The sequence below is a fragment of the Vicugna pacos genome, unplaced genomic scaffold (assembly GCF_048564905.1).
Source record: "Vicugna pacos unplaced genomic scaffold, VicPac4 scaffold_203, whole genome shotgun sequence".
NCBI lineage: Eukaryota > Metazoa > Chordata > Mammalia > Artiodactyla > Camelidae > Vicugna > Vicugna pacos.
In genome coordinates, this window is record NW_027328882.1 from 422,087 (window position 1) to 488,494 (window position 66,408).

Genomic DNA, 66,408 nt, shown 5'->3' on the forward strand with positions numbered 1-66,408 from the left:
AGGCCCAGGAGAGTGCAGACAGAGAGTGTGGAGTCCCAGTAGTGTGCAGGCCCAGTTGTGTGCAGGCCCAGGATTTGCAGGTCCTGGAGTGTGCAGGCCCAGAGGTGTGCAGACACAAGTCGAACAACCCCAGGAGTCTGCAGGCCAAGAAGTGTGCATAGCCAGGACTGTGCAGTCCCAGGAGTGTGCAGACACGGGGCGGAGCAGTCACACGAATGTACTGGCCCAGGAGTGTAGAGGCTAAAGTGTGTGCAGGCTCTGGGATGCGCAGGCCCAGGAGTGTGCAGGTCCAGGGGTGTGAAGGCCCAGGAGTGTGCAGACAGAGGAGAGTGCAGGCCCAGGAGCGTGCAGGCCCAGGCCACGGCAGGCCCAGGAGTGTAAAGGCCCAGGAGTATACAGAGCGAGGAGTGTGCAGTCCCCGGAGTGTGCAGAGACAGGGGTGTGCAGGCCCAGGAGACGGCAGGCCCATGAGTGTGCAGTTCCAGGAGTGTGCAGGCCTAGGAGAGGGCAGGACCTGCAGTGAAGAGGCCCAGGTTCGTGCAGGCCCAGGTATGTGCAGGCCCTGTAGTGTGCAGGCCCAGAGGTGTGCAGACAGAAGTCGAACAGGCCTAGGAGTCTGCAGGCCAAGGAGTGTGCATAGCCAGGACTGTGCGGTCCCAAGAGTGTGCAGACACGGGGCGGAACAGGCACACGACTGTACTGGCCCAGGAGTGTAGAGGCCCAGGTGTGTGCAGGCTCTGGGATGCGCAGGCCCAGGAGTGTGCGGGCCCAGGTGTGTGAAGGCCCAGGAGTGTGCAGACAGAGGAGTGTGCAGGCCCAGGAGTGTGCAGATCCAGGAGGATACAGGCCTAGTTGTGTTCAGGCCCAATATTGTGCAGGTCGTGGACTGTGCAGGCCGATGAGTGTGAAGTTGCAGAAGTGTGCGGGCCCAGTAGTGTGCAGGCCCAGGCCAGGGAAGACCCAGACCAGGGAAGGCCCAGGATTGTACAGGTCCAGGAGTGTGCAGGCCCAAGAGTGTGCAGACACAGGAGTCAGCAGGCCCTGGAGTGTGCAGGCCTAGTAGTGTGTAGGCCAAGGAATGTGCAGACAGAGGAGTGAGCAGGCCCAGGGGTGTGCAGGCTCAGGAGTGTGCACACAGAGGAGTGTGTAGGCCCAGGAGGGTGCATTCCTAGGTGTGTGCAGCCCCATTAGTGTGCAGGCCCAGGCCAGGGCAGGCCCAGGAGTGTACAGGTCCAGGAGTGTGCAGGCCCAGGATTGTACATGCCCAGGAGTTTGCAGGCCCAGGAGTATGCAGTCTCAGGAGTGAGCAGATACAGGAATGTGCAGGCCCAGGTGTATGCAGTCTCAGGAGTGAGCAGATAAAGGAGTGTGCAGGCCCAGGTGTGTACAGGCCCAGGTTCGTGCAGGCCCAGGCGTGTGCAAACTCCAGAGTGTGCAGAGACAGGAGTGTGCAGGTCCAGGAGTATACAGGCCTAGGTGTGTTCAAGCCCAAGATTGTGCAGGTCCTGGAGTGTGCAGGCCAATGAGTGTGCAGTTCCAGGAGTTTGCAGGCCCAATAGTTTGCAGGCCCAGGCCAGGGAAGGCCCAGACCAGGGAAGGCCCACGAGTGTGCAGACAGAGGAGTGTGCAGGCCCAGGAGGGTGCATTCCTAGGTGTGTGTAGGCCCATTAGTGTTCAGGCCCAGGCCAGGGCAGGCCCAGGAGTGTGCAGGTCCAGGACTGTGCAGTGCCAGGAGTGTGTAGACACGGGGCGGAGCAGGCACATGAGAGTAGTGGCCCAGGAGTATAGAGGCCCAGGTGTGTTCAGGCTCTGGGATGCGCAGGCCCAGGAGTGTAGGGTCTAGGGTTGTGCATGCCCAGAAGTGTGCAGACAGAGGAGTGTGCAGGCCCAGGAGCGTGCAGGCCCAGGCCAGGTCAGGCCCAGGAGTGTACAACCCAGGAGTATACAGACCGAGGAGTGTGCAGACCCCGGAGTGTGCAAAGTCAGGTGTGTGCAGGCCCAGGAGTGTACAGGCCCACGTTCTTGCAGGCCCAGGCGTGTGCTAACACCACAGTGTGCAGAGACAGGAGTGTGCAGGCCCAGGAGTATACAGGCCCAGGTGTGTTCAAGCCCAAGGTTGTGCAGGTCCTGGAATTTGCAGGCCAATGAGTGTGCAGTTCCAGCAGTTTTCAGGCCCAGTAGTTTTCAGGCCCAGGCCAGGGAAGACTCAGACCAGGGAAGGCACAGCAGTGTACAGGTCCAGGGGTGTACAGTCCCAGTAGTGTGCAGAACCAGGTGAGGGCAGGCCCCAGAGTGTGCAGGCCCAGGAGAGGGCAGGCCCTAGGGTGTCTAGGCGCAGGAATGGGGAGTCCTAGGACCGTGCACGCCATGCAGAGGGCAGGCCCATGAGTGTACATGGCCAGGAGTGTGCAGGCACAGGAGGGAGGAGGTACACGAGTGTGCAGGCCTAGGAGTGTGCAGGACTTGTGAGGGCCGTCACAGGAGAGGGCAGGGCAATTTGGGGCAGGCCCAGGAGTGTGCAGACAGAGGAGTGTGCAGGCCCAGGAGGGTGCAGTCCCTGGAGAGTGCAGGCCCATTAGTGTGCAGGCGCATGCCAGGGTACGCCCAGGAGTGTACAGGTCCAGGAGTGTGCAGGCCCAGGAATGTGTAGGCACAGGTGTGGGCAGGCCTAGGAAAGGGCAGGCCCAGGATTCAAGAGGCCCACGTTCGTGCAGGCCCAGGTGTGTGCAGGCCCTGGGGTGTGCAGGCCCACAGGTATGCAGACACAAGACGGAACAGGCCCATGAGTGTGCAAGCCAAGGTGTTGCAGACCCAGGAATGTGCAGTCCCAGGAGTTTGCAGACACGGGGGGGAGCAAGCACACGTGTGTACTGGCCCAGGTGTGTAGAGGCCCAGATCTGTGCATGCTCTGGGATGCGCAGGCCCAGGAGTGTGCAGATCCAGGGTTATGCAGGCCCAGGAGTGTGCAGACAGAGGAGTGTGCAGGCCCAGGGGGGTGCATTCCTAGGTGTGTGCAGCCCCATTAGTGTGCAGTCCCAGGCCAGGGCAGGCCCAGGTGTGTACAGGTACAGGAGTGTGCAGGCCCAGGAGTGTATAGGCCCAGGAGTTTGCAGGCCCAGGCCAGGGAATGCCCAGACCAGGGAAGGCCCAGGAGTGTACAGGTCCAGGAGTGTGCAGGCCCAGGGGTGTGCAGGCCCAAAAGTGTGCAGGCACAGAAGTGTGCAGTCCCAGGAATGTGCCAGCACAGGTGGGAACAGGGCTAGGAGTGTGCAGGCACAGGTGGGAGCAGGCCCAGGAGTATGCAGGCACAGGAGGGAGCAGGCCTAGGTTCGTGCAGGCCCTGGAGTGTGTAGACACCAGAGTGTGCAGAGATAGGAGTGTGCAGAGAAGGAGTGTGCAGGCCCAGGTGTGTTTAGGCCCAGTGCTGTGCAGGTCCAGCAGTGTGCAGGCCCAGGAGTGTGCAGATCCAGGAGGATAAAGGCCTATGTGTGTTCAGGCCCAATATTGTGCAGGTCGTGCCTTTGCAGGCCGATGAGTGTGCAGTTGCAGAAGTGTGCGGGCCCAGTAGTGTGCAGGCCCAGGCCAGGGAAGACCCAGTCCAGGGAAGGCCCAGGATGGTACAGGTCCAGGTGTGTGCAGGCCCAAGAGTGTGCAGACACAGGGGTCAGCAGGCCCAGGAGTGTGCAGGCCTAGGAGTGTGTAGGCCGAGGAGTGTGCAGACAGAGGAGTGTGCATGCCCAGGAGTGTGCAGGCCCAGGAGTGTACAGACAGAAGAGTGTGTAGGCCCAGGTGGGTGCATTCCTAGGTGTGTGCAGCCCCATTAGTGTGCAGGCCCAGGCCAGGGCAGGCCCAGGGGTGTTTAGGCCCAGGTTCGTGCCGGCCAAGGAGAGGGCAGGCCCAGGAGTGAACAGGCCCAGGTTCGTGCAGGCCCAGGTGTGTTCAGGCCCTGGAGTGCGCAGGCCGAGAGGTGTGAAGACACAAGATGGAACAGGCCCAGGAGTGTGCAGACAAGAGGAGTGTGCAGACAAGAGGAGTGTGCAGGCCGAGGAGCGTGCAGGCCCAGGTGTGTCAGGCACAGGAGTGTGCAGGCGCCCAATGTGCAGTTCCAGAAGGGTGATGGCACAGGAGGGAGCAGGTCCAGAAGTGTGCAGATCCAGGACTGTGCAGGCGTACGATAGGTCAGGCCCAGGAGTGTGCAGCTCCAGGAGAGTGCCGGCCGAACTGGGGGCAGGCCCAGGAGAGGGAAGGCCCCGGAGTGTGCAGACAGAGGAGTGTGCAGGCCCAGGAGTTTGCAGGCCCAGGAGAGGGCATGCCCAGGGGTGTGCAGGCCCAGGAGTGTGCAGCCCCAGGAGTGTGCAGACAGAAGAGTGTCCAGGGCCAGGATAGGGCAGGCCTAGGAGTGTACAGGCCCAGGAGTGTGCAGACACCAGAGTGTGCAGAGACAGAAGTGTGCAGGTCCAGGAGTGTACAGGCTCAGGGCTGTGCAGTCCCAGGAGTGTGCAGACAGAGGAGGGTGCAGGCCCAGGCCAGGGCAGGCCCAGGAGTGTGCAGTCCCAGGAGTGTGCCGGCACACGTGGGAACAGGCCTAGGAGTGTGCAGGCATAGGTGGGAGCAGGCCCAGGAGTGTGCAGGCACAGGAGGGAACAGGCCAGGAGTGTGCAGGCCAAGGAGAGTGCAGGGCCAAGAGAGGGCAGGCACAGGAGTGTGCAGGCCCAGGAGTGTGCAGTCCCAGGAGTGTGCCGGCACACGTGGGAACAGGCCTAGGAGGGTGCAGGCATAGGTGGGAGCAGGCCCAGGAGTGTGCAGGCACAGGAGAGTGCAGGGCCAAGAGAGGGCAGGCACAGGAGTGTGCAGGCCCAGGAGCGTACAGGCCCAGGATGGTGCAGGCTCAAGATTGTGCAGGTCCAGGAGTCTGCAGGCCCATGAGTGTGCAGTTCCAGGAGTGTGCAGGCTTAGGAGAGGGCAGGACCAGCAGTGAAGAGGCCCAGGTTCATGCGGGCCCAGGAGAAGACAGGCCCAAGAGTGTGCAGGCACAGGTGTCAGAGGGCCCTGGAGTGTGCCTGCCCAGGTGTGTGCAGGCCCAGGAGTGTGCAGACAGAGGAGTGTGCAGGCTGAGGAGTGTGCAGGCCCAGGCCACGGCAGGCCCAGGAGTGTACAGGCCCAGGAGTATACAGACCGAGGACTGTGCAGTCCCCGGAGTGTGCAGAGACAGGAGTGTGCAGGCCCAGGAGTGTGCAGGCCCAAGGGTGTGCAGGCCTAGGAGTGTGCAGATGAGGGATTGTGCAGGCCCAGGAGAAGGGAGGCTCAGGAGTGTGCAGGCCCAGCAGTGTGCAGGCCTGGGGGTGTGTAGGCCCAGGAGTGTACAGGCCCAGGATTGTGCAGGCTCAAGATTGTGCAGGTCTGGGAGTGTGCAGGCCAAGGGGTGTGCAGTTCCATGTGTGTGCAAACAGAGGAGTGTGCAGGACCAGTAGGGTGCAGGCCGAGGTGTGTACAGGACCAGGAGTGTTCAGGCCCATTAGTGTGCAGGACCAGGCCAGGGAAGACCCAGACCAGGGAAGGCCCAGGATTGTACAGGTCCAGGAGTGTGCAGGCCTAAGAGTGTGCAGCCCCAGGAGTGTGCAGACAGAAGAGTGTCCAGGGCCAGGATAAGGCAGGCCTAGGAGTGTACAGGCCCAGGAGTGTGCATGTCCAGGAGTGTGCAGACACCAGAGTGTGCAGAGACAGAAGTGTGCAGGTCCAGGAGTGTACAGGCTCAGGGCTGTGCAGTCCCAGGAGTGTGCAGACAGAGGAGGGTGCAGGCCCAGGCCAGGGCAGGCCCAGGAGTGTGCAGTCCCAGGAGTGTGCCGGCACAGGAGGGAACAGGCCAGGAGTGTGCAGGCCAAGGAGAGTGCAGGGCCAAGAGAGGGCAGGCACAGGAGTGTGCAGGCCCAGGAGCGTACAGGCCCAGGATTGTGCAGGCTCAAGATTGTTCAGGTCCAGGAGTGTGCAGGCCCATGAGTGTACAGTTCCAGGAGTGTGCAGGCCTAGGAGAGGGCAGGACCAGCAGTGAAGAGGCCCAGGTTCGTGCAGGCCCAGGTATGTGCAGGCCCTGTAGTGTGCAGGCCCAGAGGTGTGCAGACAGAAGTCGAACAGGCCTAGGAGTCTGCAGGCCAAGGAGTGTGCATAGCCAGGACTGTGCGGTCCCAAGAGTGTGCAGACACGGGGCGGAACAGGCACATGACTGTACTGGCCCAGGAGTGTAGAGGCCCAGGTGTGTGCAGGCCATGGGATGCGCAGGCCCCGGAGTGTGCAGGTCCAGGGGTGTCAAGGCGCAGGGGTGTGCAGACAGAGGAGTGAGCAGGCCCAAGCGTGTGCACGTCAAAGAGAGGGCGGGCCTAATAGGTGGTGGCCCAGGCGAGGAAAGGACCAGGAGAATGCAGGCTCAGGAGTCGGCAGGCCCAGGAGTGTGCAGGCCCATGAGTGTGCATTCCTAGGTGGGTGTAGCACCATTAGTGTGCAGGCCCAGGCCAGGGCATGCCCAGGAGTGTACAGGTCCAGGAGTGTTCAGGCCCAGGAGTGTACAGGCCCAGGAGTTTGCAGGCCCAGGTGTATGCAGTCTCAGAAGTGAGCAGATACAGGAGTGTGCAGGCCCAGGTGTGTACAGGCCAAAGTTCGTGCAGGCCCAGGCGTGTGCAAACACCAGAGTGTGCAAGACAGGAGTGTGCAGGTCCAGGAGTATACAGGCCTAGGTGTGTTCAAGCCCAAGATTGTGCAGGTCCTGGAGTGTGCAGGCCAATGAGTGTGCAGTTCCAGGAGTTTGCAGGCCCAGTAGTTTGCAGGCCCAGGCCAGGGAAGGCCCAGACCAGGGAAGGCCCACGAGTGTGCAGACAGAGGAGTGTGCAGGCCCAGGAGGGTGCATTCCTAGGTGTGTGTAGGCCCATTAGTGTGCAGGCCCAGGCCAGGGCAGGCCCAGGAGTGTGCAGGTCCAGGACTGTGCAGTGCCAGGAGTGTGTAGACACGGGGCGGAGCAGGCACATGAGAGTAGTGGCCCAGGAGTATAGAGGCCCAGGTGTGTTCAGGCTCTGGGATGCGCAGGCCCAGGAGTGTAGGGTCTAGGGTTGTGCATGCCCAGAAGTGTGCAGACAGAGGAGTGTGCAGGCCCAGGAGCGTGCAGGCCCAGGCCAGGTCAGGCCCAGGAGTGTACAACCCAGGAGTATACAGACCGAGGAGTGTGCAGACCCTGGAGTGTGCAAAGTCAGGTGTGTGCAGGCCCAGGAGTGTACAGGCCCACGTTCTTGCAGGCCCAGGTGTGTGCTAACACCACAGTGGGCAGAGACAGGAGTGTGCAGGCCCAGGAGTATACAGGCCCAGGTGTGTTCAAGCCCAAGGTTGTGCAGGTCCTGGAGTTTACAGGCCAATGAGTGTGCAGTTCCAGCAGTTTTCAGGCCCAGTAGTTTTCAGGCCCAGGCCAGGGAAGGCCCAGACCAGGGAAGGCACAGCAGTGTACAGGTCCAGGGGTGTACAGTCCCAGTAGTGTGCAGAACCAGGTGAGGGCAGGCCCCAGAGTGTGCAGGCCCAGGAGAGGGCAGGCCCAAGGGTGTCCAGGCGCAGGAATGGGGAGTCCTAGGACCGTGCACGCCATGCAGAGGGCAGGCCCATGAGTGTACATGGCCAGGAGTGTGCAGGCACAGGAGGGAGGAGGTACACGAGTGTGCAGGCCTAGGAGTGTGCAGGACTTGTGAGGGCCGTCACAGGAGAGGGCAGGGCAATTTGGGGCAGGCCCAGGAGTGTGCAGACAGAGGAGTGTGCAGGCCCAGGAGGGTGCAGTCCCTGGAGAGTGCAGGCCCATTTGTGTGCAGGCCCATGCCAGGGCACGCCCAGGAGTGTACAGGTCCAGGAGTGTGCAGGCCCAGGAATGTGTAGGCACAGGAGTGGGCAGGCCTAGGAAAGGGCAGGCCCAGGAGTCAAGAGGCCCAGGTTCGTGCAGGCCCAGGTGTGTGCAGGCCCTGGAGTGTGCAGGCCCAGAGGTATGCAGACACAAGACGGAACAGGCCCATGAGTGTGCAGGCCAAGGTGTGTGCAGACCCAGGAATGTGCAGTCCCAGGAGTTTGCAGACACGGGGGGGAGCAAGCACACGTGTGTACTGGCCCAGGTGTGTAGAGGCCCAGATCTGTGCAGGCTCTGGGTTGTGCAGGCCCAGGAGTGTGAAGATGCAGGGGTATGCAGGCCCAGGAGTGTGCAGACAGAGGTGTGTGCAGGACCAGGAGCGTGCAGGCCAAGGCCACGGCAGGCCCATGAGTGTACAGGCCCAGGAGTATACAGACCGAGGAGTGTGCAGACCCCGGAGTGTGCAGAGACAGGAGTGTGCAGGCCCAGGAGTGTGCAGGCCCAAGAGTGTGCAGGTCCAGGAGAGGGCGGGCCGAACTGGGGGCAGGCCCAGGTGAGGAAAGGCCCAGGAGCGTGCAGGCCCAGGAGTGTGAAGACACCAGAGTGTGCAGTTCCATGGGTGTGCTGGCCCAGGAGTGTGCAGACAGAGGAGTGTGCAGGCCCAGGTGTGTACAGGCCCAGGAGTATACAGACCGAGGAGTGTGCAGAACCCGGAGTGTGCAGAGACAGGAGTGTGCAGGCCCAGGGGTATACAGGCCCAGTACTCTGCAGGCCCAGGAATGTCCAGGCCCAGGAGTGTGCAGATGAGGGATTGTGCGGGCCCAGGAGAAGGCAGGCCCAGAAATGTGCAGGCCCAGCAGGGTGCAGGCCCAAGTATGTGCAGGCTCATGATTGTGCAGCTCCAGGTGGGTGCAGGCCAATGAGTGTGCAGTTCCAGGAGTGTGAATGCCTAGGAGAGGGCAGGCACGGCTGTCAAGAGTCCCAGGTTCGTGCAGGCCCAGGTTTGTGCAGGCCCAGCAGTGTGCAGGCCCAGGAATGTGCAGGCTCAAGTGGGAAGTGTTTGTTGGGCCTGAGCAACTGTCCCCTGTCCTCCACCTCTGTCCCTGCCTGGCTGCACCTCTGCAGCTGCTCTCCTGCTCTCCTGGCCTCTTAGCTCTGTATCCCTCTCCCTCTCATGGTAGTCTTCTCTGCGTTTGCCTGCCTCTGGACAGATGGCCCAAGTCAGGACCCATGGGGGCTAGGGTGGAGGGGACTGGGGACTGGGTGGGGGAATTCAGAGAGCTGTCCTGTCCCCTGTGGTCCTCATTTGCACATCCATGTACTGGGCTGAGGAGGAACTCCATGCCCCAGGACACGCCCTAACTTCACAGGTCGTGGAGTACGGCCTGGATGCCTGGGGAACCGGCCTGGTGGGCGAGGACAGGGCAGGAATGGACAGGGGCGGACCCACTGCCTCTGCTGCCTCACCTGCTGGGCTGGGGAGAGCTCTGCCCAGGAAGCAGGAAGGCCTAGCAGGATGCGGGCCTCTCCCAGGGCCCTCATCCCGGCCGACTGAGGCCCCGTGGGCCAGAGAGGCCATAGCCTGCAGGCTGGGGCGCCAGGGTGGGAAGGAGGCTGGGAGCCCCCTGACCGTGTGCCCTGTCTCCTGGGTGGCCAAGGCTGCCTGGCTGCCGTTCATTTGCTCAGTTTATCAGGTAATGAGATGAAAGTGAGGCTTCCAGACAGAGGGGGCGTTGAGCCGGGGGAGAATGGCTGCTTCCTTCTGGGCCTGGAGGGGCAGCCCACCCCCCAGCCTTGCCCACTCCTCTGCTGCCCCCTCACAGCCCACCCAGCCCAGGAGCCCTGTGGCCACCCAGCAGAGGGGGTCCTGCGAGCCTCTGCCGAGCACTGTGGGCCCCAGGAGTCCTTGCGAACAGTCCCCCATTGCGGTTACGCTAGTCTGAATGACATTCGTTAGGTGTCAGCTGTGAGTGGGACGCACGTTAACGGCACAGCAATGATAACAGAAGTAGCAGTCACCACTCGCTGAGTGTCCCTCCGTGGTGGTTGCGCGGCCAAGCTCAGGTGGCGGTCTGGGACCAGGAACAGGGCTCGTCTGTGATAAGGGCCAGGCACCCTGTGTCAGGACCCGAGGTCAGTCTGTGATGAAATTCAAGGCTCAGTGTGTGACCAGGGTCATGTCTAGGTCTGAGGGTCAGCCTGTCCTCTGAGCCGGTGGCCCCCTGCCTGGCCTCTCCACCCCCTCCTCCCACCACGTCCTCACCACCTGGGTCACCAAGGTAACCAGCCTTGAAATAATGGGTGTTTCAGCAGCTGAGGCCTAACTTGAATTTATCCTGAAAGACTCAGTTCTGCAGCAGTTGCCAGGGAAACTAAGGGGCATCCTGTCTCTCCCACCCACTGCCAGTTTCCACGTCAGTCAGGCTTCCACTTGACACCTGGGCTGGGGCAGCAAAGGGGGGTGGGCAGAACGTGCCCACCCTGGCCCTGCTACCAGTCCTGTCTCCTGGACCCCAGGCCTCTGTGCTTTTGTCTCAGTGTGATGGGATGGGATGGGATGGCTCAGCAGGGGAGCCCACTGAGGTATATATAGAGTGCCAGGCGGGAGGCCCTGGGGTCGGTTTTGGCAGGCAGGCTTAGTCTGGGGCCAGCGAGCGGAGCACTTGGAATCTGATCCTGGATTTGATCCCAGCTCCTCTCCTTGTCAGCCTGGTGGCTAACTTGGTGTCTGTCTGCATCTGTCAAATGGGTGTGGTCATGGGGCTGTTGAGGTCATCCGAGCAAAGTGGTAGTGATGAAGGCCCCCTGGGCAGCCTCGGCTGTCATATCTTCAGAGCTGCTCCCCTGCCCTGTGCCGAGGGCATGGAGGCATTCCTGGGGCTCCCTGCCTTCCCCCGGGCTCTGGTCTGCTTCCCATCTCCTCCACCCTGGCCCCCAGGGTCTTTCCACAACATTCCCAGTTCAGAGTGAAGTCCTGTTTGTGCAGTATCCTTGAGACCCTGGCTTCACCTGTCTTCTGAGACTTGGGCCTCCACACCATCTCCAGGGCAGACCTTCCTCTTTGAGCCTCAGTTGTCTCTGCTGTAGGCGGGTGAACGTTTGGTTCCTGGGTGGACTGAGACTCAAGGCTTCTGTGTACTGAGGTTACCAGCACAGAGCAGGCGCAGGGGGTAGTCAGGACTCCCTTGCCCAGGTTTATACCCAGAGAGCCAACCTTGGGGAGAGCAATCTTCCTTGAAGATTGTGGGGCCCAGTCCAACTCAGCCTCCTCCCCAATTGGGGAAGCAGGGCGTCGCTTCAGGTGGGCAGGCTCAAGTCTTCCCATCTGAACAATGAGAGCAGAGAGGTCTCCCTTGTGGGATCACAAGGCATCGTGCCCAGACCCAGGACGTGGCTCAAAACCAGGTCCCTCGGCCCCCGCATAGTCAGGATTCATGCAGAACTCAGCCCTGCCCCTGCCCTGCGGCCCTCCCTGGCAAGACCTCCCTGGGCCTCTGCTGCACAGCTGGGAGCTCAGGGGTCAAGCACGGTGCACGCCCACTCCCGTAAGGTTGCAGCCACCCCTCCTACCCATCCCTTGTCTGGCAGAGGGGCTCTGCCTCTGGGTTCAGGGGAAAGTGGGACCCATGGGAGGGTGGGCTCTGTGAGAGGAGAAGTTTCTGCTAGGGCGTGGGGGGTGTGATATTCTCAGTTGCCACATCACTCAGCAGGGAGAAGGAGCCCCGCCTTCCAAATTGGGGGAGTTAGGGGTGTCCCTTTCTAGCGTCCGGTTCATTCACCAGGCCCCCCTTGATGGTCAGTTCCCAACACAGGCACGGGGACCGCTGGGAGGGGACTCTGCACATCTCTAGCCGCCCTCCCCGGAACAGAGCACCTGGACACTGAACCTGCTGCCCATCAATACAGTGGGTTCCCTGGGATCAACTCTGATCCCAGCAACGTGCCCACACCTGTCATCTCCCACCATTTCAGGCATCAGTCCGTCCTCAGATGAGGGGTTTGAGGCCGTGGTGGGATGTACTTCACGGGCATAAATAGCATAAAACTACATGGTAGTGATGGTCGGACAGCATGGGAATGCACTTAATGTTCCTGAAATGCAGTTTAAAAGGGAAAAAATCTGTATTTTATTAAAGGAAGTGGGAAATGGAAAATTATAGAATGCCATAAATGATGTAAAACAAATAAACTAAACTAAAGAAGAAGAAAACAAAAGCAAATTCAGGGGTAGGGAAGTCAACTTCGGGTAGGGGAGGGGATACATGTTGGGATTTTGGAGAAGGTGTAGGAGGGGGCAGAGGGGGCTCAGCCCTAAGGGGTGATGATGCCCGAAATGGTTCTCCACTGCCCAGCGGCGCAGGTGCAGGTGCAGGATCTGCAGGCTTTTCAGGAGCAGCAAGATCAGCAGGAGCGGCAGGCTCTTCAGGAGCGGCTAGATCAGCAGGAACGGCAGGTTCTTCAGGAGCGGCGGGCTCTTCAGGAGCGGCAAGATCAGCAGGAGCTGCAGGCTCTTCAGGGGTGGCAAGATCAGCAGGAGCGGCAGGCTCTTCAGGAGCTTCAGGCTCTTCAGGAGCGGCTAGATCAGCAGGACCGGCGGGCTCTTCAGGAGCGGCGGGCTCTTCAGGAGCGGCTAGATCAGCAGGAGCAGCGGGCTCTTCAGGAGCGGCTAGAGCAGCAGGAGCGGCAGGCTCTTCAGGAGCTGCAGGCTTTTCAAGAGCTGCAGGCTGTTCTGGAGCGGCTAGATGATCAGGAGCAGCGGGCTCTTCTGGAGTGGCTAGATCAGCAGGAGCGGCAGGCGCTTCAGGAGCGGCTAGATCAGCAGGAATGGCGGGCTCTTCAGGAGCGGCTAGATCTGCAGGAGCGGCAGGTTCTTCAGGAGCGTCGGGCTCTTCAGTAGCTGCAGGCTGTTCAGGAGCGGCAAGATCAGTAGGAGCTGCAGGCTCTTCAGGAGTGGCAAGATCAGCAGGAGCGGCGGGCTCTTCAGGAGTAGCGGGCTCTTCAGGAGCGGCAAGATCAGCAGGAGCTGCAGGCTCTTCAGGAGTGGCAAGATCAGCAGGAGCTGCAGGGTCTTCAGGAGTGGCAAGATCAGCAGGAGCGGCAGGCTCTTCAGGAGCGGCTAGATCAGCAGGAGCGGCAGGTTCTTCAGGAGTGGCGGGCTCTTCAGGAGCGGCTAGAGCAGCAGGAGCGGCAGGCTCTTCAGGAGTGGCAAGATCAGCAGGAGCGGCAGGCTCTTCAGGAGCTGCAGGCTGTTCAGGAGCGGCTAGATTAGCAGGAGCAGCGGGCTCTTCAGGAGTGGCTAGATCAGCAGGAATGGCAGGCGCTTCAGGAGCGGCTAGATCAGCAGGAACAGCAGGCTCTTCAGGATCGGCGGGCTCTTCAGGAGCGGCAGGCTCTTCAGGAGCGGCTAGATCAGCAGAAGCGGCAGGCTCTTCAGGAGCGGCTTGATCAGCAGGAATGGCGGGCTCTTCAGGAGCGGCTAGATCAGCAGGAGCGGCAGGTTCTTCAGGAGTGGCGGGCTCTTCAGGAGCGGCTAGAGCAGCAGGAGCAGCAGGCTCTTCAGGAGTGGCAAGATCAGCAGGAGCGGCAGGCTCTTCAGGAGCTGCAGGCTTTTCAGGAGCTGCAGGCTGTTCAGGAGCGGCTAGATGAGCAGGAGCAGCAGGCTCTTCAGGAGCAGCTAGATCAGCAGGAATGGCAGGCGCTTCAGGAGCGGCGGGCTCTTCAGGAGCTGCAGGCTGTTCAGGAGCGGCAAGATCAGTAGGAGCTGCAGGCTCTTCGGGAGTGGCAAGATCAGCAGGAGCGGCAGGCTCTTCATATGCAGCTGGAGCAGCAGGATCTTCATGTTCAGCAGGAGCAGCTGGAGGGTGTTCGCGGTCTCGTGCTGGACCCTGGTGGTCCTGTTTTTGTTTTCTGGCGTCTTCCCCTGCCTCTGCCTGCTCTGGACCTGTAACTGTTGGACGTGGAGAGAGCTTTAAGTCTAGTGGTTCTGCTCAGGCACAACCTGGAAAAAGGTACCCACATGCCTCCCTTTCCACGTGCCTTTTCAAGGACAGAAATCTTCCCAGAGCTTTGCAGGCAGCTCCCACTGAGCAAGTGCCCACAGGCACTTGTTCTGTGACTGAATTCTTCCAGACAGGTGGTCTGAGGCCAGTCTTTGCTCTGGTCCCAACTACAGACTTTGGGGATGCCTCCCTGTGTGGCCCAGCCCTCCGCCCTCCCTCACCTACACACCCACACCGGCCCCGCCCTTCTCACCTTTGGGCTCTGCTTCGGGGGGCTCCTGGTCCTCTACCTGAATCCCCAGGAGGTGGGCACGGTGCTCCAGGTCAGAGCCGGGGGTGCTGAGCTGCCCCTCAGCCCTGGGCAAGATCCTGGGGAGAGACCTGGGCGATGTCTGGGCAGGAGGCCGTGGTGGTGGGGAGCCCTTCATACCCAGACTCTTCTGGAGCCTGTGCTGGCCTTCCACAGTGTGGCACACCAGCCCCTCACTTGGAGAGGTGGCATGAGTGTCCTGGTTCCCCGGATCCTGCGGTGTCTGGCTCTGCAATGACAGTGACCGGCAGCCGGCCCGGTCCGGAGGTCTCAGAGCCCTGCCCGGCCAGGACCACTCCTGCTTCTGCCCCACTCGACCCTCTGCTGCCAGATCCGACTGGGACCTTGGTCATCTCAGTCACCCGGGAGGCAAGAGACACACCCTAGGGCATGGGCGCCACCTCGGGCAGCAGGGCCCTGCCCCGGTTCTCCACATCCCAGCCAGCCCACTTGGACCCAGGCTGGGGACGTGATCGGCCCCCCAGGCCTCTGACCCTTCCTCAGCCTGCTCTTGCTTGAGGCAGGACCCCCCCCCAACATGACTGCCCCACCGCCACCAGTCAGGAAGGGGCCGTGGGGCCACCCGGGTGGGGTCTGAGTGGTGACCCGGCCTGGGCGGGCCTGCCCTGGGCCTCCCTGTGTTACCTTTCGGTCCCTCTGGCCAAAAGGCCAGAGGCGCCTGGGGTGAGACCCGACCCACTGTCGGCACTGTTGGCAAAGGCCGTTGCTGCGGGCTTTCCGGGGGCCGCGACCTCGGGATCTTGGGATGCAACAAAACATGTCTGAGCTGAGCTGAGTTCACCAGCCAAGTCAGTTGAGAAGTGTCCTTCTCTACACAGCGGGTGCCTGGTGACCTGGGTCCCAAGTTCTGTTGGGCTCTGTTGCCAGGGAAGTGAGGTCACTTCCTGGGGTCCCCTTCCCCAAGCTTCCTCCTTACACAAAGCTCCCCAAGGGCCTCTCTGGGCTGCTGATGGCTCACTTCCCACCCCATGCCATGTCCACCCAGTGACACCAACTCGGCCCCTCCTATTGCCCTGGGGAGGCCTGGATGCAGCCAGGGTCACAGCTCTGACGACACAGCTGGGTTCAGACCCGGCTCCCCCGCCAGCAGTGCTGTCACCCTGGACAAGCCACCTGCTTCTCAGGGTCTCCCCAATCCCCCATTGGCCCAGTGGGGATCATTCAGGACCCTGCTTCCTAGGAAAGCCATCATGTCTCTAGAACCACAAACACCTACTGCACCTGTCACCTCTGCGGGCTGGCATCACAGGGAGCTCATGCACAGACTCAGCAAAGGAAGGGCCCCACAGAGGGCTTGTGGGGAGCAGGGCACACCCCACACAGGCCGGGGTCTGCCCTGGGATCTGGGGAAAGTCACCCTCCTTGCCGCCTGCTTCCCAGCTCCCTGTCGGCGGGTTGAAATTAAACACAACTCTGATATCGTCCATTCTGGCATGCGACCTCCTAGGTCGTTCTGTCATGTCAGATTCAGGCCCAGTGCCCCATCTAGGCCTCTAGGGTGCGCTGCCCCACAGTGGCTCCCTGCTTTTTTTTTGCCTTCTGGTCACACATCCTTGTGTGATTCCCACACAGTCCCCTGCAGGTTGGATGGATACTGGGACCGGGTTCTGCCAAATTGGGGGCAGGTGCAGGCAAGGAAAGGCCCAGGAGTGTGCAGGCACAGGAGTGTTCAGGCCCATTAGTGTGCAGGCCCAGGCCAGGGCAGGCCCAGGTGTGTACAAGTGTAGGAGTGTGCAGGTCCAGGAGTGTACAGGCCGAAGAGAGGGCATGCCCAGGAGTGTGCAGGCCCAGGAGTGTGCAGGCCCAAGAGTGTGCAGTCCCAGGAGAGTGCAGTCCCAGGAGTGTGCAGTCCCAGGAGTGTGCAGGCCCAAGAGTGTGCAGGTCCAGGAGAGGGCCAGCCGAATTGGGGGCAGGCCCAGGCACGGAAAGGCCCAGGAGCGTGCAGGCCCCAGGAGTGTGCAGACGAGGGATTGTTCGGTCCCAGTAGAAGGCAGGCCCTGGAGGGTAGAGGGCCAGATGTGTGCAGGGCCTGTAGTGTTCAGGCCCAGGTGTGTGCAGGACAGGTGAGGGCCGTCACAGGAGAGGGCAGGGCCAAATGGGGCAGGCCCAGGAGTGTGCAGACAGAGGAGTGTGCAGGCCCAGGAGTGTGCATTCCCAGGAGTGTCAGGCCTATTAGTGTGCAGGCCCAGGCCAGGGCAGGCCCAGGAGTGTACAAGTCCAGGAGTGTGCAAGCTTAGGAGTGTTCAGGCCGAAGAGAGTGCAGGCCCAGGAGAGGGCATGCCCAGGAGTGTGCAGGCTCTAGGGTGTGCCGACCCAGTAGTGTGCAGACACAATACGGAACAGGCCAAGGAGTGTGCAGGCCAAAGAGTGTGCAGACCCAGGACTGTACAGGCCCAGGAATGTGCAGACACGGGAGGGAGCAGGCACACGAGTGTACTGGCACAGGAGTGTTCAGCCCAGGTGTGTGCAGGCTCTGGGTTGTGCAGGCCCAGGAGTGTGCAGACAGAGGAGTGTGCTGGCCCAGGAGGGTACAGTCCCAGGAGTGTGCAGGCCCATTAGTATTCAGGCCCAGGCCAGGGCTGGCCCAGGAGTGTACAGGCCCAGGAGCGTACAGGCCCAGGTGTGTCAGGCACAGGAGTGTGCAGGCGCACAAGTGTGCAGTCCCAGAAGTGTGATGGCACAGGAGGGAGCAGGCCCAGAAGTGTGCAGATCCAGGACTGTGCAGGCGTAGGATAGGTGAGGCCCAGGAGTGTGCAGACAAGAGGAGTGTGCAGGCCGAGGAGCGTGCAGGCCCAGGTGTGTCAGGCACAGGGGTGTGCAGGCGCACAAGTGTGCAGTCCCAGAAGGGTGATGGCACAGGAGGGAGCAGGTCCAGAAGTGTGCAGATCCAGGACTGTGCAGGCGTACGATAGGTCAGGCCCAGGAGTGTGCAGCTCCAGGAGAGTGCCGGCCGAACTGGGGCAGGCCCAGGAGAGAGAAGGCCCAGGGTTGTACAGGCCCAGGAGTATGCAGTCACAAGAGTGAGCAGATACAGGAGTGTACAGGCCAAAGTTCGTGCAGGCCCAGGTGTGCGCAGGTCCAGGAGCGTGCAGGCCCAGAAGTGTGCAGATACAATACGGAACGGGCCCGGGAGTGTACAGGCCCAGGTTCCTGCAGGCCCAGGTGTGCGTAGGTCCAGGAGTGCGCAGGTCCAGGAGTGTGCAGGCCCAGTTGTGTGCAGGCCCAGGATTGTGCAGGCCCTGTCGACCCTGGAGGGCAGGATGCCGTGACCAGAGGAGGCGCTCTGTAGGACTGGGGGCGGAGGGCGGGAGAGCAGGCGGTTGGAGAGTCGGTGGTGAGGGCTGGAAAGGGGCAGAGCTGCACCAACCAGGTGTGCGGACCTGAGGGCGTGAGGCTGGGCGGCCTGCCGAGGGTGTTCCTGCAGCAGTGCTGGCCCTGGGTGAGGATGTGGTGGGACCAGGGCTGAGCCAGCGGGGCAGAAGGAGGAGGAGCGGGGAGGAGGGCGCCAGAGGGTGCACAGTGGACCGGTCACTGGGCATCTGCAGGTTTGGAGGCGCTCTGCTGTGTGGGGCTCCAGGCCTCCCTGGGTCTGGGGACGTGGGTGTGATGTGACTCGGAAGGAGGCCGGGTGCGCTTCGGACAGCACCCGCCATCTCTCCCACCCAGGCCCAGTGCTCATGGTCGTGTTGCAGCCTCAGTTTTCCGTCCACTGTCCCAGCAACCCGTTGGTGGTATTCTGAGCAGAGGCAGAGGGTGAGAGTCCTGACTTGGCTTTCCTTCCCTGTGTTTCCAAGTCCACACTCATTCCGCAAGTCGCACGACAGGCCAAGAAATCGGGAGACGCGGTGTCGGGGTAAAGAATAGTGAGTTGATTTGGAAAGCCAGCTGACCGAGAAGATGGCAGGCTAATGTCCTGGAGAGCCACCTTCTCCGAGTGAGAATTCAGGCTCCTTTTACGCTAAAAAGGAGAGGGGTTGTGGGTGGTTGGTGCAAAGTCCTTGGTGCAGGAATTCTTTGTTTTTGCAGTTGTGGGTCAGCTCATGGGGCCCCTGTAAAACCTCTAACAAAACAAATGTTACTTTCTGTTCTGCAGCTGCTTGTGTGTATGGGAGAGCAAAAGAGGTTTTATCCTGAAGGCTGAGAGCCTTGAGAACAGGCTCTTCTGTCAATTTCAGGCTGAAGGCAACATTGATTTCCAAAAGGTGCAGAGCTGGTAAGACAGCCTGGAAAACAGCAGAGGGTTAAAGGAAAAAGAACAGATCTAATAGGCAGTCAGATCTGGTCTTTTCTATTACACCTGCTGCCCCAGCAGGGCTGGCCTCAGGGAGGAAGGGCGCCCCCCCCAGCCCCCGAGAGCCGCCTGCAGGGGGTGGGGAAGGCAGGGAGGGGGTCTGCCGTGCTGGGGAGGTAAACTAGACATGGCTGATACATGGACAGTGAGTGCAAAGTTAGAAAACCTCTGGGTTTTCCCTCTTTAGGGAGGGAGAGGGAGGCTCAGCATAGGTCCTTGAGCTTCCGCGAGAGAAGTGGCTCTCAGCCCAGGTCGGCTGCGGGCGCCTCTGGGGTTGTCACACCTGAGGGGCCCTCTGTGGACGGGTCCTGTGTTCTTGGCACTGACGTGGATTTTCCTCCTCCTCTTCCCCAAGGGGCGGTAGTGGCTCCGGGGGCAGCTTCCAGCCGATCACGGCCATCCTGCTGTCCTCATGCACGCTGGCCCTGCACGCCCGGCAGCTGGACGTCAGGCTGCAGCTGGACTACGTCTCCGCCTCGCAGGTAAGAGGAGCCCCGCTGCTTCCCTGGGGACCGGCAAGGGGGTCCCTCGGGAGGGGTTTCGGTTGGGGGCTCCTGGCTAGACGCCACAGCCGTGTGAGTGGCACCGTTGGGGTGAAGGAGGCTGGTGCCAGGGACAGGGCAGGTCCAGGAGTATGCAGGCCCAGGAGTGTGCGGGCCCAGGAGTGTGGAGACACTGGAGAGGGCCGGCCCAGGAGTGTGCAGGGACAGATGTGAGCAGACCCTGGAGTGTGCAGGTCCATGAGAGGGTCGGGCGAAGTGGGGGCTGGCCCGGGATAGGGCATGGCCAGGGGTGTGCAGGCCCAGAGTGTGCTTGCCCAGGGTTATGCAGACACAGGACTGTGCAGGTGCAGGAGTGTGTAGGCCCAGGAGATTGCTGGCACAGGTGGGAACAGGCCTAGGAGTGTGCAGGCATAGGTGGGAGGAGGCCCAGGAGTGTGCAGGCCCAGTAGTGTGCAGGCCCAGGAGTGTGCATACAGAGGAGTGTGCAGGCTCAGTAGGGTGCAGGCCCAGGCCAGGGCAGGCCTAGGAGAGTACAGGCCCAGGAGTGTGCATGTCCAGGAGTGTGCAGACACCAGAGTGTGCAGAGACAGAAGTGTGCAGGCCCAGGAGTGTACAGGCTCAGGCCTGAGCAGTCCCAGGAGTGTGCAGAGAGTGGAGGGTGCAGGCCCAGGCCATGGCAGGCCCAGGAGTGTGCAGTCCCAGGAGTGTGCCGGCACACGTGGCAACAGGCCTAGGAGTGTGCAGGCATAGGTGGGAGCAGGCCCAGGAGTGTGCAACCCAGGAGTGTGCAGAACCAGGTAGGGGAGGCCTAAGGGTGTTCAGGCGCAGGAGGGAACAGGCCAGGAGTGTGCAGGCCAAGGAGAGTGCAGGGCCAAGAGAGGGCAGGCCCAGGTGTGTGCATGCCTAGGAGTGTTCAGGCACAGGAGGGAGGAGGCACACGAGTGTGCAGACGCAGGAGTGGGCAGACACAGGATTCAGCAGGCCCAGTAGTGTGCAGGTCCAGGAGTGTGCAAGCCCAGGAGTGTGCAGGCCAAGGAGAGTGCAGGCCCAGGAGAGGGCAGGCCGAGGAGTGTGCAGGCCCAAGAGTGTGCAGGTCCAGGAGAGGGCGGGCCGAACTGGGGGCAGGCCCAGGCGAGGAAAAGCCCAGGAGCGTGCGGCCCAGGAGTGTGCAGACGAGGGATTGTGCGGGCCCAGGAGAAGGCAGGCCCAAGAGTGTGCAGACACAGGAGTCAGCAGGCCCTGGAGTGTGCTGGCCCAGGTGTGTGCAGGCCCAGGAGAGTGCAGACAGAGAGTGTGGAGTCCCAGTAGTGTGCAGGCCCAGTTGTGTGCAGGCCCAGGATTTGCAGGTCCTGGAGTGTGCAGGCCCAGAGGTGTGCAGACACAAGTCGAACAACCCCAGGAGTCTGCAGGCCAAGAAGTGTGCATAGCCAGGACTGTGCAGTCCCAGGAGTGTGCAGACACGGGGCGGAGCAGTCACACGAATGTACTGGCCCAGGAGTGTAGAGGCTAAAGTGTGTGCAGGCTCTGGGATGCGCAGGCCCAGGAGTGTGCAGGTCCAGGGGTGTGAAGGCCCAGGAGTGTGCAGACAGAGGAGAGTGCAGGCCCAGGAGCGTGCAGGCCCAGGCCACGGCAGGCCCAGGAGTGTAAAGGCCCAGGAGTATACAGAGCGAGGAGTGTGCAGTCCCCGGAGTGTGCAGAGACAGGGGTGTGCAGGCCCAGGAGACGGCAGGCCCATGAGTGTGCAGTTCCAGGAGTGTGCAGGCCTAGGAGAGGGCAGGACCTGCAGTGAAGAGGCCCAGGTTCGTGCAGGCCCAGGTATGTGCAGGCCCTGTAGTGTGCAGGCCCAGAGGTGTGCAGACAGAAGTCGAACAGGCCTAGGAGTCTGCAGGCCAAGGAGTGTGCATAGCCAGGACTGTGCGGTCCCAAGAGTGTGCAGACACGGGGCGGAACAGGCACACGACTGTACTGGCCCAGGAGTGTAGAGGCCCAGGTGTGTGCAGGCTCTGGGATGCGCAGGCCCAGGAGTGTGCGGGCCCAGGTGTGTGAAGGCCCAGGAGTGTGCAGACAGAGGAGTGTGCAGGCCCAGGAGTGTGCAGATCCAGGAGGATACAGGCCTAGTTGTGTTCAGGCCCAATATTGTGCAGGTCGTGGACTGTGCAGGCCGATGAGTGTGAAGTTGCAGAAGTGTGCGGGCCCAGTAGTGTGCAGGCCCAGGCCAGGGAAGACCCAGACCAGGGAAGGCCCAGGATTGTACAGGTCCAGGAGTGTGCAGGCCCAAGAGTGTGCAGACACAGGAGTCAGCAGGCCCTGGAGTGTGCAGGCCTAGGAGTGTGTAGGCCAAGGAATGTGCAGACAGAGGAGTGTGCAGGCCCAGGGGTGTGCAGGCTCAGGAGTGTGCACACAGAGGAGTGTGTAGGCCCAGGAGGGTGCATTCCTAGGTGTGTGCAGCCCCATTAGTGTGCAGGCCCAGGCCAGGGCAGGCCCAGGAGTGTACAGGTCCAGGAGTGTGCAGGCCCAGGATTGTACATGCCCAGGAGTTTGCAGGCCCAGGAGTATGCAGTCTCAGGAGTGAGCAGATACAGGAATGTGCAGGCCCAGGTGTATGCAGTCTCAGGAGTGAGCAGATAAAGGAGTGTGCAGGCCCAGGTGTGTACAGGCCCAGGTTCGTGCAGGCCCAGGCGTGTGCAAACTCCAGAGTGTGCAGAGACAGGAGTGTGCAGGTCCAGGAGTATACAGGCCTAGGTGTGTTCAAGCCCAAGATTGTGCAGGTCCTGGAGTGTGCAGGCCAATGAGTGTGCAGTTCCAGGAGTTTGCAGGCCCAATAGTTTGCAGGCCCAGGCCAGGGAAGGCCCAGACCAGGGAAGGCCCACGAGTGTGCAGACAGAGGAGTGTGCAGGCCCAGGAGGGTGCATTCCTAGGTGTGTGTAGGCCCATTAGTGTTCAGGCCCAGGCCAGGGCAGGCCCAGGAGTGTGCAGGTCCAGGACTGTGCAGTGCCAGGAGTGTGTAGACACGGGGCGGAGCAGGCACATGAGAGTAGTGGCCCAGGAGTATAGAGGCCCAGGTGTGTTCAGGCTCTGGGATGCGCAGGCCCAGGAGTGTAGGGTCTAGGGTTGTGCATGCCCAGAAGTGTGCAGACAGAGGAGTGTGCAGGCCCAGGAGCGTGCAGGCCCAGGCCAGGTCAGGCCCAGGAGTGTACAACCCAGGAGTATACAGACCGAGGAGTGTGCAGACCCCGGAGTGTGCAGACTCAGGTGTGTGCAGGCCCAGGAGTGTACAGGCCCACGTTCTTGCAGGCCCAGGCGTGTGCTAACACCACAGTGGGCAGAGACAGGAGTGTGCAGGCCCAGGAGTATACAGGCCCAGGTGTGTTCAAGCCCAAGGTTGTGCAGGTCCTGGAGTTTACAGGCCAATGAGTGTGCAGTTCCAGCAGTTTTCAGGCCCAGTAGTTTTCAGGCCCAGGCCAGGGAAGACTCAGACCAGGGAAGGCACAGCAGTGTACAGGTCCAGGGGTGTACAGTCCCAGTAGTGTGCAGAACCAGGTGAGGGCAGGCCCCAGAGTGTGCAGGCCCAGGAGAGGGCAGGCCCTAGGGTGTCTAGGCGCAGGAATGGGGAGTCCTAGGACCGTGCACGCCATGCAGAGGGCAGGCCCATGAGTGTACATGGCCAGGAGTGTGCAGGCACAGGAGGGAGGAGGTACACGAGTGTGCAGGCCTAGGAGTGTGCAGGACTTGTGAGGGCCGTCACAGGAGAGGGCAGGGCAATTTGGGGCAGGCCCAGGAGTGTGCAGACAGAGGAGTGTGCAGGCCCAGGAGGGTGCAGTCCCTGGAGAGTGCAGGCCCATTAGTGTGCAGGCGCATGCCAGGGTACGCCCAGGAGTGTACAGGTCCAGGAGTGTGCAGGCCCAGGAATGTGTAGGCACAGGTGTGGGCAGGCCTAGGAAAGGGCAGGCCCAGGATTCAAGAGGCCCACGTTCGTGCAGGCCCAGGTGTGTGCAGGCCCTGGGGTGTGCAGGCCCACAGGTATGCAGACACAAGACGGAACAGGCCCATGAGTGTGCAAGCCAAGGTGTTGCAGACCCAGGAATGTGCAGTCCCAGGAGTTTGCAGACACGGGGGGGAGCAAGCACACGTGTGTACTGGCCCAGGTGTGTAGAGGCCCAGATCTGTGCATGCTCTGGGATGCGCAGGCCCAGGAGTGTGCAGATCCAGGGTTATGCAGGCCCAGGAGTGTGCAGACAGAGGAGTGTGCAGGCCCAGGGGGGTGCATTCCTAGGTGTGTGCAGCCCCATTAGTGTGCAGTCCCAGGCCAGGGCAGGCCCAGGTGTGTACAGGTACAGGAGTGTGCAGGCCCAGGAGTGTATAGGCCCAGGAGTTTGCAGGCCCAGGCCAGGGAATGCCCAGACCAGGGAAGGCCCAGGAGTGTACAGGTCCAGGAGTGTGCAGGCCCAGGGGTGTGCAGGCCCAAAAGTGTGCAGGCACAGAAGTGTGCAGTCCCAGGAATGTGCCAGCACAGGTGGGAACAGGGCTAGGAGTGTGCAGGCACAGGTGGGAGCAGGCCCAGGAGTATGCAGGCACAGGAGGGAGCAGGCCTAGGTTCGTGCAGGCCCTGGAGTGTGTAGACACCAGAGTGTGCAGAGATAGGAGTGTGCAGAGAAGGAGTGTGCAGGCCCAGGTGTGTTTAGGCCCAGTGCTGTGCAGGTCCAGCAGTGTGCAGGCCCAGGAGTGTGCAGATCCAGGAGGATAAAGGCCTATGTGTGTTCAGGCCCAATATTGTGCAGGTCGTGCCTTTGCAGGCCGATGAGTGTGCAGTTGCAGAAGTGTGCGGGCCCAGTAGTGTGCAGGCCCAGGCCAGGGAAGACCCAGTCCAGGGAAGGCCCAGGATGGTACAGGTCCAGGTGTGTGCAGGCCCAAGAGTGTGCAGACACAGGGGTCAGCAGGCCCAGGAGTGTGCAGGCCTAGGAGTGTGTAGGCCGAGGAGTGTGCAGACAGAGGAGTGTGCATGCCCAGGAGTGTGCAGGCCCAGGAGTGTACAGACAGAAGAGTGTGTAGGCCCAGGTGGGTGCATTCCTAGGTGTGTGCAGCCCCATTAGTGTGCAGGCCCAGGCCAGGGCAGGCCCAGGGGTGTTTAGGCCCAGGTTCGTGCCGGCCAAGGAGAGGGCAGGCCCAGGAGTGAACAGGCCCAGGTTCGTGCAGGCCCAGGTGTGTTCAGGCCCTGGAGTGCGCAGGCCGAGAGGTGTGAAGACACAAGACGGAACAGGCCCAGGAGTGTGCAGACAAGAGGAGTGTGCAGACAAGAGGAGTGTGCAGGCCGAGGAGCGTGCAGGCCCAGGTGTGTCAGGCACAGGAGTGTGCAGGCGCCCAATGTGCAGTTCCAGAAGGGTGATGGCACAGGAGGGAGCAGGTCCAGAAGTGTGCAGATCCAGGACTGTGCAGGCGTACGATAGGTCAGGCCCAGGAGTGTGCAGCTCCAGGAGAGTGCCGGCCGAACTGGGGGCAGGCCCAGGAGAGGGAAGGCCCCGGAGTGTGCAGACAGAGGAGTGTGCAGGCCCAGGAGTTTGCAGGCCCAGGAGAGGGCATGCCCAGGGGTGTGCAGGCCCAGGAGTGTGCAGCCCCAGGAGTGTGCAGACAGAAGAGTGTCCAGGGCCAGGATAGGGCAGGCCTAGGAGTGTACAGGCCCAGGAGTGTGCAGACACCAGAGTGTGCAGAGACAGAAGTGTGCAGGTCCAGGAGTGTACAGGCTCAGGGCTGTGCAGTCCCAGGAGTGTGCAGACAGAGGAGGGTGCAGGCCCAGGCCAGGGCAGGCCCAGGAGTGTGCAGTCCCAGGAGTGTGCCGGCACACGTGGGAACAGGCCTAGGAGTGTGCAGGCATAGGTGGGAGCAGGCCCAGGAGTGTGCAGGCACAGGAGGGAACAGGCCAGGAGTGTGCAGGCCAAGGAGAGTGCAGGGCCAAGAGAGGGCAGGCACAGGAGTGTGCAGGCCCAGGAGTGTGCAGTCCCAGGAGTGTGCCGGCACACGTGGGAACAGGCCTAGGAGGGTGCAGGCATAGGTGGGAGCAGGCCCAGGAGTGTGCAGGCACAGGAGAGTGCAGGGCCAAGAGAGGGCAGGCACAGGAGTGTGCAGGCCCAGGAGCGTACAGGCCCAGGATGGTGCAGGCTCAAGATTGTGCAGGTCCAGGAGTCTGCAGGCCCATGAGTGTGCAGTTCCAGGAGTGTGCAGGCTTAGGAGAGGGCAGGACCAGCAGTGAAGAGGCCCAGGTTCATGCGGGCCCAGGAGAAGACAGGCCCAAGAGTGTGCAGGCACAGGTGTCAGAGGGCCCTGGAGTGTGCCTGCCCAGGTGTGTGCAGGCCCAGGAGTGTGCAGACAGAGGAGTGTGCAGGCTGAGGAGTGTGCAGGCCCAGGCCACGGCAGGCCCAGGAGTGTACAGGCCCAGGAGTATACAGACCGAGGACTGTGCAGTCCCCGGAGTGTGCAGAGACAGGAGTGTGCAGGCCCAGGAGTGTGCAGGCCCAAGGGTGTGCAGGCCTAGGAGTGTGCAGATGAGGGATTGTGCAGGCCCAGGAGAAGGGAGGCTCAGGAGTGTGCAGGCCCAGCAGTGTGCAGGCCTGGGGGTGTGTAGGCCCAGGAGTGTACAGGCCCAGGATTGTGCAGGCTCAAGATTGTGCAGGTCTGGGAGTGTGCAGGCCAAGGGGTGTGCAGTTCCATGTGTGTGCAAACAGAGGAGTGTGCAGGACCAGTAGGGTGCAGGCCGAGGTGTGTACAGGACCAGGAGTGTTCAGGCCCATTAGTGTGCAGGACCAGGCCAGGGAAGACCCAGACCAGGGAAGGCCCAGGATTGTACAGGTCCAGGAGTGTGCAGGCCCAAGAGTGTGCAGCCCCAGGAGTGTGCAGACAGAAGAGTGTCCAGGGCCAGGATAAGGCAGGCCTAGGAGTGTACAGGCCCAGGAGTGTGCATGTCCAGGAGTGTGCAGACACCAGAGTGTGCAGAGACAGAAGTGTGCAGGTCCAGGAGTGTACAGGCTCAGGGCTGTGCAGTCCCAGGAGTGTGCAGACAGAGGAGGGTGCAGGCCCAGGCCAGGGCAGGCCCAGGAGTGTGCAGTCCCAGGAGTGTGCCGGCACAGGAGGGAACAGGCCAGGAGTGTGCAGGCCAAGGAGAGTGCAGGGCCAAGAGAGGGCAGGCACAGGAGTGTGCAGGCCCAGGAGCGTACAGGCCCAGGATTGTGCAGGCTCAAGATTGTTCAGGTCCAGGAGTGTGCAGGCCCATGAGTGTACAGTTCCAGGAGTGTGCAGGCCTAGGAGAGGGCAGGACCAGCAGTGAAGAGGCCCAGGTTCGTGCAGGCCCAGGTATGTGCAGGCCCTGTAGTGTGCAGGCCCAGAGGTGTGCAGACAGAAGTCGAACAGGCCTAGGAGTCTGCAGGCCAAGGAGTGTGCATAGCCAGGACTGTGCGGTCCCAAGAGTGTGCAGACACGGGGCGGAACAGGCACATGACTGTACTGGCCCAGGAGTGTAGAGGCCCAGGTGTGTGCAGGCCATGGGATGCGCAGGCCCCGGAGTGTGCAGGTCCAGGGGTGTCAAGGCGCAGGGGTGTGCAGACAGAGGAGTGAGCAGGCCCAAGCGTGTGCACGTCAAAGAGAGGGCGGGCCTAATAGGTGGTGGCCCAGGCGAGGAAAGGACCAGGAGAATGCAGGCTCAGGAGTCGGCAGGCCCAGGAGTGTGCAGGCCCATGAGTGTGCATTCCTAGGTGGGTGTAGCACCATTAGTGTGCAGGCCCAGGCCAGGGCATGCCCAGGAGTGTACAGGTCCAGGAGTGTTCAGGCCCAGGAGTGTACAGGCCCAGGAGTTTGCAGGCCCAGGTGTATGCAGTCTCAGAAGTGAGCAGATACAGGAGTGTGCAGGCCCAGGTGTGTACAGGCCAAAGTTCGTGCAGGCCCAGGCGTGTGCAAACACCAGAGTGTGCAAGACAGGAGTGTGCAGGTCCAGGAGTATACAGGCCTAGGTGTGTTCAAGCCCAAGATTGTGCAGGTCCTGGAGTGTGCAGGCCAATGAGTGTGCAGTTCCAGGAGTTTGCAGGCCCAGTAGTTTGCAGGCCCAGGCCAGGGAAGGCCCAGACCAGGGAAGGCCCACGAGTGTGCAGACAGAGGAGTGTGCAGGCCCAGGAGGGTGCATTCCTAGGTGTGTGTAGGCCCATTAGTGTGCAGGCCCAGGCCAGGGCAGGCCCAGGAGTGTGCAGGTCCAGGACTGTGCAGTGCCAGGAGTGTGTAGACACGGGGCGGAGCAGGCACATGAGAGTAGTGGCCCAGGAGTATAGAGGCCCAGGTGTGTTCAGGCTCTGGGATGCGCAGGCCCAGGAGTATAGGGTCTAGGGTTGTGCATGCCCAGAAGTGTGCAGACAGAGGAGTGTGCAGGCCCAGGAGCGTGCAGGCCCAGGCCAGGTCAGGCCCAGGAGTGTACAACCCAGGAGTATACAGACCGAGGAGTGTGCAGACCCCGGAGTGTGCAGACTCAGGTGTGTGCAGGCCCAGGAGTGTACAGGCCCACGTTCGTGCAGGCCCAGGCGTGTGCAAACACCACAGTGTGCAGAGACAGGAGTGTGCAGGCCCAGGAGTATACAGGCCCAGGTGTGTTCAAGCCCAAGATTGTGCAGGTCCTGGAGTTTGCAGGCCAATGAGTGTGCAGTTCCAGCAGTTTTCAGGCCCAGTAGTTTTCAGGCCCAGGCCAGGGAAGGCCCAGACCAGGGAAGGCACAGCAGTGTACAGGTCCAGGGGTGTACAGTCCCAGTAGTGTGCAGAACCAGGTGAGGGCAGGCCCCAGAGTGTGCAGGCCCAGGAGAGGGCAGGCCCAAGGGTGTCCAGGCGCAGGAATGGGGAGTCCTAGGACCGTGCACGCCATGCAGAGGGCAGGCCCATGAGTGTACATGGCCAGGAGTGTGCAGGCACAGGAGGGAGGAGGTACACGAGTGTGCAGGCCTAGGAGTGTGCAGGACTTGTGAGGGCCGTCACAGGAGAGGGCAGGGCAATTTGGGGCAGGCCCAGGAGTGTGCAGACAGAGGAGTGTGCAGGCCCAGGAGGGTGCAGTCCCTGGAGAGTGCAGGCCCATTTGTGTGCAGGCCCATGCCAGGGCACGCCCAGGAGTGTACAGGTCCAGGAGTGTGCAGGCCCAGGAATGTGTAGGCACAGGAGTGGGCAGGCCTAGGAAAGGGCAGGCCCAGGAGTCAAGAGGCCCAGGTTCGTGCAGGCCCAGGTGTGTGCAGGCCCTGGAGTGTGCAGGCCCAGAGGTATGCAGACACAAGACGGAACAGGCCCATGAGTGTGCAGGCCAAGGTGTGTGCAGACCCAGGAATGTGCAGTCCCAGGAGTTTGCAGACACGGGGGGGAGCAAGCACACGTGTGTACTGGCCCAGGTGTGTAGAGGCCCCGATCTGTGCAGGCTCTGGGTTGTGCAGGCCCAGGAGTGTGAAGATGCAGGGGTATGCAGGCCCAGGAGTGTGCAGACAGAGGTGTGTGCAGGACCAGGAGCGTGCAGGCCAAGGCCACGGCAGGCCCATGAGTGTACAGGCCCAGGAGTATACAGACCGAGGAGTGTGCAGACCCCGGAGTGTGCAGAGACAGGAGTGTGCAGGCCCAGGAGTGTGCAGGCCCAAGAGTGTGCAGGTCCAGGAGAGGGCGGGCCGAACTGGGGGCAGGCCCAGGTGAGGAAAGGCCCAGGAGCGTGCAGGCCCAGGAGTGTGAAGACACCAGAGTGTGCAGTTCCATGGGTGTGCTGGCCCAGGAGTGTGCAGACAGAGGAGTGTGCAGGCCCAGGTGTGTACAGGCCCAGGAGTATACAGACCGAGGGGTGTGCAGAACCCGAAGTGTGCAGAGACAGGAGTGTGCAGGCCCAGGGGTATACAGGCCCAGTACTCTGCAGGCCCAGGAATGTCCAGGCCCAGGAGTGTGCAGATGAGGGATTGTGCGGGCCCAGGAGAAGGCAGGCCCAGAAATGTGCAGGCCCAGCAGGGTGCAGGCCCAAGTATGTGCAGGCTCATGATTGTGCAGCTCCAGGTGGGTGCAGGCCAATGAGTGTGCAGTTCCAGGAGTGTGAATGCCTAGGAGAGGGCAGGCACGGCTGTCAAGAGTCCCAGGTTCGTGCAGGCCCAGGTTTGTGCAGGCCCAGCAGTGTGCAGGCCCAGGAATGTGCAGGCTCAAGTGGGAAGTGTTTGTTGGGCCTGAGCAACTGTCCCCTGTCCTCCACCTCTGTCCCTGCCTGGCTGCACCTCTGCAGCTGCTCTCCTGCTCTCCTGGCCTCTTAGCTCTGTATCCCTCTCCCTCTCATGGTAGTCTTCTCTGCGTTTGCCTGCCTCTGGACAGATGGCCCAAGTCAGGACCCATGGGGGCTAGGGTGGAGGGGACTGGGGACTGGGTGGGGGAATTCAGAGAGCTGTCCTGTCCCCTGTGGTCCTCATTTGCACATCCATGTACTGGGCTGAGGAGGAACTCCATGCCCCAGGACACGCCCTAACTTCACAGGTCGTGGAGTACGGCCTGGATGCCTGGGGAACCGGCCTGGTGGGCGAGGACAGGGCAGGAATGGACAGGGGCGGACCCACTGCCTCTGCTGCCTCACCTGCTGGGCTGGGGAGAGCTCTGCCCAGGAAGCAGGAAGGCCTAGCAGGATGCGGGCCTCTCCCAGGGCCCTCATCCCGGCCGACTGAGGCCCCGTGGGCCAGAGAGGCCATAGCCTGCAGGCTGGGGCGCCAGGGTGGGAAGGAGGCTGGGAGCCCCCTGACCGTGTGCCCTGTCTCCTGGGTGGCCAAGGCTGCCTGGCTGCCGTTCATTTGCTCAGTTTATCAGGTAATGAGATGAAAGTGAGGCTTCCAGACAGAGGGGGCGTTGAGCCGGGGGAGAATGGCTGCTTCCTTCTGGGCCTGGAGGGGCAGCCCTCCCCCCAGCCTTGCCCACTCCTCTGCTGCCCCCTCACAGCCCACCCAGCCCAGGAGCCCTGTGGCCACCCAGCAGAGGGGGTCCTGCGAGCCTCTGCCGAGCACTGTGGGCCCCAGGAGTCCTTGCGAACAGTCCCCCATTGCGGTTACGCTAGTCTGAATGACATTCGTTAGGTGTCAGCTGTGAGTGGGACGCACGTTAACGGCACAGCAATGATAACAGAAGTAGCAGTCACCACTCGCTGAGTGTCCCTCCGTGGTGGTTGCGCGGCCAAGCTCAGGTGGCGGTCTGGGACCAGGAACAGGGCTCGTCTGTGATAAGGGCCAGGCACCCTGTGTCAGGACCCGAGGTCAGTCTGTGATGAAATTCAAGGCTCAGTGTGTGACCAGGGTCATGTCTAGGTCTGAGGGTCAGCCTGTCCTCTGAGCCGGTGGCCCCCTGCCTGGCCTCTCCACCCCCTCCTCCCACCACGTCCTCACCACCTGGGTCACCAAGGTAACCAGCCTTGAAATAATGGGTGTTTCAGCAGCTGAGGCCTAACTTGAATTTATCCTGAAAGACTCAGTTCTGCAGCAGTTGCCAGGGAAACTAAGGGGCATCCTGTCTCTCCCACCCACTGCCAGTTTCCACGTCAGTCAGGCTTCCACTTGACACCTGGGCTGGGGCAGCAAAGGGGGGTGGGCAGAACGTGCCCACCCTGGCCCTGCTACCAGTCCTGTCTCCTGGACCCCAGGCCTCTGTGCTTTTGTCTCAGTGTGATGGGATGGGATGGGATGGCTCAGCAGGGGAGCCCACTGAGGTATATATAGAGTGCCAGGCGGGAGGCCCTGGGGTCGGTTTTGGCAGGCAGGCTTAGTCTGGGGCCAGCGAGCGGAGCACTTGGAATCTGATCCTGGATTTGATCCCAGCTCCTCTCCTTGTCAGCCTGGTGGCTAACTTGGTGTCTGTCTGCATCTGTCAAATGGGTGTGGTCATGGGGCTGTTGAGGTCATCCGAGCAAAGTGGTAGTGATGAAGGCCCCCTGGGCAGCCTCGGCTGTCATATCTTCAGAGCTGCTCCCCTGCCCTGTGCCGAGGGCATGGAGGCATTCCTGGGGCTCCCTGCCTTCCCCCGGGCTCTGGTCTGCTTCCCATCTCCTCCACCCTGGCCCCCAGGGTCTTTCCACAACATTCCCAGTTCAGAGTGAAGTCCTGTTTGTGCAGTATCCTTGAGACCCTGGCTTCACCTGTCTTCTGAGACTTGGGCCTCCACACCATCTCCAGGGCAGACCTTCCTCTTTGAGCCTCAGTTGTCTCTGCTGTAGGCGGGTGAACGTTTGGTTCCTGGGTGGACTGAGACTCAAGGCTTCTGTGTACTGAGGTTACCAGCACAGAGCAGGCGCAGGGGGTAGTCAGGACTCCCTTGCCCAGGTTTATACCCAGAGAGCCAACCTTGGGGAGAGCAATCTTCCTTGAAGATTGTGGGGCCCAGTCCAACTCAGCCTCCTCCCCAATTGGGGAAGCAGGGCGTCGCTTCAGGTGGGCAGGCTCAAGTCTTCCCATCTGAACAATGAGAGCAGAGAGGTCTCCCTTGTGGGATCACAAGGCATCGTGCCCAGACCCAGGACGTGGCTCAAAACCAGGTCCCTCGGCCCCCGCATAGTCAGGATTCATGCAGAACTCAGCCCTGCCCCTGCCCTGCGGCCCTCCCTGGCAAGTCCTCCCTGGGCCTCTGCTGCACAGCTGGGAGCTCAGGGGTCAAGCACGGTGCACGCCCACTCCCGTAAGGTTGCAGCCACCCCTCCTACCCATCCCTTGTCTGGCAGAGGGGCTCTGCCTCTGGGTTCAGGGGAAAGTGGGACCCATGGGAGGGTGGGCTCTGTGAGAGGAGAAGTTTCTGCTAGGGCGTGGGGGGTGTGATATTCTCAGTTGCCACATCACTCAGCAGGGAGAAGGAGCCCCGCCTTCCAAATTGGGGGAGTTAGGGGTGTCCCTTTCTAGCGTCCGGTTCATTCACCAGGCCCCCCTTGATGGTCAGTTCCCAACACAGGCACGGGGACCGCTGGGAGGGGACTCTGCACATCTCTAGCCGCCCTCCCCGGAACAGAGCACCTGGACACTGAACCTGCTGCCCATCAATACAGTGGGTTCCCTGGGATCAACTCTGATCCCAGCAACGTGCCCACACCTGTCATCTCCCACCATTTCAGGCATCAGTCCGTCCTCAGATGAGGGGTTTGAGGCCGTGGTGGGATGTACTTCACGGGCATAAATAGCATAAAACTACATGGTAGTGATGGTCGGACAGCATGGGAATGCACTTAATGTTCCTGAAATGCAGTTTAAAAGGGAAAAAATCTGTATTTTATTAAAGGAAGTGGGAAATGGAAAATTATAGAATGCCATAAATGATGTAAAACAAATAAACTAAACTAAAGAAGAAGAAAACAAAAGCAAATTCAGGGGTAGGGAAGTCAACTTCGGGTAGGGGAGGGGATACATGTTGGGATTTTGGAGAAGGTGTAGGAGGGGGCAGAGGGGGCTCAGCCCTAAGGGGTGATGATGCCCGAAATGGTTCTCCACTGCCCAGCGGCGCAGGTGCAGGTGCAGGATCTGCAGGCTTTTCAGGAGCAGCAAGATCAGCAGGAGCGGCAGGCTCTTCAGGAGCGGCTAGATCAGCAGGAACGGCAGGTTCTTCAGGAGCGGCGGGCTCTTCAGGAGCGGCAAGATCAGCAGGAGCTGCAGGCTCTTCAGGGGTGGCAAGATCAGCAGGAGCGGCAGGCTCTTCAGGAGCTTCAGGCTCTTCAGGAGCGGCTAGATCAGCAGGACCGGCGGGCTCTTCAGGAGCGGCGGGCTCTTCAGGAGCGGCTAGATCAGCAGGAGCAGCGGGCTCTTCAGGAGCGGCTAGAGCAGCAGGAGCGGCAGGCTCTTCAGGAGCTGCAGGCTTTTCAAGAGCTGCAGGCTGTTCTGGAGCGGCTAGATGATCAGGAGCAGCGGGCTCTTCTGGAGTGGCTAGATCAGCAGGAGCGGCAGGCGCTTCAGGAGCGGCTAGATCAGCAGGAATGGCGGGCTCTTCAGGAGCGGCTAGATCTGCAGGAGCGGCAGGTTCTTCAGGAGCGTCGGGCTCTTCAGTAGCTGCAGGCTGTTCAGGAGCGGCAAGATCAGTAGGAGCTGCAGGCTCTTCAGGAGTGGCAAGATCAGCAGGAGCGGCGGGCTCTTCAGGAGTAGCGGGCTCTTCAGGAGCGGCAAGATCAGCAGGAGCTGCAGGCTCTTCAGGAGTGGCAAGATCAGCAGGAGCTGCAGGGTCTTCAGGAGTGGCAAGATCAGCAGGAGCGGCAGGCTCTTCAGGAGCGGCTAGATCAGCAGGAGCGGCAGGTTCTTCAGGAGTGGCGGGCTCTTCAGGAGCGGCTAGAGCAGCAGGAGCGGCAGGCTCTTCAGGAGTGGCAAGATCAGCAGGAGCGGCAGGCTCTTCAGGAGCTGCAGGCTGTTCAGGAGCGGCTAGATTAGCAGGAGCAGCGGGCTCTTCAGGAGTGGCTAGATCAGCAGGAATGGCAGGCGCTTCAGGAGCGGCTAGATCAGCAGGAACAGCAGGCTCTTCAGGATCGGCGGGCTCTTCAGGAGCGGCAGGCTCTTCAGGAGCGGCTAGATCAGCAGAAGCGGCAGGCTCTTCAGGAGCGGCTTGATCAGCAGGAATGGCGGGCTCTTCAGGAGCGGCTAGATCAGCAGGAGCGGCAGGTTCTTCAGGAGTGGCGGGCTCTTCAGGAGCGGCTAGAGCAGCAGGAGCAGCAGGCTCTTCAGGAGTGGCAAGATCAGCAGGAGCGGCAGGCTCTTCAGGAGCTGCAGGCTTTTCAGGAGCTGCAGGCTGTTCAGGAGCGGCTAGATGAGCAGGAGCAGCAGGCTCTTCAGGAGCAGCTAGATCAGCAGGAATGGCAGGCGCTTCAGGAGCGGCGGGCTCTTCAGGAGCTGCAGGCTGTTCAGGAGCGGCAAGATCAGTAGGAGCTGCAGGCTCTTCGGGAGTGGCAAGATCAGCAGGAGCGGCAGGCTCTTCATATGCAGCTGGAGCAGCAGGATCTTCATGTTCAGCAGGAGCAGCTGGAGGGTGTTCGCGGTCTCGTGCTGGACCCTGGTGGTCCTGTTTTTGTTTTCTGGCGTCTTCCCCTGCCTCTGCCTGCTCTGGACCTGTAACTGTTGGACGTGGAGAGAGCTTTAAGTCTAGTGGTTCTGCTCAGGCACAACCTGGAAAAAGGTACCCACATGCCTCCCTTTCCACGTGCCTTTTCAAGGACAGAAATCTTCCCAGAGCTTTGCAGGCAGCTCCCACTGAGCAAGTGCCCACAGGCACTTGTTCTGTGACTGAATTCTTCCAGACAGGTGGTCTGAGGCCAGTCTTTGCTCTGGTCCCAACTACAGACTTTGGGGATGCCTCCCTGTGTGGCCCAGCCCTCCGCCCTCCCTCACCTACACACCCACACCGGCCCCGCCCTTCTCACCTTTGGGCTCTGCTTCGGGGGGCTCCTGGTCCTCTACCTGAATCCCCAGGAGGTGGGCACGGTGCTCCAGGTCAGAGCCGGGGGTGCTGAGCTGCCCCTCAGCCCTGGGCAAGATCCTGGGGAGAGACCTGGGCGATGTCTGGGCAGGAGGCCGTGGTGGTGGGGAGCCCTTCATACCCAGACTCTTCTGGAGCCTGTGCTGGCCTTCCACAGTGTGGCACACCAGCCCCTCACTTGGAGAGGTGGCATGAGTGTCCTGGTTCCCCGGATCCTGCGGTGTCTGGCTCTGCAATGACAGTGACCGGCAGCCGGCCCGGTCCGGAGGTCTCAGAGCCCTGCCCGGCCAGGACCACTCCTGCTTCTGCCCCACTCGACCCTCTGCTGCCAGATCAGACTGGGACCTTGGTCATCTCAGTCACCCGGGAGGCAAGAGACACACCCTAGGGCATGGGCGCCACCTCGGGCAGCAGGGCCCTGCCCCGGTTCTCCACATCCCAGCCAGCCCACTTGGACCCAGGCTGGGGACGTGATCGGCCCCCCAGGCCTCTGACCCTTCCTCAGCCTGCTCTTGCTTGAGGCAGGACCCCCCCCCAACATGACTGCCCCACCGCCACCAGTCAGGAAGGGGCCGTGGGGCCACCCGGGTGGGGTCTGAGTGGTGACCCGGCCTGGGCGGGCCTGCCCTGGGCCTCCCTGTGTTACCTTTCGGTCCCTCTGGCCAAAAGGCCAGAGGCGCCTGGGGTGAGACCCGACCCACTGTCGGCACTGTTGGCAAAGGCCGTTGCTGCGGGCTTTCCGGGGGCCGCGACCTCGGGATCTTGGGATGCAACAAAACATGTCTGAGCTGAGCTGAGTTCACCAGCCAAGTCAGTTGAGAAGTGTCCTTCTCTACACAGCGGGTGCCTGGTGACCTGGGTCCCAAGTTCTGTTGGGCTCTGTTGCCAGGGAAGTGAGGTCACTTCCTGGGGTCCCCTTCCCCAAGCTTCCTCCTTACACAAAGCTCCCCAAGGGCCTCTCTGGGCTGCTGATGGCTCACTTCCCACCCCATGCCATGTCCACCCAGTGACACCAACTCGGCCCCTCCTATTGCCCTGGGGAGGCCTGGATGCAGCCAGGGTCACAGCTCTGACGACACAGCTGGGTTCAGACCCGGCTCCCCCGCCAGCAGTGCTGTCACCCTGGACAAGCCACCTGCTTCTCAGGGTCTCCCCAATCCCCCATTGGCCCAGTGGGGATCATTCAGGACCCTGCTTCCTAGGAAAGCCATCATGTCTCTAGAACCACAAACACCTACTGCACCTGTCACCTCTGCGGGCTGGCATCACAGGGAGCTCATGCACAGACTCAGCAAAGGAAGGGCCCCACAGAGGGCTTGTGGGGAGCAGGGCACACCCCACACAGGCCGGGGTCTGCCCTGGGATCTGGGGAAAGTCACCCTCCTTGCCGCCTGCTTCCCAGCTCCCTGTCGGCGGGTTGAAATTAAACACAACTCTGATATCGTCCATTCTGGCATGCGACCTCCTAGGTCGTTCTGTCATGTCAGATTCAGGCCCAGTGCCCCATCTAGGCCTCTAGGGTGCGCTGCCCCACAGTGGCTCCCTGCTTTTTTTTTGCCTTCTGGTCACACATCCTTGTGTGATTCCCACACAGTCCCCTGCAGGTTGGATGGATACTGGGACCGGGTTCTGCCAAATTGGGGGCAGGTGCAGGCAAGGAAAGGCCCAGGAGTGTGCAGGCACAGGAGTGTTCAGGCCCATTAGTGTGCAGGCCCAGGCCAGGGCAGGCCCAGGTGTGTACAAGTCCAGGAGTGTGCAGGTCCAGGAGTGTACAGGCCGAAGAGAGGGCATGCCCAGGAGTGTGCAGGCCCAGGAGTGTGCAGGCCCAGGAGTGTGCAGGTCAAGGAGAGGGCGGGTCTAATTGGGGGCGGCCCAGGCGAGGAAAGGCCCAGGAACGTACAGGCCCAGGAGTGTGCAGACGAGGGATTGTGCGGGCCCAGGAGAAGGCAGGCCCAAGAGTGTGCAGACACAGAAGTCAGCAGGCCCTGGAGTGTGCAGGCCTAGTAGTGTGCAGACAGAGGAGTGTGCAGGCCCAGGAGGGTGCATTTCCAGGAGTGTGCAGGCCCATTATTGTGCAGGCCCAAGAGTGTACAGGTCCAGGAGTGTGCAGGCCCAGGGGTGTGCAGACATAGGAGTGTGTAGTCCCAGGAGTGTGCCGGCACAGGTGGGAACAGGCCTAGGAGTGTGCAGGCACAAGTGGGAGTAGGCCCAGGAGTGTGCCGGCACAGGAGGGAGCAGGCCCAGGAGTGTGCAGGCCAAGGAGAGTGTAGGCCCAGGAGAGGGCAGGCCCAGGAGTGTGCAGGCCCAGGAGTGTGCAGCCCCAGGTGTGTGCAGACAGAAGCTTGTCCAGGGCCAGGAGAGTGCAGGCCCAGGGCAGGTCAGTCCCAGGAGTGTACTGTCCCAGGAGTATCCAAGGCCAGGAGTGTGCAGAGACAGGAGTGTGCAGGCCCAGGAGTGAACAGGCCCAGATTCGTGCAGGCCCAGGTGTGTGTAGGCCCTGGAGTGTGCAGCCCCAGAGGTCTGCAGACACAAGACGGAACAGGCCTAGGAGTGTGCAGGCCAAAGAGTGTGCAGACCTGGGACTGTGCAGTCTCAGGGGTGTGCAAACACGGGGTAGAGCAGGTACTCGAGTGTACTGGCCCAGGAGTGTAGAGGCCCAGGTGTGTGCAGGCTCTGGGATGTGCAGGCCCAGGAGTGTGCAGGCCTAGGAGTGTGCAGACAGAGGAGTGTGCAGGCCCAGGATGGTACATTTCCAGGAGTGTGCAGGCCCATTAGTGGGCAGGCCCAGGAGTGTACAAGTCCAGGAGTGTGCAGGCCCAGGAGTATGCATCACAGTAGTGTGCAGACCCAGAGGTGTGCCGGCACAGGTTGGAACAGGCCTATGAGTGTGCAGGCACAGGAGGGAGAAGGCCCAAGAGTGTGCAGGCCAAGGAGAGTGCAGTCCCAGGAGTGTGCAGGCCGAAGAGTGTGCAGGTCCAGGAGAGGGCCAGCCGAATTGGGGGCAGGCCCAGGCACGGAAAGGCCCAGGATCGTGCAGGCCCAGGAGTGTGCAGACGAGGGATTGTTCGGTCCCAGTAGAAGGCAGGCCCAGGAGTGTAGAGGGCCTGATGTGTGCAGGGCCTGTAGTGTTCAGGCCCAGGTGTGTGCAGGACAGGTGAGGGCCGTCACAGGAGAGGGCAGGGCCAAATGGGGCAGGCCCAGGAGTGTGCAGACAGAGGAGTGTGCAGGCCCAGGAGTGTGCATTCCCAGGAGTGTCAGGCCTATTAGTGTGCAGGCCCAGGCCAGGGCTGGCCCAGGAGTGTACAGGCCCAGGAGCGTACAGGCCCAGGTGTGTCAGGCACAGGAGTGTGCAGGCGCACAAGTGTGCAGTCCCAGAAGTGTGATGGCACAGGAGGGAGCAGGCCCAGAAGTGTGCAGATCCAGGACTGCAGGCGTAGGATAGGTGAGGCCCAGGAGTGTGCAGACAAGAGGAGTGTGCAGGCCGAGGAGCGTGCAGGCCCAGGTGTGTCAGGCACAGGGGTGTGCAGGCGCACAAGTGTGCAGTCCCAGAAGGGTGATGGCACAGGAGGGAGCAGGTCCAGAAGTGTGCAGATCCAGGACTGTGCAGGCGTACGATAGGTCAGGCCCAGGAGTGTGCAGCTCCAGGAGAGTGCCGGCCGAACTGGGGCAGGCCCAGGAGAGAGAAGGCCCAGGGTTGTACAGGCCCAGGAGTATGCAGTCACAAGAGTGAGCAGATACAGGAGTGTACAGGCCAAAGTTCGTGCAGGCCCAGGTGTGCGCAGGTCCAGGAGCGTGCAGGCCCAGAAGTGTGCAGATACAATACGGAACGGGCCCGGGAGTGTACAGGCCCAGGTTCCTGCAGGCCCAGGTGTGCGTAGGTCCAGGAGTGCGCAGGTCCAGGAGTGTGCAGGCCCAGTTGTGTGCAGGCCCAGGATTGTGCAGGCCCTGTCGACCCTGGAGGGCAGGATGCCGTGACCAGAGGAGGCGCTCTGTAGGACTGGGGGCGGAGGGCGGGAGAGCAGGCGGTTGGAGAGTCGGTGGTGAGGGCTGGAAAGGGGCAGAGCTGCACCAACCAGGTGTGCGGACCTGAGGGCGTGAGGCTGGGCGGCCTGCCGAGGGTGTTCCTGCAGCAGTGCTGGCCCTGGGTGAGGATGTGGTGGGACCAGGGCTGAGCCAGCGGGGCAGAAGGAGGAGGAGCGGGGAGGAGGGCGCCAGAGGGTGCACAGTGGACCGGTCACTGGGCATCTGCAGGTTTGGAGGCGCTCTGCTGTGTGGGGCTCCAGGCCTCCCTGGGTCTGGGGACGTGGGTGTGATGTGACTCGGAAGGAGGCCGGGTGCGCTTCGGACAGCACCCGCCATCTCTCCCACCCAGGCCCAGTGCTCATGGTCGTGTTGCAGCCTCAGTTTTCCGTCCACTGTCCCAGCAACCCGTTGGTGGTATTCTGAGCAGAGGCAGAGGGTGAGAGTCCTGACTTGGCTTTCCTTCCCTGTGTTTCCAAGTCCACACTCATTCCGCAAGTCGCACGACAGGCCAAGAAATCGGGAGACGCGGTGTCGGGGTAAAGAATAGTGAGTTGATTTGGAAAGCCAGCTGACCGAGAAGATGGCAGGCTAATGTCCTGGAGAGCCACCTTCTCCGAGTGAGAATTCAGGCTCCTTTTACGCTAAAAAGGAGAGGGGTTGTGGGTGGTTGGTGCAAAGTCCTTGGTGCAGGAATTCTTTGTTTTTGCAGTTGTGGGTCAGCTCATGGGGCCCCTGTAAAACCTCTAACAAAACAAATGTTACTTTCTGTTCTGCAGCTGCTTGTGTGTATGGGAGAGCAAAAGAGGTTTTATCCTGAAGGCTGAGAGCCTTGAGAACAGGCTCTTCTGTCAATTTCAGGCTGAAGGCAACATTGATTTCCAAAAGGTGCAGAGCTGGTAAGACAGCCTGGAAAACAGCAGAGGGTTAAAGGAAAAAGAACAGATCTAATAGGCAGTCAGATCTGGTCTTTTCTATTACACCTGCTGCCCCAGCAGGGCTGGCCTCAGGGAGGAAGGGCGCCCCCCCCAGCCCCCGAGAGCCGCCTGCAGGGGGTGGGGAAGGCAGGGAGGGGGTCTGCCGTGCTGGGGAGGTAAACTAGACATGGCTGATACATGGACAGTGAGTGCAAAGTTAGAAAACCTCTGGGTTTTCCCTCTTTAGGGAGGGAGAGGGAGGCTCAGCATAGGTCCTTGAGCTTCCGCGAGAGAAGTGGCTCTCAGCCCAGGTCGGCTGCGGGCGCCTCTGGGGTTGTCACACCTGAGGGGCCCTCTGTGGACGGGTCCTGTGTTCTTGGCACTGACGTGGATTTTCCTCCTCCTCTTCCCCAAGGGGCGGTAGTGGCTCCGGGGGCAGCTTCCAGCCGATCACGGCCATCCTGCTGTCCTCATGCACGCTGGCCCTGCACGCCCGGCAGCTGGACGTCAGGCTGCAGCTGGACTACGTCTCCACCTCGCAGGTAAGAGGAGCCCCGCTGCTTCCCTGGGGACCGGCAAGGGGGTCCCTCGGGAGGGGTTTCGGTTGGGGGCTCCTGGCTAGACGCCACAGCCGTGTGAGTGGCACCGTTGGGGTGAAGGAGGCTGGTGCCAGGGACAGGGCAGGTCCAGGAGTATGCAGGCCCAGGAGTGTGCGGGCCCAGGAGTGTGGAGACACTGGAGAGGGCCGGCCCAGGAGTGTGCAGGGACAGATGTGAGCAGACCCTGGAGTGTGCAGGTCCATGAGAGGGTCGGGCGAAGTGGGGGCTGGCCCGGGATAGGGCATGGCCAGGGGTGTGCAGGCCCAGAGTGTGCTTGCCCAGGGTTGTGCAGACACAGGACTGTGCAGGTGCAGGAGTGTGTAGGCCCAGGAGATTGCTGGCACAGGTGGGAACAGGCCTAGGAGTGTGCAGGCATAGGTGGGAGGAGGCCCAGGAGTGTGCAGGCCCAGTAGTGTGCAGGCCCAGGAGTGTGCATACAGAGGAGTGTGCAGGCTCAGTAGGGTGCAGGCCCAGGCCAGGGCAGGCCTAGGAGTGTACAGGCCCAGGAGTGTGCATGTCCAGGAGTGTGCAGACACCAGAGTGTGCAGAGACAGAAGTGTGCAGGCCCAGGAGTGTACAGGCTCAGGCCTGAGCAGTCCCAGGAGTGTGCAGAGAGTGGAGGGTGCAGGCCCAGGCCATGGCAGGCCCAGGAGTGTGCAGTCCCAGGAGTGTGCCGGCACACGTGGCAACAGGCCTAGGAGTGTGCAGGCATAGGTGGGAGCAGGCCCAGGAGTGTGCAACCCAGGAGTGTGCAGAACCAGGTAGGGGAGGCCTAAGGGTGTTCAGGCGCAGGAGGGAACAGGCCAGGAGTGTGCAGGCCAAGGAGAGTGCAGGGCCAAGAGAGGGCAGGCCCAGGTGTGTGCATGCCTAGGAGTGTTCAGGCACAGGAGGGAGGAGGCACACGAGTGTGCAGACGCAGGAGTGGGCAGACACAGGATTCAGCAGGCCCAGTAGTGTGCAGGTCCAGGAGTGTGCAAGCCCAGGAGTGTGCAGGCCAAGGAGAGTGCAGGCCCAGGAGAGGGCAGGCCGAGGAGTGTGCAGGCCCAAGAGTGTGCAGGTCCAGGAGAGGGCGGGCCGAACTGGGGGCAGGCCCAGGCGAGGAAAAGCCCAGGAGCGTGCGGCCCAGGAGTGTGCAGACGAGGGATTGTGCGGGCCCAGGAGAAGGCAGGCCCAAGAGTGTGCAGACACAGGAGTCAGCAGGCCCTGGAGTGTGCTGGCCCAGGTGTGTGCAGGCCCAGGAGAGTGCAGACAGAGAGTGTGGAGTCCCAGTAGTGTGCAGGCCCAGTTGTGTGCAGGCCCAGGATTTGCAGGTCCTGGAGTGTGCAGGCCCAGAGGTGTGCAGACACAAGTCGAACAACCCCAGGAGTCTGCAGGCCAAGAAGTGTGCATAGCCAGGACTGTGCAGTCCCAGGAGTGTGCAGACACGGGGCGGAGCAGTCACACGAATGTACTGGCCCAGGAGTGTAGAGGCTAAAGTGTGTGCAGGCTCTGGGATGCGCAGGCCCAGGAGTGTGCGGGTCCAGGTGTGTGAAGGCCCAGGAGTGTGCAGACAGAGGAGTGTGCAGGCCCAGGAGTGTGCAGATCCAGGAGGATACAGGCCTAGTTGTGTTCAGGCCCAATATTGTGCAGGTCGTGGACTGTGCAGGCCGATGAGTGTGAAGTTGCAGAAGTGTGCGGGCCCAGTAGTGTGCAGGCCCAGGCCAGGGAAGACCCAGACCAGGGAAGGCCCAGGATTGTACAGGTCCAGGAGTGTGCAGGCCCAAGAGTGTGCAGACACAGGAGTCAGCAGGCCCTGGAGTGTGCAGGCCTAGGAGTGTGTAGGCCGAGGAATGTGCAGACAGAGGAGTGTGCAGGCCCAGGGGTGTGCAGGCTCAGGAGTGTGCACACAGAGGAGTGTGTAGGCCCAGGAGGGTGCATCCCTAGGTGTGTGCAGCCCCATTAGTGTGCAGGCCCAGGCCAGGGCAGGCCCAGGAGTGTACAGGTCCAGGAGTGTGCAGGCCCAGGATTGTACATGCCCAGGAGTTTGCAGGCCCAGGAGTATGCAGTCTCAGGAGTGAGCAGATACAGGAATGTGCAGGCCCAGGTGTATGCAGTCTCAGGAGTGAGCAGATAAAGGAGTGTGCAGGCCCAGGTGTGTACAGGCCCAGGTTCGTGCAGGCCCAGGCGTGTGCAAACTCCAGAGTGTGCAGAGACAGGAGTGTGCAGGTCCAGGAGTATACAGGCCTAGGTGTGTTCAAGCCCAAGATTGTGCAGGTCCTGGAGTGTGCAGGCCAATGAGTGTGCAGTTCCAGGAGTTTGCAGGCCCAGTAGTTTGCAGGCCCAGGCCAGGGAAGGCCCAGACCAGGGAAGGCCCACGAGTGTGCAGACAGAGGAGTGTGCAGGCCCAGGAGGGTGCATTCCTAGGTGTGTGTAGGCCCATTAGTGTTCAGGCCCAGGCCAGGGCAGGCCCAGGAGTGTGCAGGTCCAGGACTGTGCAGTGCCAGGAGTGTGTAGACACGGGGCGGAGCAGGCACATGAGAGTAGTGGCCCAGGAGTATAGAGGCCCAGGTGTGTTCAGGCTCTGGGATGCGCAGGCCCAGGAGTGTAGGGTCTAGGGTTGTGCATGCCCAGAAGTGTGCAGACAGAGGAGTGTGCAGGCCCAGGAGCGTGCAGGCCCAGGCCAGGTCAGGCCCAGGAGTGTACAACCCAGGAGTATACAGACCGAGGAGTGTGCAGACCCCGGAGTGTGCAAAGTCAGGTGTGTGCAGGCCCAGGAGTGTACAGGCCCACGTTCTTGCAGGCCCAGGCGTGTGCTAACACCACAGTGGGCAGAGACAGGAGTGTGCAGGCCCAGGAGTATACAGGCCCAGGTGTGTTCAAGCCCAAGGTTGTGCAGGTCCTGGAGTTTACAGGCCAATGAGTGTGCAGTTCCAGCAGTTTTCAGGCCCAGTAGTTTTCAGGCCCAAGCCAGGGAAGACCCAGACCAGGGAAGGCACAGCAGTGTACAGGTCCAGGGGTGTACAGTCCCAGTAGTGTGCAGAACCAGGTGAGGGCAGGCCCCAGAGTGTGCAGGCCCAGGAGAGGGCAGGCCCTAGGGTGTCTAGGCGCAGGAATGGGGAGTCCTAGGACCGTGCACGCCATGCAGAGGGCAGGCCCATGAGTGTACATGGCCAGGAGTGTGCAGGCACAGGAGGGAGGAGGTACACGAGTGTGCAGGCCTAGGAGTGTGCAGGACTTGTGAGGGCCGTCACAGGAGAGGGCAGGGCAATTTGGGGCAGGCCCAGGAGTGTGCAGACAGAGGAGTGTGCAGGCCCAGGAGGGTGCAGTCCCTGGAGAGTGCAGGCCCATTAGTGTGCAGGCGCATGCCAGGGTACGCCCAGGAGTGTACAGGTCCAGGAGTGTGCAGGCCCAGGAATGTGTAGGCACAGGTGTGGGCAGGCCTAGGAAAGGGCAGGCCCAGGATTCAAGAGGCCCACGTTCGTGCAGGCCCAGGTGTGTGCAGGCCCTGGGGTGTGCAGGCCCACAGGTATGCAGACACAAGACGGAACAGGCCCATGAGTGTGCAAGCCAAGGTGTTGCAGACCCAGGAATGTGCAGTCCCAGGAGTTTGCAGACACGGGGGGGAGCAAGCACACGTGTGTACTGGCCCAGGTGTGTAGAGGCCCAGATCTGTGCATGCTCTGGGATGCGCAGGCCCAGGAGTGTGCAGATCCAGGGTTATGCAGGCCCAGGAGTGTGCAGACAGAGGAGTGTGCAGGCCCAGGGGGGTGCATTCCTAGGTGTGTGCAGCCCCATTAGTGTGCAGTCCCAGGCCAGGGCAGGCCCAGGTGTGTACAGGTACAGGAGTGTGCAGGCCCAGGAGTGTATAGGCCCAGGAGTTTGCAGGCCCAGGCCAGGGAATGCCCAGACCAGGGAAGGCCCAGGAGTGTACAGGTCCAGGAGTGTGCAGGCCCAGGGGTGTGCAGGCCCAAAAGTGTGCAGGCACAGAAGTGTGCAGTCCCAGGAATGTGCCAGCACAGGTGGGAACAGGGCTAGGAGTGTGCAGGCACAGGTGGGAGCAGGCCCAGGAGTATGCAGGCACAGGAGGGAGCAGGCCTAGGTTCGTGCAGGCCCTGGAGTGTGTAGACACCAGAGTGTGCAGAGATAGGAGTGTGCAGAGAAGGAGTGTGCAGGCCCAGGTGTGTTTAGGCCCAGTGCTGTGCAGGTCCAGCAGTGTGCAGGCCCAGGAGTGTGCAGATCCAGGAGGATAAAGGCCTATGTGTGTTCAGGCCCAATATTGTGCAGGTCGTGCCTTTGCAGGCCGATGAGTGTGCAGTTGCAGAAGTGTGCGGGCCCAGTAGTGTGCAGGCCCAGGCCAGGGAAGACCCAGTCCAGGGAAGGCCCAGGATGGTACAGGTCCAGGTGTGTGCAGGCCCAAGAGTGTGCAGACACAGGGGTCAGCAGGCCCAGGAGTGTGCAGGCCTAGGAGTGTGTAGGCCGAGGAGTGTGCAGACAGAGGAGTGTGCATGCCCAGGAGTGTGCAGGCCCAGGAGTGTACAGACAGAAGAGTGTGTAGGCCCAGGTGGGTGCATTCCTAGGTGTGTGCAGCCCCATTAGTGTGCAGGCCCAGGCCAGGGCAGGCCCAGGGGTGTTTAGGCCCAGGTTCGTGCCGGCCAAGGAGAGGGCAGGCCCAGGAGTGAACAGGCCCAGGTTCGTGCAGGCCCAGGTGTGTTCAGGCCCTGGAGTGCGCAGGCCGAGAGGTGTGAAGACACAAGACGGAACAGGCCCAGGAGTGTGCAGACAAGAGGAGTGTGCAGACAAGAGGAGTGTGCAGGCCGAGGAGCGTGCAGGCCCAGGTGTGTCAGGCACAGGAGTGTGCAGGCGCCCAATGTGCAGTTCCAGAAGGGTGATGGCACAGGAGGGAGCAGGTCCAGAAGTGTGCAGATCCAGGACTGTGCAGGCGTACGATAGGTCAGGCCCAGGAGTGTGCAGCTCCAGGAGAGTGCCGGCCGAACTGGGGGCAGGCCCAGGAGAGGGAAGGCCCCGGAGTGTGCAGACAGAGGAGTGTGCAGGCCCAGGAGTTTGCAGGCCCAGGAGAGGGCATGCCCAGGGGTGTGCAGGCCCAGGAGTGTGCAGCCCCAGGAGTGTGCAGACAGAAGAGTGTCCAGGGCCAGGATAGGGCAGGCCTAGGAGTGTACAGGCCCAGGAGTGTGCAGACACCAGAGTGTGCAGAGACAGAAGTGTGCAGGTCCAGGAGTGTACAGGCTCAGGGCTGTGCAGTCCCAGGAGTGTGCAGACAGAGGAGGGTGCAGGCCCAGGCCAGGGCAGGCCCAGGAGTGTGCAGTCCCAGGAGTGTGCCGGCACACGTGGGAACAGGCCTAGGAGTGTGCAGGCATAGGTGGGAGCAGGCCCAGGAGTGTGCAGGCACAGGAGGGAACAGGCCAGGAGTGTGCAGGCCAAGGAGAGTGCAGGGCCAAGAGAGGGCAGGCACAGGAGTGTGCAGGCCCAGGAGTGTGCAGTCCCAGGAGTGTGCCGGCACACGTGGGAACAGGCCTAGGAGGGTGCAGGCATAGGTGGGAGCAGGCCCAGGAGTGTGCAGGCACAGGAGAGTGCAGGGCCAAGAGAGGGCAGGCACAGGAGTGTGCAGGCCCAGGAGCGTACAGGCCCAGGATGGTGCAGGCTCAAGATTGTGCAGGTCCAGGAGTCTGCAGGCCCATGAGTGTGCAGTTCCAGGAGTGTGCAGGCTTAGGAGAGGGCAGGACCAGCAGTGAAGAGGCCCAGGTTCATGCGGGCCCAGGAGAAGACAGGCCCAAGAGTGTGCAGGCACAGGTGTCAGAGGGCCCTGGAGTGTGCCTGCCCAGGTGTGTGCAGGCCCAGGAGTGTGCAGACAGAGGAGTGTGCAGGCTGAGGAGTGTGCAGGCCCAGGCCACGGCAGGCCCAGGAGTGTACAGGCCCAGGAGTATACAGACCGAGGACTGTGCAGTCCCCGGAGTGTGCAGAGACAGGAGTGTGCAGGCCCAGGAGTGTGCAGGCCCAAGGGTGTGCAGGCCTAGGAGTGTGCAGATGAGGGATTGTGCAGGCCCAGGAGAAGGGAGGCTCAGGAGTGTGCAGGCCCAGCAGTGTGCAGGCCTGGGGGTGTGTAGGCCCAGGAGTGTACAGGCCCAGGATTGTGCAGGCTCAAGATTGTGCAGGTCTGGGAGTGTGCAGGCCAAGGGGTGTGCAGTTCCATGTGTGTGCAAACAGAGGAGTGTGCAGGACCAGTAGGGTGCAGGCCGAGGTGTGTACAGGACCAGGAGTGTTCAGGCCCATTAGTGTGCAGGACCAGGCCAGGGAAGACCCAGACCAGGGAAGGCCCAGGATTGTACAGGTCCAGGAGTGTGCAGGCCCAAGAGTGTGCAGCCCCAGGAGTGTGCAGACAGAAGAGTGTCCAGGGCCAGGATAAGGCAGGCCTAGGAGTGTACAGGCCCAGGAGTGTGCATGTCCAGGAGTGTGCAGACACCAGAGTGTGCAGAGACAGAAGTGTGCAGGTCCAGGAGTGTACAGGCTCAGGGCTGTGCAGTCCCAGGAGTGTGCAGACAGAGGAGGGTGCAGGCCCAGGCCAGGGCAGGCCCAGGAGTGTGCAGTCCCAGGAGTGTGCCGGCACAGGAGGGAACAGGCCAGGAGTGTGCAGGCCAAGGAGAGTGCAGGGCCAAGAGAGGGCAGGCACAGGAGTGTGCAGGCCCAGGAGCGTACAGGCCCAGGATTGTGCAGGCTCAAGATTGTTCAGGTCCAGGAGTGTGCAGGCCCATGAGTGTACAGTTCCAGGAGTGTGCAGGCCTAGGAGAGGGCAGGACCAGCAGTGAAGAGGCCCAGGTTCGTGCAGGCCCAGGTATGTGCAGGCCCTGTAGTGTGCAGGCCCAGAGGTGTGCAGACAGAAGTCGAACAGGCCTAGGAGTCTGCAGGCCAAGGAGTGTGCATAGCCAGGACTGTGCGGTCCCAAGAGTGTGCAGACACGGGGCGGAACAGGCACATGACTGTACTGGCCCAGGAGTGTAGAGGCCCAGGTGTGTGCAGGCCATGGGATGCGCAGGCCCCGGAGTGTGCAGGTCCAGGGGTGTCAAGGCGCAGGGGTGTGCAGACAGAGGAGTGAGCAGGCCCAAGCGTGTGCACGTCAAAGAGAGGGCGGGCCTAATAGGTGGTGGCCCAGGCGAGGAAAGGACCAGGAGAATGCAGGCTCAGGAGTCGGCAGGCCCAGGAGTGTGCAGGCCCATGAGTGTGCATTCCTAGGTGGGTGTAGCACCATTAGTGTGCAGGCCCAGGCCAGGGCATGCCCAGGAGTGTACAGGTCCAGGAGTGTTCAGGCCCAGGAGTGTACAGGCCCAGGAGTTTGCAGGCCCAGGTGTATGCAGTCTCAGAAGTGAGCAGATACAGGAGTGTGCAGGCCCAGGTGTGTACAGGCCAAAGTTCGTGCAGGCCCAGGCGTGTGCAAACACCAGAGTGTGCAAGACAGGAGTGTGCAGGTCCAGGAGTATACAGGCCTAGGTGTGTTCAAGCCCAAGATTGTGCAGGTCCTGGAGTGTGCAGGCCAATGAGTGTGCAGTTCCAGGAGTTTGCAGGCCCAGTAGTTTGCAGGCCCAGGCCAGGGAAGGCCCAGACCAGGGAAGGCCCACGAGTGTGCAGACAGAGGAGTGTGCAGGCCCAGGAGGGTGCATTCCTAGGTGTGTGTAGGCCCATTAGTGTTCAGGCCCAGGCCAGGGCAGGCCCAGGAGTGTGCAGGTCCAGGACTGTGCAGTGCCAGGAGTGTGTAGACACGGGGCGGAGCAGGCACATGAGAGTAGTGGCCCAGGAGTATAGAGGCCCAGGTGTGTTCAGGCTCTGGGATGCGCAGGCCCAGGAGTGTAGGGTCTAGGGTTGTGCATGCCCAGAAGTGTGCAGACAGAGGAGTGTGCAGGCCCAGGAGCGTGCAGGCCCAGGCCAGGTCAGGCCCAGGAGTGTACAACCCAGGAGTATACAGACCGAGGAGTGTGCAGACCCCGGAGTGTGCAGACTCAGGTGTGTGCAGGCCCAGGAGTGTACAGGCCCACGTTCGTGCAGGCCCAGGCGTGTGCAAACACCACAGTGTGCAGAGACAGGAGTGTGCAGGCCCAGGAGTATACAGGCCCAGGTGTGTTCAAGCCCAAGATTGTGCAGGTCCTGGAGTTTGCAGGCCAATGAGTGTGCAGTTCCAGCAGTTTTCAGGCCCAGTAGTTTTCAGGCCCAGGCCAGGGAAGGCCCAGACCAGGGAAGGCACAGCAGTGTACAGGTCCAGGGGTGTACAGTCCCAGTAGTGTGCAGAACCAGGTGAGGGCAGGCCCCAGAGTGTGCAGGCCCAGGAGAGGGCAGGCCCAAGGGTGTCCAGGCGCAGGAATGGGGAGTCCTAGGACCGTGCACGCCATGCAGAGGGCAGGCCCATGAGTGTACATGGCCAGGAGTGTGCAGGCACAGGAGGGAGGAGGTACACGAGTGTGCAGGCCTAGGAGTGTGCAGGACTTGTGAGGGCCGTCACAGGAGAGGGCAGGGCAATTTGGGGCAGGCCCAGGAGTGTGCAGACAGAGGAGTGTGCAGGCCCAGGAGGGTGCAGTCCCTGGAGAGTGCAGGCCCATTAGTGTGCAGGCGCATGCCAGGGTACGCCCAGGAGTGTACAGGTCCAGGAGTGTGCAGGCCCAGGAATGTGTAGGCACAGGTGTGGGCAGGCCTAGGAAAGGGCAGGCCCAGGATTCAAGAGGCCCACGTTCGTGCAGGCCCAGGTGTGTGCAGGCCCTGGGGTGTGCAGGCCCACAGGTATGCAGACACAAGACGGAACAGGCCCATGAGTGTGCAAGCCAAGGTGTTGCAGACCCAGGAATGTGCAGTCCCAGGAGTTTGCAGACACGGGGGGGAGCAAGCACACGTGTGTACTGGCCCAGGTGTGTAGAGGCCCAGATCTGTGCATGCTCTGGGATGCGCAGGCCCAGGAGTGTGCAGATCCAGGGTTATGCAGGCCCAGGAGTGTGCAGACAGAGGAGTGTGCAGGCCCAGGGGGGTGCATTCCTAGGTGTGTGCAGCCCCATTAGTGTGCAGTCCCAGGCCAGGGCAGGCCCAGGTGTGTACAGGTACAGGAGTGTGCAGGCCCAGGAGTGTATAGGCCCAGGAGTTTGCAGGCCCAGGCCAGGGAATGCCCAGACCAGGGAAGGCCCAGGAGTGTACAGGTCCAGGAGTGTGCAGGCCCAGGGGTGTGCAGGCCCAAAAGTGTGCAGGCACAGAAGTGTGCAGTCCCAGGAATGTGCCAGCACAGGTGGGAACAGGGCTAGGAGTGTGCAGGCACAGGTGGGAGCAGGCCCAGGAGTATGCAGGCACAGGAGGGAGCAGGCCTAGGTTCGTGCAGGCCCTGGAGTGTGTAGACACCAGAGTGTGCAGAGATAGGAGTGTGCAGAGAAGGAGTGTGCAGGCCCAGGTGTGTTTAGGCCCAGTGCTGTGCAGGTCCAGCAGTGTGCAGGCCCAGGAGTGTGCAGATCCAGGAGGATAAAGGCCTATGTGTGTTCAGGCCCAATATTGTGCAGGTCGTGCCTTTGCAGGCCGATGAGTGTGCAGTTGCAGAAGTGTGCGGGCCCAGTAGTGTGCAGGCCCAGGCCAGGGAAGACCCAGTCCAGGGAAGGCCCAGGATGGTACAGGTCCAGGTGTGTGCAGGCCCAAGAGTGTGCAGACACAGGGGTCAGCAGGCCCAGGAGTGTGCAGGCCTAGGAGTGTGTAGGCCGAGGAGTGTGCAGACAGAGGAGTGTGCATGCCCAGGAGTGTGCAGGCCCAGGAGTGTACAGACAGAAGAGTGTGTAGGCCCAGGTGGGTGCATTCCTAGGTGTGTGCAGCCCCATTAGTGTGCAGGCCCAGGCCAGGGCAGGCCCAGGGGTGTTTAGGCCCAGGTTCGTGCCGGCCAAGGAGAGGGCAGGCCCAGGAGTGAACAGGCCCAGGTTCGTGCAGGCCCAGGTGTGTTCAGGCCCTGGAGTGCGCAGGCCGAGAGGTGTGAAGACACAAGACGGAACAGGCCCAGGAGTGTGCAGACAAGAGGAGTGTGCAGACAAGAGGAGTGTGCAGGCCGAGGAGCGTGCAGGCCCAGGTGTGTCAGGCACAGGAGTGTGCAGGCGCCCAATGTGCAGTTCCAGAAGGGTGATGGCACAGGAGGGAGCAGGTCCAGAAGTGTGCAGATCCAGGACTGTGCAGGCGTACGATAGGTCAGGCCCAGGAGTGTGCAGCTCCAGGAGAGTGCCGGCCGAACTGGGGGCAGGCCCAGGAGAGGGAAGGCCCCGGAGTGTGCAGACAGAGGAGTGTGCAGGCCCAGGAGTTTGCAGGCCCAGGAGAGGGCATGCCCAGGGGTGTGCAGGCCCAGGAGTGTGCAGCCCCAGGAGTGTGCAGACAGAAGAGTGTCCAGGGCCAGGATAGGGCAGGCCTAGGAGTGTACAGGCCCAGGAGTGTGCAGACACCAGAGTGTGCAGAGACAGAAGTGTGCAGGTCCAGGAGTGTACAGGCTCAGGGCTGTGCAGTCCCAGGAGTGTGCAGACAGAGGAGGGTGCAGGCCCAGGCCAGGGCAGGCCCAGGAGTGTGCAGTCCCAGGAGTGTGCCGGCACACGTGGGAACAGGCCTAGGAGTGTGCAGGCATAGGTGGGAGCAGGCCCAGGAGTGTGCAGGCACAGGAGGGAACAGGCCAGGAGTGTGCAGGCCAAGGAGAGTGCAGGGCCAAGAGAGGGCAGGCACAGGAGTGTGCAGGCCCAGGAGTGTGCAGTCCCAGGAGTGTGCCGGCACACGTGGGAACAGGCCTAGGAGGGTGCAGGCATAGGTGGGAGCAGGCCCAGGAGTGTGCAGGCACAGGAGAGTGCAGGGCCAAGAGAGGGCAGGCACAGGAGTGTGCAGGCCCAGGAGCGTACAGGCCCAGGATGGTGCAGGCTCAAGATTGTGCAGGTCCAGGAGTCTGCAGGCCCATGAGTGTGCAGTTCCAGGAGTGTGCAGGCTTAGGAGAGGGCAGGACCAGCAGTGAAGAGGCCCAGGTTCATGCGGGCCCAGGAGAAGACAGGCCCAAGAGTGTGCAGGCACAGGTGTCAGAGGGCCCTGGAGTGTGCCTGCCCAGGTGTGTGCAGGCCCAGGAGTGTGCAGACAGAGGAGTGTGCAGGCTGAGGAGTGTGCAGGCCCAGGCCACGGCAGGCCCAGGAGTGTACAGGCCCAGGAGTATACAGACCGAGGACTGTGCAGTCCCCGGAGTGTGCAGAGACAGGAGTGTGCAGGCCCAGGAGTGTGCAGGCCCAAGGGTGTGCAGGCCTAGGAGTGTGCAGATGAGGGATTGTGCAGGCCCAGGAGAAGGGAGGCTCAGGAGTGTGCAGGCCCAGCAGTGTGCAGGCCTGGGGGTGTGTAGGCCCAGGAGTGTACAGGCCCAGGATTGTGCAGGCTCAAGATTGTGCAGGTCTGGGAGTGTGCAGGCCAAGGGGTGTGCAGTTCCATGTGTGTGCAAACAGAGGAGTGTGCAGGACCAGTAGGGTGCAGGCCGAGGTGTGTACAGGACCAGGAGTGTTCAGGCCCATTAGTGTGCAGGACCAGGCCAGGGAAGACCCAGACCAGGGAAGGCCCAGGATTGTACAGGTCCAGGAGTGTGCAGGCCCAAGAGTGTGCAGCCCCAGGAGTGTGCAGACAGAAGAGTGTCCAGGGCCAGGATAAGGCAGGCCTAGGAGTGTACAGGCCCAGGAGTGTGCATGTCCAGGAGTGTGCAGACACCAGAGTGTGCAGAGACAGAAGTGTGCAGGTCCAGGAGTGTACAGGCTCAGGGCTGTGCAGTCCCAGGAGTGTGCAGACAGAGGAGGGTGCAGGCCCAGGCCAGGGCAGGCCCAGGAGTGTGCAGTCCCAGGAGTGTGCCGGCACAGGAGGGAACAGGCCAGGAGTGTGCAGGCCAAGGAGAGTGCAGGGCCAAGAGAGGGCAGGCACAGGAGTGTGCAGGCCCAGGAGCGTACAGGCCCAGGATTGTGCAGGCTCAAGATTGTTCAGGTCCAGGAGTGTGCAGGCCCATGAGTGTACAGTTCCAGGAGTGTGCAGGCCTAGGAGAGGGCAGGACCAGCAGTGAAGAGGCCCAGGTTCGTGCAGGCCCAGGTATGTGCAGGCCCTGTAGTGTGCAGGCCCAGAGGTGTGCAGACAGAAGTCGAACAGGCCTAGGAGTCTGCAGGCCAAGGAGTGTGCATAGCCAGGACTGTGCGGTCCCAAGAGTGTGCAGACACGGGGCGGAACAGGCACATGACTGTACTGGCCCAGGAGTGTAGAGGCCCAGGTGTGTGCAGGCCATGGGATGCGCAGGCCCCGGAGTGTGCAGGTCCAGGGGTGTCAAGGCGCAGGGGTGTGCAGACAGAGGAGTGAGCAGGCCCAAGCGTGTGCACGTCAAAGAGAGGGCGGGCCTAATAGGTGGTGGCCCAGGCGAGGAAAGGACCAGGAGAATGCAGGCTCAGGAGTCGGCAGGCCCAGGAGTGTGCAGGCCCATGAGTGTGCATTCCTAGGTGGGTGTAGCACCATTAGTGTGCAGGCCCAGGCCAGGGCATGCCCAGGAGTGTACAGGTCCAGGAGTGTTCAGGCCCAGGAGTGTACAGGCCCAGGAGTTTGCAGGCCCAGGTGTATGCAGTCTCAGAAGTGAGCAGATACAGGAGTGTGCAGGCCCAGGTGTGTACAGGCCAAAGTTCGTGCAGGCCCAGGCGTGTGCAAACACCAGAGTGTGCAAGACAGGAGTGTGCAGGTCCAGGAGTATACAGGCCTAGGTGTGTTCAAGCCCAAGATTGTGCAGGTCCTGGAGTGTGCAGGCCAATGAGTGTGCAGTTCCAGGAGTTTGCAGGCCCAGTAGTTTGCAGGCCCAGGCCAGGGAAGGCCCAGACCAGGGAAGGCCCACGAGTGTGCAGACAGAGGAGTGTGCAGGCCCAGGAGGGTGCATTCCTAGGTGTGTGTAGGCCCATTAGTGTGCAGGCCCAGGCCAGGGCAGGCCCAGGAGTGTGCAGGTCCAGGACTGTGCAGTGCCAGGAGTGTGTAGACACGGGGCGGAGCAGGCACATGAGAGTAGTGGCCCAGGAGTATAGAGGCCCAGGTGTGTTCAGGCTCTGGGATGCGCAGGCCCAGGAGTGTAGGGTCTAGGGTTGTGCATGCCCAGAAGTGTGCAGACAGAGGAGTGTGCAGGCCCAGGAGCGTGCAGGCCCAGGCCAGGTCAGGCCCAGGAGTGTACAACCCAGGAGTATACAGACCGAGGAGTGTGCAGACCCCGGAGTGTGCAGACTCAGGTGTGTGCAGGCCCAGGAGTGTACAGGCCCACGTTCGTGCAGGCCCAGGCGTGTGCAAACACCACAGTGTGCAGAGACAGGAGTGTGCAGGCCCAGGAGTATACAGGCCCAGGTGTGTTCAAGCCCAAGATTGTGCAGGTCCTGGAGTTTGCAGGCCAATGAGTGTGCAGTTCCAGCAGTTTTCAGGCCCAGTAGTTTTCAGGCCCAGGCCAGGGAAGGCCCAGACCAGGGAAGGCACAGCAGTGTACAGGTCCAGGGGTGTACAGTCCCAGTAGTGTGCAGAACCAGGTGAGGGCAGGCCCCAGAGTGTGCAGGCCCAGGAGAGGGCAGGCCCAAGGGTGTCCAGGCGCAGGAATGGGGAGTCCTAGGACCGTGCACGCCATGCAGAGGGCAGGCCCATGAGTGTACATGGCCAGGAGTGTGCAGGCACAGGAGGGAGGAGGTACACGAGTGTGCAGGCCTAGGAGTGTGCAGGACTTGTGAGGGCCGTCACAGGAGAGGGCAGGGCAATTTGGGGCAGGCCCAGGAGTGTGCAGACAGAGGAGTGTGCAGGCCCAGGAGGGTGCAGTCCCTGGAGAGTGCAGGCCCATTAGTGTGCAGGCGCATGCCAGGGTACGCCCAGGAGTGTACAGGTCCAGGAGTGTGCAGGCCCAGGAATGTGTAGGCACAGGTGTGGGCAGGCCTAGGAAAGGGCAGGCCCAGGATTCAAGAGGCCCACGTTCGTGCAGGCCCAGGTGTGTGCAGGCCCTGGGGTGTGCAGGCCCACAGGTATGCAGACACAAGACGGAACAGGCCCATGAGTGTGCAAGCCAAGGTGTTGCAGACCCAGGAATGTGCAGTCCCAGGAGTTTGCAGACACGGGGGGGAGCAAGCACACGTGTGTACTGGCCCAGGTGTGTAGAGGCCCAGATCTGTGCATGCTCTGGGATGCGCAGGCCCAGGAGTGTGCAGATCCAGGGTTATGCAGGCCCAGGAGTGTGCAGACAGAGGAGTGTGCAGGCCCAGGGGGGTGCATTCCTAGGTGTGTGCAGCCCCATTAGTGTGCAGTCCCAGGCCAGGGCAGGCCCAGGTGTGTACAGGTACAGGAGTGTGCAGGCCCAGGAGTGTATAGGCCCAGGAGTTTGCAGGCCCAGGCCAGGGAATGCCCAGACCAGGGAAGGCCCAGGAGTGTACAGGTCCAGGAGTGTGCAGGCCCAGGGGTGTGCAGGCCCAAAAGTGTGCAGGCACAGAAGTGTGCAGTCCCAGGAATGTGCCAGCACAGGTGGGAACAGGGCTAGGAGTGTGCAGGCACAGGTGGGAGCAGGCCCAGGAGTATGCAGGCACAGGAGGGAGCAGGCCTAGGTTCGTGCAGGCCCTGGAGTGTGTAGACACCAGAGTGTGCAGAGATAGGAGTGTGCAGAGAAGGAGTGTGCAGGCCCAGGTGTGTTTAGGCCCAGTGCTGTGCAGGTCCAGCAGTGTGCAGGCCCAGGAGTGTGCAGATCCAGGAGGATAAAGGCCTATGTGTGTTCAGGCCCAATATTGTGCAGGTCGTGCCTTTGCAGGCCGATGAGTGTGCAGTTGCAGAAGTGTGCGGGCCCAGTAGTGTGCAGGCCCAGGCCAGGGAAGACCCAGTCCAGGGAAGGCCCAGGATGGTACAGGTCCAGGTGTGTGCAGGCCCAAGAGTGTGCAGACACAGGGGTCAGCAGGCCCAGGAGTGTGCAGGCCTAGGAGTGTGTAGGCCGAGGAGTGTGCAGACAGAGGAGTGTGCATGCCCAGGAGTGTGCAGGCCCAGGAGTGTACAGACAGAAGAGTGTGTAGGCCCAGGTGGGTGCATTCCTAGGTGTGTGCAGCCCCATTAGTGTGCAGGCCCAGGCCAGGGCAGGCCCAGGGGTGTTTAGGCCCAGGTTCGTGCCGGCCAAGGAGAGGGCAGGCCCAGGAGTGAACAGGCCCAGGTTCGTGCAGGCCCAGGTGTGTTCAGGCCCTGGAGTGCGCAGGCCGAGAGGTGTGAAGACACAAGACGGAACAGGCCCAGGAGTGTGCAGACAAGAGGAGTGTGCAGACAAGAGGAGTGTGCAGGCCGAGGAGCGTGCAGGCCCAGGTGTGTCAGGCACAGGAGTGTGCAGGCGCCCAATGTGCAGTTCCAGAAGGGTGATGGCACAGGAGGGAGCAGGTCCAGAAGTGTGCAGATCCAGGACTGTGCAGGCGTACGATAGGTCAGGCCCAGGAGTGTGCAGCTCCAGGAGAGTGCCGGCCGAACTGGGGGCAGGCCCAGGAGAGGGAAGGCCCCGGAGTGTGCAGACAGAGGAGTGTGCAGGCCCAGGAGTTTGCAGGCCCAGGAGAGGGCATGCCCAGGGGTGTGCAGGCCCAGGAGTGTGCAGCCCCAGGAGTGTGCAGACAGAAGAGTGTCCAGGGCCAGGATAGGGCAGGCCTAGGAGTGTACAGGCCCAGGAGTGTGCAGACACCAGAGTGTGCAGAGACAGAAGTGTGCAGGTCCAGGAGTGTACAGGCTCAGGGCTGTGCAGTCCCAGGAGTGTGCAGACAGAGGAGGGTGCAGGCCCAGGCCAGGGCAGGCCCAGGAGTGTGCAGTCCCAGGAGTGTGCCGGCACACGTGGGAACAGGCCTAGGAGTGTGCAGGCATAGGTGGGAGCAGGCCCAGGAGTGTGCAGGCACAGGAGGGAACAGGCCAGGAGTGTGCAGGCCAAGGAGAGTGCAGGGCCAAGAGAGGGCAGGCACAGGAGTGTGCAGGCCCAGGAGTGTGCAGTCCCAGGAGTGTGCCGGCACACGTGGGAACAGGCCTAGGAGGGTGCAGGCATAGGTGGGAGCAGGCCCAGGAGTGTGCAGGCACAGGAGAGTGCAGGGCCAAGAGAGGGCAGGCACAGGAGTGTGCAGGCCCAGGAGCGTACAGGCCCAGGATGGTGCAGGCTCAAGATTGTGCAGGTCCAGGAGTCTGCAGGCCCATGAGTGTGCAGTTCCAGGAGTGTGCAGGCTTAGGAGAGGGCAGGACCAGCAGTGAAGAGGCCCAGGTTCATGCGGGCCCAGGAGAAGACAGGCCCAAGAGTGTGCAGGCACAGGTGTCAGAGGGCCCTGGAGTGTGCCTGCCCAGGTGTGTGCAGGCCCAGGAGTGTGCAGACAGAGGAGTGTGCAGGCTGAGGAGTGTGCAGGCCCAGGCCACGGCAGGCCCAGGAGTGTACAGGCCCAGGAGTATACAGACCGAGGACTGTGCAGTCCCCGGAGTGTGCAGAGACAGGAGTGTGCAGGCCCAGGAGTGTGCAGGCCCAAGGGTGTGCAGGCCTAGGAGTGTGCAGATGAGGGATTGTGCAGGCCCAGGAGAAGGGAGGCTCAGGAGTGTGCAGGCCCAGCAGTGTGCAGGCCTGGGGGTGTGTAGGCCCAGGAGTGTACAGGCCCAGGATTGTGCAGGCTCAAGATTGTGCAGGTCTGGGAGTGTGCAGGCCAAGGGGTGTGCAGTTCCATGTGTGTGCAAACAGAGGAGTGTGCAGGACCAGTAGGGTGCAGGCCGAGGTGTGTACAGGACCAGGAGTGTTCAGGCCCATTAGTGTGCAGGACCAGGCCAGGGAAGACCCAGACCAGGGAAGGCCCAGGATTGTACAGGTCCAGGAGTGTGCAGGCCCAAGAGTGTGCAGCCCCAGGAGTGTGCAGACAGAAGAGTGTCCAGGGCCAGGATAAGGCAGGCCTAGGAGTGTACAGGCCCAGGAGTGTGCATGTCCAGGAGTGTGCAGACACCAGAGTGTGCAGAGACAGAAGTGTGCAGGTCCAGGAGTGTACAGGCTCAGGGCTGTGCAGTCCCAGGAGTGTGCAGACAGAGGAGGGTGCAGGCCCAGGCCAGGGCAGGCCCAGGAGTGTGCAGTCCCAGGAGTGTGCCGGCACAGGAGGGAACAGGCCAGGAGTGTGCAGGCCAAGGAGAGTGCAGGGCCAAGAGAGGGCAGGCACAGGAGTGTGCAGGCCCAGGAGCGTACAGGCCCAGGATTGTGCAGGCTCAAGATTGTTCAGGTCCAGGAGTGTGCAGGCCCATGAGTGTACAGTTCCAGGAGTGTGCAGGCCTAGGAGAGGGCAGGACCAGCAGTGAAGAGGCCCAGGTTCGTGCAGGCCCAGGTATGTGCAGGCCCTGTAGTGTGCAGGCCCAGAGGTGTGCAGACAGAAGTCGAACAGGCCTAGGAGTCTGCAGGCCAAGGAGTGTGCATAGCCAGGACTGTGCGGTCCCAAGAGTGTGCAGACACGGGGCGGAACAGGCACATGACTGTACTGGCCCAGGAGTGTAGAGGCCCAGGTGTGTGCAGGCCATGGGATGCGCAGGCCCCGGAGTGTGCAGGTCCAGGGGTGTCAAGGCGCAGGGGTGTGCAGACAGAGGAGTGAGCAGGCCCAAGCGTGTGCACGTCAAAGAGAGGGCGGGCCTAATAGGTGGTGGCCCAGGCGAGGAAAGGACCAGGAGAATGCAGGCTCAGGAGTCGGCAGGCCCAGGAGTGTGCAGGCCCATGAGTGTGCATTCCTAGGTGGGTGTAGCACCATTAGTGTGCAGGCCCAGGCCAGGGCATGCCCAGGAGTGTACAGGTCCAGGAGTGTTCAGGCCCAGGAGTGTACAGGCCCAGGAGTTTGCAGGCCCAGGTGTATGCAGTCTCAGAAGTGAGCAGATACAGGAGTGTGCAGGCCCAGGTGTGTACAGGCCAAAGTTCGTGCAGGCCCAGGCGTGTGCAAACACCAGAGTGTGCAAGACAGGAGTGTGCAGGTCCAGGAGGATACAGGCCTAGGTGTGTTCAAGCCCAAGATTGTGCAGGTCCTGGAGTGTGCAGGCCAATGAGTGTGCAGTTCCAGGAGTTTGCAGGCCCAGTAGTTTGCAGGCCCAGGCCAGGGAAGGCCCAGACCAGGGAAGGCCCACGAGTGTGCAGACAGAGGAGTGTGCAGGCCCAGGAGGGTGCATTCCTAGGTGTGTGTAGGCCCATTAGTGTTCAGGCCCAGGCCAGGGCAGGCCCAGGAGTGTGCAGGTCCAGGACTGTGCAGTGCCAGGAGTGTGTAGACACGGGGCGGAGCAGGCACATGAGAGTAGTGGCCCAGGAGTATAGAGGCCCAGGTGTGTTCAGGCTCTGGGATGCGCAGGCCCAGGAGTGTAGGGTCTAGGGTTGTGCATGCCCAGAAGTGTGCAGACAGAGGAGTGTGCAGGCCCAGGAGCGTGCAGGCCCAGGCCAGGTCAGGCCCAGGAGTGTACAACCCAGGAGTATACAGACCGAGGAGTGTGCAGACCCCGGAGTGTGCAGACTCAGGTGTGTGCAGGCCCAGGAGTGTACAGGCCCACGTTCGTGCAGGCCCAGGCGTGTGCAAACACCACAGTGTGCAGAGACAGGAGTGTGCAGGCCCAGGAGTATACAGGCCCAGGTGTGTTCAAGCCCAAGATTGTGCAGGTCCTGGAGTTTGCAGGCCAATGAGTGTGCAGTTCCAGCAGTTTTCAGGCCCAGTAGTTTTCAGGCCCAGGCCAGGGAAGGCCCAGACCAGGGAAGGCACAGCAGTGTACAGGTCCAGGGGTGTACAGTCCCAGTAGTGTGCAGAACCAGGTGAGGGCAGGCCCCAGAGTGTGCAGGCCCAGGAGAGGGCAGGCCCAAGGGTGTCCAGGCGCAGGAATGGGGAGTCCTAGGACCGTGCACGCCATGCAGAGGGCAGGCCCATGAGTGTACATGGCCAGGAGTGTGCAGGCACAGGAGGGAGGAGGTACACGAGTGTGCAGGCCTAGGAGTGTGCAGGACTTGTGAGGGCCGTCACAGGAGAGGGCAGGGCAATTTGGGGCAGGCCCAGGAGTGTGCAGACAGAGGAGTGTGCAGGCCCAGGAGGGTGCAGTCCCTGGAGAGTGCAGGCCCATTAGTGTGCAGGCGCATGCCAGGGTACGCCCAGGAGTGTACAGGTCCAGGAGTGTGCAGGCCCAGGAATGTGTAGGCACAGGTGTGGGCAGGCCTAGGAAAGGGCAGGCCCAGGATTCAAGAGGCCCACGTTCGTGCAGGCCCAGGTGTGTGCAGGCCCTGGGGTGTGCAGGCCCACAGGTATGCAGACACAAGACGGAACAGGCCCATGAGTGTGCAAGCCAAGGTGTTGCAGACCCAGGAATGTGCAGTCCCAGGAGTTTGCAGACACGGGGGGGAGCAAGCACACGTGTGTACTGGCCCAGGTGTGTAGAGGCCCAGATCTGTGCATGCTCTGGGATGCGCAGGCCCAGGAGTGTGCAGATCCAGGGTTATGCAGGCCCAGGAGTGTGCAGACAGAGGAGTGTGCAGGCCCAGGGGGGTGCATTCCTAGGTGTGTGCAGCCCCATTAGTGTGCAGTCCCAGGCCAGGGCAGGCCCAGGTGTGTACAGGTACAGGAGTGTGCAGGCCCAGGAGTGTATAGGCCCAGGAGTTTGCAGGCCCAGGCCAGGGAATGCCCAGACCAGGGAAGGCCCAGGAGTGTACAGGTCCAGGAGTGTGCAGGCCCAGGGGTGTGCAGGCCCAAAAGTGTGCAGGCACAGAAGTGTGCAGTCCCAGGAATGTGCCAGCACAGGTGGGAACAGGGCTAGGAGTGTGCAGGCACAGGTGGGAGCAGGCCCAGGAGTATGCAGGCACAGGAGGGAGCAGGCCTAGGTTCGTGCAGGCCCTGGAGTGTGTAGACACCAGAGTGTGCAGAGATAGGAGTGTGCAGAGAAGGAGTGTGCAGGCCCAGGTGTGTTTAGGCCCAGTGCTGTGCAGGTCCAGCAGTGTGCAGGCCCAGGAGTGTGCAGATCCAGGAGGATAAAGGCCTATGTGTGTTCAGGCCCAATATTGTGCAGGTCGTGCCTTTGCAGGCCGATGAGTGTGCAGTTGCAGAAGTGTGCGGGCCCAGTAGTGTGCAGGCCCAGGCCAGGGAAGACCCAGTCCAGGGAAGGCCCAGGATGGTACAGGTCCAGGTGTGTGCAGGCCCAAGAGTGTGCAGACACAGGGGTCAGCAGGCCCAGGAGTGTGCAGGCCTAGGAGTGTGTAGGCCGAGGAGTGTGCAGACAGAGGAGTGTGCATGCCCAGGAGTGTGCAGGCCCAGGAGTGTACAGACAGAAGAGTGTGTAGGCCCAGGTGGGTGCATTCCTAGGTGTGTGCAGCCCCATTAGTGTGCAGGCCCAGGCCAGGGCAGGCCCAGGGGTGTTTAGGCCCAGGTTCGTGCCGGCCAAGGAGAGGGCAGGCCCAGGAGTGAACAGGCCCAGGTTCGTGCAGGCCCAGGTGTGTTCAGGCCCTGGAGTGCGCAGGCCGAGAGGTGTGAAGACACAAGACGGAACAGGCCCAGGAGTGTGCAGACAAGAGGAGTGTGCAGACAAGAGGAGTGTGCAGGCCGAGGAGCGTGCAGGCCCAGGTGTGTCAGGCACAGGAGTGTGCAGGCGCCCAATGTGCAGTTCCAGAAGGGTGATGGCACAGGAGGGAGCAGGTCCAGAAGTGTGCAGATCCAGGACTGTGCAGGCGTACGATAGGTCAGGCCCAGGAGTGTGCAGCTCCAGGAGAGTGCCGGCCGAACTGGGGGCAGGCCCAGGAGAGGGAAGGCCCCGGAGTGTGCAGACAGAGGAGTGTGCAGGCCCAGGAGTTTGCAGGCCCAGGAGAGGGCATGCCCAGGGGTGTGCAGGCCCAGGAGTGTGCAGCCCCAGGAGTGTGCAGACAGAAGAGTGTCCAGGGCCAGGATAGGGCAGGCCTAGGAGTGTACAGGCCCAGGAGTGTGCAGACACCAGAGTGTGCAGAGACAGAAGTGTGCAGGTCCAGGAGTGTACAGGCTCAGGGCTGTGCAGTCCCAGGAGTGTGCAGACAGAGGAGGGTGCAGGCCCAGGCCAGGGCAGGCCCAGGAGTGTGCAGTCCCAGGAGTGTGCCGGCACACGTGGGAACAGGCCTAGGAGTGTGCAGGCATAGGTGGGAGCAGGCCCAGGAGTGTGCAGGCACAGGAGGGAACAGGCCAGGAGTGTGCAGGCCAAGGAGAGTGCAGGGCCAAGAGAGGGCAGGCACAGGAGTGTGCAGGCCCAGGAGTGTGCAGTCCCAGGAGTGTGCCGGCACACGTGGGAACAGGCCTAGGAGGGTGCAGGCATAGGTGGGAGCAGGCCCAGGAGTGTGCAGGCACAGGAGAGTGCAGGGCCAAGAGAGGGCAGGCACAGGAGTGTGCAGGCCCAGGAGCGTACAGGCCCAGGATGGTGCAGGCTCAAGATTGTGCAGGTCCAGGAGTCTGCAGGCCCATGAGTGTGCAGTTCCAGGAGTGTGCAGGCTTAGGAGAGGGCAGGACCAGCAGTGAAGAGGCCCAGGTTCATGCGGGCCCAGGAGAAGACAGGCCCAAGAGTGTGCAGGCACAGGTGTCAGAGGGCCCTGGAGTGTGCCTGCCCAGGTGTGTGCAGGCCCAGGAGTGTGCAGACAGAGGAGTGTGCAGGCTGAGGAGTGTGCAGGCCCAGGCCACGGCAGGCCCAGGAGTGTACAGGCCCAGGAGTATACAGACCGAGGACTGTGCAGTCCCCGGAGTGTGCAGAGACAGGAGTGTGCAGGCCCAGGAGTGTGCAGGCCCAAGGGTGTGCAGGCCTAGGAGTGTGCAGATGAGGGATTGTGCAGGCCCAGGAGAAGGGAGGCTCAGGAGTGTGCAGGCCCAGCAGTGTGCAGGCCTGGGGGTGTGTAGGCCCAGGAGTGTACAGGCCCAGGATTGTGCAGGCTCAAGATTGTGCAGGTCTGGGAGTGTGCAGGCCAAGGGGTGTGCAGTTCCATGTGTGTGCAAACAGAGGAGTGTGCAGGACCAGTAGGGTGCAGGCCGAGGTGTGTACAGGACCAGGAGTGTTCAGGCCCATTAGTGTGCAGGACCAGGCCAGGGAAGACCCAGACCAGGGAAGGCCCAGGATTGTACAGGTCCAGGAGTGTGCAGGCCCAAGAGTGTGCAGCCCCAGGAGTGTGCAGACAGAAGAGTGTCCAGGGCCAGGATAAGGCAGGCCTAGGAGTGTACAGGCCCAGGAGTGTGCATGTCCAGGAGTGTGCAGACACCAGAGTGTGCAGAGACAGAAGTGTGCAGGTCCAGGAGTGTACAGGCTCAGGGCTGTGCAGTCCCAGGAGTGTGCAGACAGAGGAGGGTGCAGGCCCAGGCCAGGGCAGGCCCAGGAGTGTGCAGTCCCAGGAGTGTGCCGGCACAGGAGGGAACAGGCCAGGAGTGTGCAGGCCAAGGAGAGTGCAGGGCCAAGAGAGGGCAGGCACAGGAGTGTGCAGGCCCAGGAGCGTACAGGCCCAGGATTGTGCAGGCTCAAGATTGTTCAGGTCCAGGAGTGTGCAGGCCCATGAGTGTACAGTTCCAGGAGTGTGCAGGCCTAGGAGAGGGCAGGACCAGCAGTGAAGAGGCCCAGGTTCGTGCAGGCCCAGGTATGTGCAGGCCCTGTAGTGTGCAGGCCCAGAGGTGTGCAGACAGAAGTCGAACAGGCCTAGGAGTCTGCAGGCCAAGGAGTGTGCATAGCCAGGACTGTGCGGTCCCAAGAGTGTGCAGACACGGGGCGGAACAGGCACATGACTGTACTGGCCCAGGAGTGTAGAGGCCCAGGTGTGTGCAGGCCATGGGATGCGCAGGCCCCGGAGTGTGCAGGTCCAGGGGTGTCAAGGCGCAGGGGTGTGCAGACAGAGGAGTGAGCAGGCCCAAGCGTGTGCACGTCAAAGAGAGGGCGGGCCTAATAGGTGGTGGCCCAGGCGAGGAAAGGACCAGGAGAATGCAGGCTCAGGAGTCGGCAGGCCCAGGAGTGTGCAGGCCCATGAGTGTGCATTCCTAGGTGGGTGTAGCACCATTAGTGTGCAGGCCCAGGCCAGGGCATGCCCAGGAGTGTACAGGTCCAGGAGTGTTCAGGCCCAGGAGTGTACAGGCCCAGGAGTTTGCAGGCCCAGGTGTATGCAGTCTCAGAAGTGAGCAGATACAGGAGTGTGCAGGCCCAGGTGTGTACAGGCCAAAGTTCGTGCAGGCCCAGGCGTGTGCAAACACCAGAGTGTGCAAGACAGGAGTGTGCAGGTCCAGGAGTATACAGGCCTAGGTGTGTTCAAGCCCAAGATTGTGCAGGTCCTGGAGTGTGCAGGCCAATGAGTGTGCAGTTCCAGGAGTTTGCAGGCCCAGTAGTTTGCAGGCCCAGGCCAGGGAAGGCCCAGACCAGGGAAGGCCCACGAGTGTGCAGACAGAGGAGTGTGCAGGCCCAGGAGGGTGCATTCCTAGGTGTGTGTAGGCCCATTAGTGTGCAGGCCCAGGCCAGGGCAGGCCCAGGAGTGTGCAGGTCCAGGACTGTGCAGTGCCAGGAGTGTGTAGACACGGGGCGGAGCAGGCACATGAGAGTAGTGGCCCAGGAGTATAGAGGCCCAGGTGTGTTCAGGCTCTGGGATGCGCAGGCCCAGGAGTGTAGGGTCTAGGGTTGTGCATGCCCAGAAGTGTGCAGACAGAGGAGTGTGCAGGCCCAGGAGCGTGCAGGCCCAGGCCAGGTCAGGCCCAGGAGTGTACAACCCAGGAGTATACAGACCGAGGAGTGTGCAGACCCCGGAGTGTGCAGACTCAGGTGTGTGCAGGCCCAGGAGTGTACAGGCCCACGTTCGTGCAGGCCCAGGCGTGTGCAAACACCACAGTGGGCAGAGACAGGAGTGTGCAGGCCCAGGAGTATACAGGCCCAGGTGTGTTCAAGCCCAAGATTGTGCAGGTCCTGGAGTTTGCAGGCCAATGAGTGTGCAGTTCCAGCAGTTTTCAGGCCCAGTAGTTTTCAGGCCCAGGCCAGGGAAGGCCCAGACCAGGGAAGGCACAGCAGTGTACAGGTCCAGGGGTGTACAGTCCCAGTAGTGTGCAGAACCAGGTGAGGGCAGGCCCCAGAGTGTGCAGGCCCAGGAGAGGGCAGGCCCAAGGGTGTCCAGGCGCAGGAATGGGGAGTCCTAGGACCGTGCACGCCATGCAGAGGGCAGGCCCATGAGTGTACATGGCCAGGAGTGTGCAGGCACAGGAGGGAGGAGGTACACGAGTGTGCAGGCCTAGGAGTGTGCAGGACTTGTGAGGGCCGTCACAGGAGAGGGCAGGGCAATTTGGGGCAGGCCCAGGAGTGTGCAGACAGAGGAGTGTGCAGGCCCAGGAGGGTGCAGTCCCTGGAGAGTGCAGGCCCATTAGTGTGCAGGCGCATGCCAGGGTACGCCCAGGAGTGTACAGGTCCAGGAGTGTGCAGGCCCAGGAATGTGTAGGCACAGGTGTGGGCAGGCCTAGGAAAGGGCAGGCCCAGGATTCAAGAGGCCCACGTTCGTGCAGGCCCAGGTGTGTGCAGGCCCTGGGGTGTGCAGGCCCACAGGTATGCAGACACAAGACGGAACAGGCCCATGAGTGTGCAAGCCAAGGTGTTGCAGACCCAGGAATGTGCAGTCCCAGGAGTTTGCAGACACGGGGGGGAGCAAGCACACGTGTGTACTGGCCCAGGTGTGTAGAGGCCCAGATCTGTGCATGCTCTGGGATGCGCAGGCCCAGGAGTGTGCAGATCCAGGGTTATGCAGGCCCAGGAGTGTGCAGACAGAGGAGTGTGCAGGCCCAGGGGGGTGCATTCCTAGGTGTGTGCAGCCCCATTAGTGTGCAGTCCCAGGCCAGGGCAGGCCCAGGTGTGTACAGGTACAGGAGTGTGCAGGCCCAGGAGTGTATAGGCCCAGGAGTTTGCAGGCCCAGGCCAGGGAATGCCCAGACCAGGGAAGGCCCAGGAGTGTACAGGTCCAGGAGTGTGCAGGCCCAGGGGTGTGCAGGCCCAAAAGTGTGCAGGCACAGAAGTGTGCAGTCCCAGGAATGTGCCAGCACAGGTGGGAACAGGGCTAGGAGTGTGCAGGCACAGGTGGGAGCAGGCCCAGGAGTATGCAGGCACAGGAGGGAGCAGGCCTAGGTTCGTGCAGGCCCTGGAGTGTGTAGACACCAGAGTGTGCAGAGATAGGAGTGTGCAGAGAAGGAGTGTGCAGGCCCAGGTGTGTTTAGGCCCAGTGCTGTGCAGGTCCAGCAGTGTGCAGGCCCAGGAGTGTGCAGATCCAGGAGGATAAAGGCCTATGTGTGTTCAGGCCCAATATTGTGCAGGTCGTGCCTTTGCAGGCCGATGAGTGTGCAGTTGCAGAAGTGTGCGGGCCCAGTAGTGTGCAGGCCCAGGCCAGGGAAGACCCAGTCCAGGGAAGGCCCAGGATGGTACAGGTCCAGGTGTGTGCAGGCCCAAGAGTGTGCAGACACAGGGGTCAGCAGGCCCAGGAGTGTGCAGGCCTAGGAGTGTGTAGGCCGAGGAGTGTGCAGACAGAGGAGTGTGCATGCCCAGGAGTGTGCAGGCCCAGGAGTGTACAGACAGAAGAGTGTGTAGGCCCAGGTGGGTGCATTCCTAGGTGTGTGCAGCCCCATTAGTGTGCAGGCCCAGGCCAGGGCAGGCCCAGGTGTGTTCAGGCCCTGGAGTGCGCAGGCCGAGAGGTGTGAAGACACAAGACGGAACAGGCCCAGGAGTGTGCAGACAAGAGGAGTGTGCAGACAAGAGGAGTGTGCAGGCCGAGGAGCGTGCAGGCCCAGGTGTGTCAGGCACAGGAGTGTGCAGGCGCCCAATGTGCAGTTCCAGAAGGGTGATGGCACAGGAGGGAGCAGGTCCAGAAGTGTGCAGATCCAGGACTGTGCAGGCGTACGATAGGTCAGGCCCAGGAGTGTGCAGCTCCAGGAGAGTGCCGGCCGAACTGGGGGCAGGCCCAGGAGAGGGAAGGCCCCGGAGTGTGCAGACAGAGGAGTGTGCAGGCCCAGGAGTTTGCAGGCCCAGGAGAGGGCATGCCCAGGGGTGTGCAGGCCCAGGAGTGTGCAGCCCCAGGCGTGTGCAGACAGAAGAGTGTCCAGGGCCAGGATAGGGCAGGCCTAGGAGTGTACAGGCCCAGGAGTGTGCAGACACCAGAGTGTGCAGAGACAGAAGTGTGCAGGTCCAGGAGTGTACAGGCTCAGGGCTGTGCAGTCCCAGGAGTGTGCAGACAGAGGAGGGTGCAGGCCCAGGCCAGGGCAGGCCCAGGAGTGTGCAGTCCCAGGAGTGTGCCGGCACACGTGGGAACAGGCCTAGGAGTGTGCAGGCATAGGTGGGAGCAGGCCCAGGAGTGTGCAGGCACAGGAGGGAACAGGCCAGGAGTGTGCAGGCCAAGGAGAGTGCAGGGCCAAGAGAGGGCAGGCACAGGAGTGTGCAGGCCCAGGAGTGTGCAGTCCCAGGAGTGTGCCGGCACACGTGGGAACAGGCC

The 66,408-nt window shown here is 61.9% G+C and overlaps 2 protein-coding genes across 2 annotated transcripts; both read right to left on the reverse strand.

The window, feature by feature from the left end:
• Positions 1 to 11,779: 11,779 nt before the first annotated feature.
• Positions 11,780 to 15,229, reverse strand: LOC140695398 (uncharacterized). Its single transcript, XM_072958094.1, has 3 exons — positions 14,822 to 15,229; positions 14,120 to 14,405; positions 11,780 to 13,814 (listed from the first exon to the last, which is right to left on the reverse strand). Exons 1-3 carry the CDS (start codon positions 14,954 to 14,956, stop codon positions 12,022 to 12,024), a joined length of 2,214 nt encoding a protein of 737 aa, XP_072814195.1. The 5' UTR covers positions 14,957 to 15,229; the 3' UTR covers positions 11,780 to 12,021.
• Positions 15,230 to 32,036: 16,807 nt separating this feature from the next.
• Positions 32,037 to 35,486, reverse strand: LOC140695402 (uncharacterized). The gene is made up of 3 exons (XM_072958099.1): positions 35,079 to 35,486; positions 34,377 to 34,662; positions 32,037 to 34,071 (listed from the first exon to the last, which is right to left on the reverse strand). Exons 1-3 carry the CDS (start codon positions 35,211 to 35,213, stop codon positions 32,279 to 32,281), a joined length of 2,214 nt encoding a protein of 737 aa, XP_072814200.1. The 5' UTR covers positions 35,214 to 35,486; the 3' UTR covers positions 32,037 to 32,278.
• Positions 35,487 to 66,408: the final 30,922 nt, after the last annotated feature.

Excerpts from the sequence above, each read along its gene's own strand:
- LOC140695398 (XM_072958094.1), bottom strand. The coding sequence starts at position 14,956 with ATGTTTTGTTGCATCCCAAGATCCCGAGGTCGCGGCCCCCGGAAAGCC. Across the intron at positions 14,406-14,821 it reads TTGGCCAGAGGGACCGAAAG|AGCCAGACACCGCAGGATCC; the intron begins GTAACACAGGGA and ends CTGTCATTGCAG. Across the intron at positions 13,815-14,119 it reads CCCCGAAGCAGAGCCCAAAG|TTACAGGTCCAGAGCAGGCA; the intron begins GTGAGAAGGGCG and ends CACGTCCAACAG.
- LOC140695402 (XM_072958099.1), bottom strand. The coding sequence starts at position 35,213 with ATGTTTTGTTGCATCCCAAGATCCCGAGGTCGCGGCCCCCGGAAAGCC. Across the intron at positions 34,663-35,078 it reads TTGGCCAGAGGGACCGAAAG|AGCCAGACACCGCAGGATCC; the intron begins GTAACACAGGGA and ends CTGTCATTGCAG. Across the intron at positions 34,072-34,376 it reads CCCCGAAGCAGAGCCCAAAG|TTACAGGTCCAGAGCAGGCA; the intron begins GTGAGAAGGGCG and ends CACGTCCAACAG.